This window comes from Lolium perenne, chromosome 2, assembly GCF_019359855.2.
Source record: "Lolium perenne isolate Kyuss_39 chromosome 2, Kyuss_2.0, whole genome shotgun sequence".
NCBI lineage: Eukaryota > Viridiplantae > Streptophyta > Magnoliopsida > Poales > Poaceae > Lolium > Lolium perenne.
The window spans coordinates 233,197,817-233,269,905 of record NC_067245.2 but is presented as its reverse complement, the minus strand read 5'-3'; the positions used below and the strand labels follow the sequence as shown (position 1 = coordinate 233,269,905).

The following is a 72,089-nucleotide window of genomic DNA, read 5'->3' as shown; positions in this document are numbered from 1 at the left end:
ACTTAAAAAGATGGACATGGATAGAATAAGGTACACTAGTAATATTAATGATGGTAAGGAGATTAAAGTATCGATACCTAGTAAGCTCTTAGGAATGCATGAAGCTCTAGAAAATAACTATGCTTGGCTTGTTCCTGAAAATTTGTTGATGAGAATAGTAAGCCTAAAAGCGTACAAAGAGGAGTTACTTATATAGACCAGATACAATGCATTGTTGAGGAAACTTCCAACTCCCCTGGTAATAATGTTAATGCTTCATCTCTTGATGTTACTTGATTCAAACTTTCTGCGCCTAGCTGAAAGGCGTTAAAGAAAAGCGCTTATGGGAGACAACCCATTATTTTACTTCTGCACTTTTGTTTTATATTTGAGTCTTGGAAGTTGTTACTACTGTAGCAACCTCTCCTTATCTTTATTTTATTGCATTGTTGTGCCAATTAAAGTCTTTGATAGTAATGTTGATACTAGATTTGGATTACTGTGCAGAAACAGATTTCTTACTGTCACGAATTTGAATAGAATTCTCTGTAGGTATCTCAGAAAAATCTTCCAATTTACATGCGTGATCCTCAGATATGTACGCAACTTTCATTCAATTTGAGCATTTTCATCTGAGCAAGGTAAGTGCCCCAGAAAAAATCGTCTTTACGGACTGTTCTGTTTTGACAGATTCTGCCTTTTATTTCGCATTGCCTGTTTTGCTATGCTTGATGGATTTCTTTGTTCCATTAACTTTCAGTAGCTTTGTGCAATGTCCAGAAGTGTTAAGAATGATTATGTCACCTCTGAATATATGAATTTTCAATTATGCACTAACCCTCTAATGAGTTTGTTTCGAGTTTGGTATGGAGGAAGTTTTCAAGGATCAAGAGAGGAGGATGATACAATATGATCAAGAAGAGTGAAAAGTCTAAGCTTGGGGATGCCCCCGTGGTTCATCCCTGCATATTTCAAGAAGACTCAAGCATCTAAGCTTGGGGATGCCCAAGGCATCCCCTTCTTCATCGACAACTTATCAGGTCACCTCTAGTGAAACTATATTTTTATTCAGTCACATCTTATGTGCTTTGCTTGGAGCGTCTGTTTGCTTTTATTTTTGTTTTGTTTGAATAAAATCGGATCCTAGCATTTTTAGTTTGGGAGAGAGACACGCTCCGCTGTTGCATATGAACACATGTGTTCTTAGCTTTATTCTTAATGTTCATTGCGAAGGTTGAACTACTTCGTTCATTGATATATGGTTGGAAACGGAAAATGCTTCATGTGGAAATTGGTATAATGTCTTGAATAATTTGATACTTGGCAATTGTTGTGCTCATATAGATCATGTTTAAGCTCTTGCATCATGTACTTTGCACCTATTAATGAAGAACTACATAGAGCTTGTTAAAATTTGGTTTGCATGATTGGTCTCTAGAGTCTAGATATTTTCTGGTTAAGGTGTTTGAACAACAAGGAGACGATGTAAAGTCTTATAATGCTTACAATATGTTCATATGTGAGTCTTGCTGCACCGTTTTATACTTGAGTTTGCTTCAAATAACCTTGCTAGCCTAAGCCTTGTATTGAGAGGGATTACTTCTCGTGCATCCAAATCCTTGAGCCAAAAACTATGCCATTTGTGTCCACCATACCTACCTACTACATGGTATTTCTCTGCCATTCCAAAGTACATTACTTGAGTGCTACCTTTAAAATTCTACCCTTTGTCTTTGCAATATATAGCTCATGGGAAAATAGCCTTAAAAACTATTGTGGTATTGGATATGTACTTATGTATCTTATTTCTTAATAAGTTGCTTGTTGAGCGGTAGCCATGTTTCTGGGGACGCCATCAACTTTTACCTTTGTTGAATATCATGTGAGTTGCTATGCATGTTCGTCTTGTCTGAAGTAAGGGCGATTTTCATGATCAAATGGTTTGAGTATGCATATTGTTAGAGAAGAACATTGGGCCGCTTACTAAAGCCATGATCCATGGTGGAAGTTTCAGTTTGGACAATCAATCCTCAATCTCTTATGAGAATATTATCTGTTGTTAAATTTTTATGCATTAAAGAGGAGTCCATTATCTGTTGTCTATGTTGTCCCGGTATGGATGTCTAAGTTGAGAATAATCAAAAGCGAGAAATCCAATGCGAGCTTTCTCCTTAGACCTTTGTACAGGCGGCATAGAGGTACCCCTTTGTGGCACTTGGTTGAAACATATGTTATGCAATGATAATCCGTGTTAATCCAAGCTAATTAGGTCAAGGTGCGAGCACTATTGGTATACTATGCATGAGGCTTGCAACTTATAAGATGTCTTATACATAACACATATGATTTATTACTACCGTTGACAAAATTGTTTCTATGTTTTCAAAATGAAAAGCTCTAGCACAAAAATAGTAATCCATGCTTCCCTCTGCGAAGGGCCATTCTTCTACTTTATTGTTGAGTCAGTTTACCTACTTCTTTCTATCTCAGAAGCAAATACTTGTGTAAACTGTGTGCATTGATTCTTACATGTTTACCTATTGCACTTGTTATATTACTTTGTGTTGACAATTATCCATGAGATAAATATGTTGAAGTTGAAAGCAACCGCTGAAACTTATATCTTCCTTTGTGTTGTTTCAAAGCTTTCTACTATGAATTTATTGCTTTATGAGTAACTCTTATGCAAGTCTTATTGATGCTTGTCTTGAAAGTATTATTCATGAAAAGTCTTTGCTATATGATTCAGTTGTTTACTCATTGTCTTCATCATTGCTTCGAATCGCTGCATTCATCTCATGTGCTTTACAATAGTATTGATCAAGATTATGATAGCATGTCACTTCAGAAATTATCCTTGTTATCGTTTACCTACTCGAGGGCGAGTAGGAACTAAGCTTGGGGATGCTTGATACGTCTCAAACGTATCTATAATTTCTTATGTTCCATGCTACTTTTATGATGATACTCACATGTTTTATACACATTATATGTCATTATTATGCATTTTCTGGCACTAACCTATTGACAAGATGCCGAAGACCCAGTTGTTGGTTTCTGCTGTTTTTGGTTTCAGAAATCCTACAAAGGAAATATTCTCGGAATTGGACGAAATCAACGCCCAGGGTCTTATTTTTCCACGAAGCTTCCAGAAGATCGAAAGGATCACGAAGTGGGGTGACGAGGCGCCGCCACACTAGGGGGCGCGGCCAAGGCTGGGCCCGCGCCGCCCTAGCGTGTGGGGCCCCTTTTAGCCCTCCGACTCCGCCCTTTCGCCTACTTAAAGCCTTCGTCGCGAAACCCCCAGTACCAAGAGCCACGATACGGAAAACCTTCCAGAGACGCCGCCACCGCCAATCCCATCTCGGGGGATTCAGGAGATCGCCTCCGGCACCCTGCCGGAGAGGGGAATCATCTCCCGGAGGGCTCTTCATTGCCATGATCCCCTCCGGATCGATGTGTGAATAGTTCACCCATGGACTATGGGTCCATAGCAGTAGCTAGATGGTTGTCTTCTCCTCATTGTGCTATCATGTTAGATCTTGTGAGCTGCCTATCATGATCAAGATCATCTATTTGTAATGCTACATGTTGTGTTTGTTGGGATCCGATGAATATTGAATACTATGTCAAGTTGATTATCAATCTATCATATATGTTGTTTATGTTCTTGCATGCTCTCCGTTGCTAGTAGAGGCTCTGGCCAAGTTGATACTTGTAACTCCAAGAGGGAGTATTTATGCTCGATAGTGGGTTCATGCCTCCATTGAATCTGGGACAGTGAGAGAAAGTTCTAAGGTTGTGGATGTGCTGTTGCCACTAGGGATAAAACATCAATGCTTTGTCTAAGGATATTTGTGTTGATTACATTACACACCATACTTAATGCAATTGCCTGTTGTTTGCAACTTAATACCGGAAGGGGTTCGGATGATAACCTGAAAGTGGACTTTTTAGGCATAGATGCATGCTGGATAGCGGTCTATGTACTTTGTCGTAATGCCCTGATTAAATCTCATAGTACTCATCATGATATATGTATGTGCATTGTTATGCCTTCTTTATTTGTCAATTGCCCAACTGTAATTCGTTCACCCAACATGCTATTTATCTTATGGGAGAGACACCAATAGTGAACTATGGACCCCGGTCCATTCTTTACATCTGAAATACAATCTACTGCAATTGTTCTTTACTGTTCTTCGCAAACAAACATCATCTTCCACACTATACAATTAATCCTTTGTTTACAGCAAGCCGGTGAGATTGACAACCTCACTGTTACGTTGGGGCAAAGTACTTCGATTGTGTTGTGCAGGTTCCACGTTGGCGCCGGAATCCCTGGAGTTGCGCCGCACTACACTTCGTCACCAACAACCTTCACGTGTTCCTTGACTCCTACTGGTTCGATAAACCTTGGTTTCTTACTGAGGGAAAACTTGCTACTGTACGCATCACACCTTCCTCTTGGGGTTCCCAACGTACGTGTGTTAACTGCACGCATCAGACCTCCGCGCCGATCCGGCGTACGCCATCGACAGCGACGACTACGTTGCGGCTGATACGTCTCCGACGTATCGATAATTTCTTATGTTCCATGCCACATTATTGATGATATCTACATGTTTTATGCATACTTTATGTCATATTTATGCATTTTCCGGCACTAACCTATTAACGAGATGCCGAAGAGCCAGTTGCTGTTTTCTGCTGTTTTTGGTTTCAGAAATCCTAGTAAGGAAATATTCTCGGAATTGGACGAAATCAACGCCCAGGGGCCTATTTTTCCACGAAGCTTCCAGAAGACCGGAGTACTTACAAAGTGGGGCCACGAGGTGGCGCCACACTAGGGCGGCGCGGCCCAAGCCTTGGCCGCGCCGGCCTAGTGTGTGGGGCCCTCGTGTGGCCCCCTGACCTGCCCTTCCGCCTACATATAGTCTTCGTCACGAAACCCCCAGTACCGAGAGCCACGATACGGAAAACCTTACTGAGACGCCGCCGCCGCCAATCCCATCTCGGGGGATTCAGGAGATCGCCTCCGGCACCCTGCCGGAGAGGGGAATCATCTCCCGGAGGACTCTTCACCGCCATGATCGCCTCCGGAGTGATGAGTGAGTAGTTCACCCCTGGACTATGGGTCCATAGCAGTAGCTAGATGGTCGTCTTCTCCTTATGTGCTTCATTGTCGGATCTTGTGAGCTGCCTAACATGATCAAGATCATCTATCTGTAATGCTATATGTTGTGTTTGTCGGGATCCGATGGATAGAGAATACTATGTTATGTTGATTATCAATCTATTACCTATGTATTGTTTATGATCTTGCATGCTCTCCGTTATTAGTAGAGGCTCTGGCCAAGTTTTTACTCTTAACTCCAAGAGGGAGTATTTATGCTCGATAGTGGGTTCATGCCTCCATTAAATCTGGGACAGTGACAGAAAGTTCTAAGGTTGTGGATGTGCTATTGCCACTAGGGATAAAACATTGATGCTATGTCCGAGGATGTAGTTATTGATTACATTACGCACCATACTTAATGCAATTGTCTGTTGTTTGCAACTTAATACTGGAAGGGGTTCGGATAATAACCTGAAGGTGGACTTTTTAGGCATAGATGCATGCTGGATAGCGGTCTATGTACTTTGTCGTAATGCCCAATTAAATCTCACTATACTCATCATATCATGTATGTGCATGGTCATGCCCTCTCTATTTGTCAATTGCCCGACTGTAATTTGTTCACCCAACATGCTATTTATCTTATGGGAGAGACACCTCTAGTGAACTGTGGACCCCGGTCCTATTCTTTTACATTGAATACAATCTGCTGCAATACTTGTTCTTTACTGTTCTTCGCAAAAAATCATCATCCACACTATACATCTAATCCTTTGTTACAGCAAGCCGGTGAGATTGACAACCTCACTGTTTCGTTGGGGCAAAGTACTTTGGTTGTGTTGTCCAGGTTCCACGTTGGCGCCGGAGTCCCTGGTGTTGCGCCGCACTACATCCCGCCGCCATCAACCTTCGACGTGCTTCTTGACTCCTACTGGTTCGATTAAACCTTGGTTTCTTACTGAGGGAAACTTGCTACCGTGTGCATCACACCTTCCTCTTGGGGTTCCCAACGGACGTGTCAACTACACGCATCAAGCAAATTTCTGGCGCCGTTGCCGGGGAGATCAAGACACGCTGCAAGGGGAGTCTCCACAATCCAATCTCTTTACTTTGTTTTTGTCTTGCTTTATTTTATTTACTTTCTTGTTTGCTGCACTAAAACAAAACACAAAAAAATTAGTTGCTAGTTTTACTTTATTTACTATCTTGTTTGCGTTCTCTATATCAAAAACACAAAAAAATTAGTTACTTACATTTACTTTATTTACCTCTTGTTTATTTCATCATGTTTCCTCCTAAGTACACTCTAAAAGACATACCGGTAGGCCGAGGGTCTATAATTGGAAGAGATAATATAGAAGATTTTTTCACTCATGTTAGTACCGCTGAAGATTTTGAAGATAGACACTTGGTAGAACTTGCTCCTACTTATGAAATTGCTGCTGCTTCTTTAGTTTGCATGTTGGAAACTAAATTTGTTAATCTCAATCCTGTAATCCAACACATGTTTCTCACACTCGGTGATATGGAGGAAGGGGAAAAGAAAGATTTTGTCTTAGAAACCCTTCTTAAAGAATTTGGTGGTGTAGCAAGAGAGGCTAGAAAGGTATTTATTAAATACAATATGCTTGGCTCTTATACCAATTTTGTTAGTATCCTTGAAAAGATGGACATGGAGAGAGTAAGGTACACTAATGATATTAATGATGGTCGGGAGATTAAGACAACAATACCTTGTAAGCTCCTAGGAATGAGCGATGCTTTAGAAACTAATTATGGTTGGCTTGTCCCTGAAAATTTGTTTGACGAGGATAGCAAACCTAAGAATAATGAAAAGGGAGCCTCTGAAACTCACATAGATAAGATAAAATGCATAGTTGAGAAAACTCCCAACACCTATGTTAATGCTTCATCTCTTGATAACACTTGATTCACACTTTCTGCGCCTAGCTGAAAGGCGTTAAAGAAAAGCGCTTATGGGAGACAACCCATGTTTTTACTACAGTACTTTGTTTTATATTTGAGTCTTGGAAGTTGTTTACTACTGTAGGAACCTCTCCTTATCTTTATTTTATTTCATTGTTGTGCCAAGTAAAGTCTTTGATAGTAAAGTCAATACTAGATTTGGATTACTACGCAGAAACAGATTTCTTGCTGTCACGAATCTGGGCAGAATTCTCTGTAGGTAACTCAGAAAAATCTGCCAATTTACGTGCGTGATCCTCAGATATGTACGCAACTTTCATTCAATTTGGGCATTTTCATTTGAGCAAGTCTGGTGCCACTTTAAAATTCGTATTTACGAACTGTTCTGTTTTGACAGATTCTGCCTTTTATTTCGCATTGCCTCTTTTGCTATGTTGGATGAATTTCTTTGTTCCATTAATGTCCAGTAGCTTTGTGCAATGTCCAGAAGTGTTAAGAATGATTATGTCACCTCTGAACATGTAAATTTTTATTGTGCACTAACCCTCTAATGAGTTGTTTCGAGTTTGGTGTGGAGGAAGTTTTCAAGGATCAAGAGAGGGAGATGATACAATATGATCAAGGAGAGTGAAAGCTCTAAGCTTGGGGATGCCCCGGTGGTTCACCCCTGCATATTTTAAGAAGACTCAAGCGTCTGAGCTTGGGGATGCCCAAGGCATCCCCTTCTTCATCGACAACATTATCAGGTTCCTCCCCTGAAACTATATTTTTATTCCATCACATCTTATGTGCTTTGCTTGGAGCGTCGGTTTGTTTTTTGTTTTTGTTTTGTTTGAATAAAATGGATCCTAGCATTCATTGTGTGGGAGAGAGACACGCTCCGCTGTTGCATATGGACAAATATGTCCTTAGGCTTTACTCATAGTATTCATGGCGAAGGTTGAATCTTCTTCGTTAAATTGTTATATGGTTGGAATTGGGAAATGCTACATGTAGTAATTCTAAAATGTCTTGAATAATTTGATACTTGGCAATTGTTGTGCTCATGTTTAAGCTCTTGCATCATATAATTTGCACCTATTAATGAAGAAATACATAGAGCTTGCTAAAATTTGGTTTGCATAATTGGTCTCTCTAAAGTCTAGATAATTTCTAGTATTGAGTTTTGAACAACAAGGAAGACGGTGTAGAGTCTTATAATGTTTACAATATGTCTTTTATGTAAGTTTTGCTGCACCGGTTCATCCTTGTGTTTGTTTCAAATAACTTTGCTAGCCTAAACCTTGTATCGAGAGGGAATACTTCTCATGCATCCAAAATCCTTGAGCCAACCACTATGACATTTGTGTCCACCATACCTACCTACTACATGGTATTTCTCCGCCATTCCAAAGTAAATTGCTTGAGTGCTACCTTTAAAATTTCCATTCTTTACCTTTGCAATATATAGCTCATGGGACAAATAGCTTAAAAACTATTGTGGTATTGAATATGTACTTATGCACTTTATCTCTTATTAAGTTGTTTGTTGTGCGATAACCATGTTCCTGGGGACGCCATCAACTACTCTTTGTTGAATATCATGTGAGTTGCTATGCATGTCCGTCTTGTCTGAAGTAAGGGAGATTTACCACTCATTTAATGGTTAGAGCATGCATACTGTTAGAGAAGAACATTGGGCCGCTAACTAAAGCCATGAATCATGGTGGAAGTTTCAGTTTTGGCAATACATCCTCAATCTCATATGAGAACATTAATTGTTGCTACATGCTTATGCATTAAAGAGGAGTCCATTATCTGTTGTCTATGTTGTCCCGGTATGGATGTCTAAGTTGAGAATAATCAAAAGCGAGAAATCCAAATGCGAGTTTTCTCGTTAGACCTTTGTACAGGCGGCATAGAGGTACCCCTTTGTGACACTTGGTTAAAACATGTGTATTGCGATGATAATCCCGGTAATCCAAGCTAATTAGGACAAGGTGCGGGCACTATTAGTACACTATGCATGAGGCTTGCAACTTGTAAGATATAATTTACATAACATGCTTTATTACTACCGTTGACAAAATTGTTTCTTGTTTTCAAAACCAAAGCTCTAGCACAAATATAGCAATCAATGCTTCCCTCTGCGAATGGCCTTTCTTTTACTTTTATGTTGAGTAAGTTCACCTATCTCTTTCCACCTCAAGAAGCAAACACTTGTGTGAACAGTGCATTGATTCCTACATACTTGCATATTGCACTTGTTATATTACTTTACATTGACAATATCCATGAGATATACATGTTATAAGTTGAAAGCAACCGCTGAAACTCAATCTTCCTTTGTGTTGCTTCAATACCTTTACTTTGATTTATTGCTTTATGAGTTAACTCTTATGCAAGACTTATTGATGCTTGTCTTGAAAGTACTATTCATGAAAAGTCTTTGCTTTGTGATTCATTTGTTTACTCATGTCATTACCATTGTTTTGATCGCTGCATTCATTACATATGCTTACAATAGTATGATCAAGGTTATGACGGCATGTCACTCCAGAAATTATCTTTGTTATCATTTACCTGCTCGGGACGAGCAGGAACTAAGCTTGGGGATGCTGATACGTCTCCGACGTATCGATAATTTCTTATGTTCCATGCCACATTATTGATGATATCTACATGTTTTATGCATACTTTATGTCATATTTATGCATTTTCCGGCACTAACCTATTAACGAGATGCCGAAGAGCCAGTTGCTGTTTTCTGCTGTTTTTGGTTTCAGAAATCCTAGTAAGGAAATATTCTCGGAATTGGACGAAATCAATGCCCAGGGGCCTATTTTTCCACGAAGCTTCCAGAAGACCGGAGGACTTACGAAGTGGGGCCACGAGGTGGCGCCACACTAGGGCGGCGTGGCCCATGCCTTGGCCGCGTCGGCCTGGTGTGTGGGGCCCTCGTGTGGCCCCCTGACCTGCCCTTCCGCCTACATATAGTCTTCGTCGCGAAACCCCCAGTACTGAGAGCCACGATACGGAAAACCTTACTGAGATGCCGCCGCCGCCAATCCCATCTCGGGGGATTCAGGAGATCGCCTCCGGCACCCTGCCGGAGAGGGGAATCATCTCCCGGAGGACTCTTCACCGCCATGATCGCCTCCGGAGTGATGAGTGAGTAGTTCACCCCTGGACTATGGGTCCATAGCAGTAGCTAGATGGTCGTCTTCTCCTTATGTGCTTCATTGTCGGATCTTGTGAGCTGCCTAACATGATCAAGATCATCTATCTGTAATGCTATATGTTGTGTTTGTCGGGATCCGATGGATAGAGAATACTATGTTATGTTGATTATCAATCTATTACCTATGTGTTGTTTATGATCTTGCATGCTCTCCGTTATTAGTAGAGGCTCTGGCCAAGTTTTTACTCTTAACTCCAAGAGGGAGTATTTATGCTCGATAGTGGGTTCATGCCTCCATTAAATCTGGGACAAGGACAGTAAAAGTTCTAAGGTTGTGGATGTGCTGTTGCCACTAGGGATAAAACATTGATGCTATGTCCGAGGATGTAGTTATTGATTACATTACGCACCATACTTAATGCAATTGTCTGTTGTTTGCAACTTAATACTGGAAGGGGTTCGGATGATAACCTGAAGGTGGACTTTTTAGGCATAGATGCATGCTGGATAGCGGTCTATGTACTTTGTCGTAATGCCCAATTAAATCTCACTATACTCATCATATCATGTATGTGCATGGTCATGCCCTCTCTATTTGTCAATTGCCTGACTGTAATTTGTTCACCCAACATGCTATTTATCTTATGGGAGAGACACCTCTAGTGAACTGCGGACCCCGGTCCTATTCTTTTACATTGAATACAATCTGCTGCAATACTTGTTCTTTACTGTTCTTCGCAAACAATCATCATCCACACTATACATCTAATCCTTTGTTACAGCAAGCCGGTGAGATTGACAACCTCACTGTTTCGTTGGGGCAAAGTACTTTGGTTGTGTTGTGCAGGTTCCACGTTGGCGCCGGAATCCCTGGTGTTGCGCCGCACTACATCCCGCCGCCATCAACCTTCGACGTGCTTCTTGACTCCTACTGGTTCGATTAAACCTTGGTTTCTTACTGAGGGAAACTTGCTACTGTGCGCATCACACCTTCCTCTTGGGGTTCCCAACGGACGTGTCAACTACACGCATCAGCGGCCGTCTTCCACGAATAGCAGCAGGCCATGGCGGAGGGCCGCAATTTCGAGTTCCCGGAGAACATGACGGACGACGAGCTGGCGAATCTCGGCGTCCTCGTCTCCGAGAACGACGCGCCTGTGCAGCCGCCGCTGCCCCGCTACGCCACCGGCGTCATGCCGCCGGGCCTGTCAGAGGATGAAGCCCTTCGACAGGCGCTACAGGACTCGGCGACGCCACAACCGCCGCCGTACAACCCCTGGGCTCCTCCTCCACAACCGCAGCCCTAGGCGCCTCCTCCACCGCCGCCACAGCCGTATCCCTGGGCGCCTCCACCGCCGCCACAGCCGCAGCCCTGGGCGCCTCTGCCTCCACCTCCACCTCCAGCACCGCCGGTGCGCCTGGCGTACGCTCCCCCGGATGGCAACTGGCCGTGGGTGATACCGGAGCTCATCGTGCTCGACAGCGGCGAGGAGCAGCAGTAGGCGTTAGGGTTTTTTTCATGTTTTATAACTATGTAAATTATGTTTCATGTTTTAAAAAAATGATTCGGCCAAAAAATGCGTCGTGTCGCTGGAGCCACCCCCGACGCAAATGGTGCACGATCGATTTCGACCATTTCAGCCGACGCAAACGGACGTGCGCGGACGCTAATGCGTCGCACCGCTGAAGATGCCCTATCCCCAGCAGGTGCTACGCACAGTGGCTCCAATGGAAGCGATAAGTTATCCCTTTTGATGCTGGATTGAATGTGTTCTGTCAGTGACGGCAGACGAGGCGATCTGGGACATCTTCGTCTGCTGGTATCTCCTCCAGAGTATCCAACTTTCTAGATGTCGGTAGCCGGGCCTGAGATGATGGTACATGCGGGTTCAATGACGAGTATGCACTCCGGTGCAAACACAAGATAATGGATCAGGCTATGTCAACGTCCGCATGCGTCATTCCCTTGCTGAAGGTGGTGGATGGAAGCTTGCTTGGGGATGAAAATCCTGAGATCAACCTAAGGTCGGACTTGTCATCATCGCCACACGATCGGCGTTTCCTTCTTGAAGGCTTAGTCTAGGCTCCAGAGCTGCATATTTTTCATTTTGTTTCTATCTTGTATATAGGGCTAGTGGTTGTCTGGTGGAGTTACTTCGGGCCTCAGGGTTTTTTTCCCGGTTGAATTTGTTTGATTGCTGGATTCTGCACTATAAATAAAAGTTCTGCGTGCATCGCTCGGCTCGATGAAGCAGAGGCTGGGCTCCATTCTCTATTTCGAAAAAGAAAAGAAAAGCTGGTAGATCCTCCATCACCGCAACACGGGTAGAGCATGATCAGAGCGGCGGTGATGCTATGTTGCCACTGTATAACCTCGATATACCCATGCATCAAAATCGTAGTTTTTGACATTTCACAACAAATGCAACAATCCACAGCCGATCCTGGGGACCCTCAGCGGGTTCCACAGTCGATCCGGGGGGGCCCTGGTTCCCCGGATGTCGACAACTTCTATCCGAGTTAAGGATGTTCAATATATATATTTGTCTTGACCAATGTTGGGAACAATTTATGTTTGCATGGACATTGCTTATGTTTCACCTATGAAAATATTTCACCTCCATGAGTTCTTGGCATTATTTATAGGGATTTCTATTTTCCTGCCCCTGGCTCCTTAGTTGTGCTCAGTTTTCCCCAGCCCCTTAGTTTTTCCTCCGTTTTCCCCAAGACCTTGTCTGAAACCCGCAGAAGGAGCTCGGACGGAGGATTCCCGTTTAGTTGACGTTGGTTGGTGCTGACAAGTGGGGCCGCTGTTGGTGCCCCGCAGTGGACACGTCTTCACTTATCCAGATCATCGTGGGACCCACAACCTGTCCTCGTTAGTGCGCCGGACCCACAGCTTACCCAGGTGACCGTTGCAAAATGGGAGCCCGAGCCAGCCCCGCGCCCGTGCCCGTGACATTGCTTCCCCTTTCTTTCCCCGCGCCCCATTGTTCTTCTTCTCCGCCAGCGGCAGCCCTTCTCCGGCAGGTGGGTGATGTCTAGTTTCTCTTCGACCTCCCGTTCTTCATGGCCGCAGTATGGACCCGTGCCTTTGACAAGATGCCCTGACTGCCCACGCCAGGAGCCTCTGAAGCGGTCAATCTGTAAGACGGACGAGAACGGCAACCGTGGACATGAGTTCCTTGCATGCGAGAGCTTGCCATATAGAGAGGGGGATAAGGTTAGATCTCGCTCCAATTTCTCTGTTTTCTCTCGATTTTCTTGTTATTCCCTCGAATTTGGGATTTAGGGTTCACGTTGTTGTTTTCAGATCCTGAAGAAATGCAGGCATTTCGAGTGGATAGATGTGTACGTTCAGAGGCTTCAATTGCAGGAATCAATTGGCGCTATTGGGGAGCACAATTTTGGAGGGGGGGCTTGTTGTAGAGAATGCGGCGGAGAGAGGAGCCGTTCTGATTATGCCTAATGCTCCCAATGCAGGACTGGTGAAAGTGAAGGGAGAACTGAAGAAAATGAACAAGCAGTTAAGGCAGCTGATCGAGATGAAGAAGCAAGATAATCTGATGGCTGGTTGTTTTTTCTGTTGTATAATTGCGATCGGATTCTTATCATTGCTCACCAGGCGCTAGAAGTTGTTACAAGGGATACCTTGTTACAAATCCATTATCCAGTTACATGTATTTGTAGTTGTTTTCATAGTTAGTGTGTGCATTCACCGAAATTACCAACTATATTGGAATGCTAAAGAAAGTTGATAATTGTTAGAGGGGTGACAAATAATCCCAATAATTTATTCACTGAAATCCCCCAAATATGCCAAAACTATATCCCCTAAAAGAAAAGGAAAGCGAAAGATAGTTGATAATTGTTAGAGGGGTGACAATAATGCATTCACCGAAATCCGCAAATATGTATGCCTCATGTTTATACCAAAATTATACCACTTTTGGGCCGTTTCAAATTACCAAAACTATATGCCAAAACTATATCCCCTAAAAGAAAAGGAAAGCGAAAGATAGTTGATAATTGTTAGAGGGGTGACAATAATGCATTCATCGAAATCCGCAAATATGTATGCCTCATGTTTATACCAAAATTATACCACTTTTGGGCCGTTTCAAATTACCAAAACTATATGCCAAAACTATATCCCCTAAAAGAAAAGGAAAGCGAAAGATAGTTGATAATTGTTAGAGGGGTGATACGTCCAAAACATATCTACTTTCCCGAACACTTTTGCTATTGTTTTGCCTCTAATTTGTGTATTTTGGATACAACTAACACGGACTAACGCTGTTTTCAGCAGAATTGCTCTGGTGTCTCGTTTTTGTGCAGAAACTCAACTTTCAGGAAAATCCCCGGGATTAATTCCAATGGGCCTATTTTCACAGAAGAATAACGGAGCTAGAAGACCAGAAGGAGGGGGCCACGAGGCAGCCACCCCACCAGGCGGCGCGGCAGGCCCCTGGGCCGCGCCGGCCTATGGTGGCGGCGCCTCGGGCAGCCCCAGGTGCCCCCCTCTGGACTACTTAAGGGTTTCGACCTAAAAACGCACGGGGGTTAGACGAAATCGCCAGAAGACATCCAGAACACCGCCACCATCGCGAAACTCCGTCTCGGGACCAGAAACTCCATTCTGGCACTCCGCCGGGACGGGGAATTGGAGGAGATCATCGCCGTCATCACCACCGAGGCCTCTCCATCAACCAGCCATGCTTCCCCCATCCATGTGTGAGTAATTCCCCCGCTGTAGGCAGAAGGGGATGGTAGGGATTGGATGAGATTGATCATGTAATAGTCATAAGTTTGTTAGGGCATAGTGTCTAGTATCAGTTGTTGGTACTTTTATGATATTGTTGCAACTTGTTATGCTTGATGCTTGTCACTAGGGCCCGAGTGCCATGATCTCAGATCTGAACATGTTATTGTTTCATGATGATATTCATTGTTTTATGATCATACCTGCAAGTTGTATACATATATTGCTGTTCGGAACCCGAGGCCCCAAAGTGACAGAAATTGGGACAACCGGAGGGGAAGGCGGTGATATGAGGATCACATGTGTTCACGGAGTGTTAATGCTTTGCTCCGGTGCTCTATTAAAACGAGTACCTGATGACCCACAAGTATAGGGGATCACAAGAGTCTTCGCGGGAAGTAAAACCCAATTTATTGATTCGACACAAGGGGAGATAAAGAATACTTGAAAGCCTTAACAGCGGAGTTGTCAATTCAGCTGCACCTGGAAACAGACTTGCTCGCAAGAGTTTATCAGTAGCAACAGTTTTATAGCAGCAGCAGTAGTGAAATAACAGCAGCAGAGTAACAAAGACAGCAGTAGTGATTTTAGTAAACAGCAGGATTAAAATACTGTAGGCACAGGGATGGATGAATGGGCGTTGCATGGATGAGAGAAACTCATGTAACAATCAAGGCAGGGCATTTGCAGATAATAATAAAACGGTATCCAAGTACTAATCAATCAATAGGCATGTGTTCCATATATAGTCGTACGTGCTCGCAATGAGAAACTTGCACAACATCTTTTGTCCTACCAGCCGGTGGCAGCCGGGCCTCTAGGGAATCTACTGGAAATTAAGGTACTCCTTTTAATAGAGCACCGGAGCAAAGCATTAACACTCCGTGAACACATGTGATCCTCATATCACCGCCTTCCCCTTCGGTTGTCCCAATTTCTGTCACTTTGGGGCCTCGGGTTCCGGACAACAATACGTGTATACAACTTGCAGGTAAGATCATAAAGCAATGAATATCATCATGAATTGATAACATGTTCAGATCTGAGATCATGGCACTCGGGCCCTAGTGACAAGCATTAAGCACAACAAGTTGCAACAATATCATAAAAGTACCAACTACGGACACTAGGCACTATGCCCTAACAATCTTATGCTATTACATGACCAATCTCATCCAATCCCTACCATCCCCTTCAGCCTACAGCGGGGGAATTACTCACACATGGATGGGGGAAACATGGTTGGTCGATGGAGAGGCGTCGGTGGTGATGATGGTGATGATCTCCTCCAATTCCCCGTCCCGGCGAGGTGCCAGAACGGAGTTTCTGGTCCCGAGATGGAGTTTCGCGATGGTGGCGGCGTCCCTGGAGTCTTTTTGGAGTTAATCGGTATCGATGTTTTAGGTCACCAGGGCTTAAATAGGCGAAGAGTCGGAGTCGGAGGGGCCACGGGGCCTCCTCACACTAGGGTGGCGCGCCCCCCTCCTGGGCCGCCGCGCCAACACGTGTGGGGCCCCCAGGGCACCCCTCTGGTCCCCCTCTGACTTTCTGGAAGGTTCCGGGAAAAATAAGGTTCTGGGCGTTGATTTCGTCGAATTCCGAGAATATTGCCCGAACAGCCTTTCTGGAACCAAAAACAACAGAAAACAGCAACTGGCCCTTCGGCATCTCGTTAATAGGTTAGTTCCATAAAATGCATAAAAATATTATAAAGTGCAAGCAAAACATATAAGTATTGTCATAAAACAAGCATGGAACATCATAAATTATAGGTACGTTGGAGACGTATCAGTACCTTAATTTCCAGTAGATTCCCTAGAGGCCCGGCTGCCACCGGCTGGTAGGACAAAAGATGTTGTGCAAGTTTCTCATTGCGAGCACATACGACTATATACGGAACACATGCCTATAATTGTTTAGTACTTGGATACTATTTTATTATTATCTGCAAATGCCCTACCTTGATTGTTACATGAGTTCTCTTATCCATGCAACGCCCGTTCATCCATCCCTGTGCCTATAGTATTTTAATCCTGTTGTTTACTATAATCACTACGGATGTCTTTATTACTCTACTGCTTATATTTCACTACTGCTACTGCTATAAAACTGTTGCTACTGATAAACTATTGCGAGCATGTCTGTTTCCAGGTGCAGCTGAATTGACAACTCTGCTGTTAAGGCTTACAAATATTCTTTGGCTCCCCTTGTGTCGAATCAATAAATTAGGTTTTACTTCCCTGGAAGACTGTTGCGATCCCCTATACTTGTGGGTCATCAAGACTATTTTCTGGTGCCGTTGCCGGGGAGCATAGCTTTATTTGCAAGTTCACCTGGATTGATATTGTTCGCTGCAAATTCTCCATCATGGGTAAACCTCGCGATACTAAAGTCGCCATATTACCATCCACTACAAGAAAAGGTACAACTCTGTGTACCTCTGCTGCTCTTGATTCACCATCTGTGATAAGTCAACTTGTTTCACCACCACAAGCTTCACATGCTGGTACTTCTGTTGAATCTGAAAACTCTTATAATTTTGATGATGCTTCTGCTGTGCTTGATGATAGTGGTTCGTTAGGATCTTTTCTAGATGCTACAATTGCTAGGTCTAGACAAATTGAAAATACTGAAACTCCTAATGAAAATATTGTTACACCTGTTAATTCACCTGAGTCTGTTGAATACTCTAGTGATGATCTTGATGAAGATTATGTGGAACTTGATGATGATTTTATTGATAAATGCAATGCTACTACTGATGCAAGTAAAATTAAAAAGCTTCTTGCACAACATACTGTTAGACATAAGCTGTCTCCTGATCCTAAATTTGCCACATCTCCTATAAACATTAAGGATAAGGATTATGATTTTTCTCTTGATTTATCTCATATATCTATTGTTGAGAAAACACCTTTTTGTGGTACTGAAAAAGAAAGTGTTGTAGAACACATGATTGAGCTGTCTACTCTGAGTAGCTTGTTTTCTGATGATACCAAGAAGCGTACTTATTTTGTTGCTAAAAATTTTCCTTTCTCATTAAAGGATGATGCTAAAACTTGGTATAATAGTTTACCTCCTGATTCTATTAATAGTCCAAGTGGTTTGCTTGATGTTTTCTTTCGAAAATACTTTCCTGCTAGTGCTCAACATATTGCTTTGTAGAAAATTTATAGTTTTGACCAGGAAGATGGAGAGAAATTGCCTGAAGCTTGGGCAAGATTTTGCTCTCTTATCAGAGCTCGGCCTGGACATGATTTGGAAAAGCATGATTTACTTGATATATTCTATAGTGGACTAACCATTGAGTCTAGGGCATACCTGGATAGTTGTGCTGGTTGTGTTTTCAGGAAAAGAACTCCAGACGAAGCGGAAGAATTATTGGCTAAAATAGGCCGGAATCATGATGATTGGACTACACCTGAACCTACTCCAGCGCCAATATTGAAGAAGAGGGGTATGATTAAATTAAATGATGAAGATATGAGGGAAGCCAAGAAATCTCTTAAGGAGAAAGGTATTAAATCTGAAGATGTGAAGAATTTACCTCCCATAGAAGATTTATGTAAGATAACTCCCCCTTCATCCATGATTGAGGTACATTCTCTTCAACGCTTTAGTAGGGAAGATATTCCGTACTCAAAACCTCCTGATCAATGTTTAGATGAGTTTGATAATTATATTGTTAAGCAAGATAACTTTAATATGAGAGTAGAGAATAATTTAATGAGAAATTCTCAAGCTATTAGTGAATTGCATGATATTGTGGAGAGAACCTCCAATGATGTTAAGATGCTTGTTAAACATTTTCATATGGTTCAAACTCAAATTGATCAACTCACTAAAGTGCAAAATGACTTGTTGAAAAATAGTTCTAAAGAAAAACATGCTTATGAAGTAACAACTAGAGGTGGTGTTTCTACTCAGGATCCTCTATATCCTGAGGGGCATCCCAAAAGAGTTGAACAAGATTCTCAACGAACTGAAATTAGTGCTCCTTCTAAGAAAAAGAAGAAGAAACATAAAACTGTTGTAGAATCCTCTGACCCTGATAATGATCCTAATAGTATTTCTATTTCTGATGCTGAAACTGAAAGTGGTAATGAACATGATAAAGATAATGATAAGAATGATGCTTCTGATAAAGAAGAAGTTAAAGATGAACCTGACAAGCATGCTAAAAATAAAAAGTACACTAAAGAAGATTTTATTGCTACGAAACATGGTAATGAAAGAGAACCTTGGGTTCAAAAGCAAATGCCTTTTCCTGCTAAGAAACTAAAATCAAAGGAAGAAGAACACTATAATAAATTTTGTGATTGGATGAAACCTTTGTTCTTGCAAATCCCTTTGACTGTTGCTATTAAATTGCCTCCTTATTCAAAGTATATGAAAGATATTCTCTCTAATAAAAGGAAAATTCCTAATGAGGAGATTTCCACTATGCTTGCTAATTACTCTTTCAATGGCAAGGTTCCAAAGAAGCTGGGCGACCCAGGTATACCCACTATTCCTTGTTCCATCAAGAATAATTATGTTAGAACTGCTCTATGTGATTTGGGAGCAGGAGTTAGTGTTATGCCTTTTTCTCTTTACAAGAGACTTGATTTAGATAAGTTGATACCAACCGATATATCTTTGCAAATGGCTGATAAATCTACTGCTGTTCCTGTTGGTGTATGTGAGGATGTTCCTGTTCAAGTTACTCAAAATTGCTTAATATTAACTAATTTTGTTGTGTTGGAAATGCCTGAAGATGATAATATGTCCATTATTCTTGGAAGACCTTTTCTTAATACTGCAGGGGCTGTTATTGATTGCAATAAAGGAAAGGTTACTTTCAATGTTGATGACAAGGAACATACTGTTTATTTTCCCAAGAGGATTGATAAAGTATATGGAGTTAATACAATTTCTAATTTGAGATCTATCAAAGTGGGAGATATTGATTGTCCAATATATGAGCCTAAAGAAGAATATCAAACTCTTGTGATTGGATCCATATCAATACAATATAAGGTAACATGATTGATTTGAGGTTTATTTCTTCTTATGACATGTAAAAATTATTTGGTGGCAAGACTTGATCAACCTTGTTAACAAGTATATTTTATATGCATAGAAGAGCTAAACAACATTTCTTTCTTTCTCCACTTGTTTCACTTGTTGTAGCATTACTTGTTTTGCAAGATGCTTTGATTGTTTAGAGGTTTGAAAAATCTTTTTCTGCCCTGTAATAATAATTTTAACACCCAAAAATGTGCATTTTTCAAAGTTTTAAAAAATTTAAAAAAATTATATTGTTGGTCTTATTTTTTGAAGAGCAACCTGGGAGTGCCTGGGGCTGACCAGTGGGGCACCCCAGGGCTGCCCCCCATGAGCCGACGCGGCCAAGGAGGGGGGCGCACCACCCTGTGGTGTGGGCCCCTCCTTGCCCCACTAAGTCATCTCTTCCTCCCATTCTACTCTCTCTCCCGAAAAAACTCGTACCAACTTTCTCTCACTCGCGTTTTTGCTCAAGAGCTTAGGATTCTTCGATCTCTTTGCTCAGCCCAGATTTCTGTCTGAAATTCGGCACATTTGCTCTCCGGTATGTGACTCCTCCGATTATCCAAATAGAATTTTGTTTGGTTGAGTATATCTTGAATATTTTGCTGCTGTAGGTAACATGTTAAGTGAGCTTGCATGCTTGTTCTAAGTTGTAAAAATTAGTTTTGATGCATGTTTAGTACTCTATCAAGTTCCTATAGTAGTTTCCCTCATTTATATGTCTCTAAATCAACTTTTATAACGTTTGTTGAAAAATTTCAGAAAATGGAGTGGAATAGGCACCAACTGAACCAACAAGAATTGGAGGTGCAAAGAGTTATGAGAGTTCACCGCGAAGAGGGAGTATACCCCTCTTACTACCCATGCGTTGATTTTATGAGGAGTGCAGGAATCTTGCGAGATGTTCAAAATCTGATTTCCAATGCAGGTTTGGAAGGTTTTGTTGTGGGAGAACCTTACCAATATGCAAAACTAACCATGTCAGTGGTGCAGGATTTTGAATTCAATTGGTCCCAAACTAACCCCATGGTTCGATACAAAATTTATAATAAAACTGTCAACTTGCCCTTTGATGATTTTTGTGCAGCAATTAGAGTGCCACAATGGGGATCATGCGAGAAGGTTAGGGGACTGCCGCAGGAGCTCTTGAGTCTATACAAGATGATTTGTCAAGGGAGAAGCTTCTCTGATGATAGTGGTAAGATCAGTAGTATTCAACTCCCAGCTATTCGCTACTTTGCTTATTTCATCACCAAGTGCGTTCTCGCTAGAAAGAATGCAAATAAGTTATCTATCCAGGATTTGGCTTTCCTAGCTGCTGCATTGCAATGTGATAGGACTTATAATTTGGGTGCTTTGATAGCCTATAGAATTGCCACTAACCGTGAGAAGGGAGGAATTTGTGGAGGTCTCATCGCCTCTCGTTTATTAGCTATGCATGGTGTAGAACCTCACCATCTTGATATTCAGCTCTCCATGGAGAAACTTGACATTGTTTCCATGATTAAACATGACTTTGTTTCTAATTTGTCTAATTTGAGTAACCTGTCTTACAAGATAACATTTTACAAGAAAAATTGGAGAACAACTAAGAAAACTGAAAGGCTAGTAGGATTGCTTGCACCTGTTTTGTTTAACCTTGATTCCAGGAAAAATTGGTCAGTCACGGAAGATGAACTGAATGCATACATAGAGGGGGATGGCCATCATGTAGGGGACGGCACGGAGGAGGCCGAGGAACACCTCGACTTGTCATCCGATGCAGCGAGCTCTTCGCATCAAAATTTTGGGCATGTGTAGCCTTCACCCTTTTCTTCTGCACAGGGACCTTATTATGACCACACCATGTATGATCCACCGGCGTGGAACCCTGACCCTCGCTGGGGTTGATCTCCACTTAGGCCAAAAGCCTAAGCTTGGGGGGAGGTATACCGGCATCACTCATTCATTGCATATTACAATTGCTGGATACTTGTATATGTTTGTTTAACTTCTTAAGGTGGTTTCTAATAAGAGGGAGATGATATTTGGGGAAGTGCTGTTTGAAAACAGATTCTGGACTGATACCAAAAAAAATCCCAAAAACAGCCAGAACGTTATTTTGCAAAGCAAATTTTTGTGCATGTTCCCCATGTTATTATCTAACTTTCATTAGTTGATCACTTTTCTAGTTGAGCAGCGGAAGATTTTCGTAAAAATAGATTACTGTACTGCTGTCAAGTTTTGGCAGATTTCTGCCACTTTGCTTTTCTGTGATTCTTCTAGTTTTCATTCTCTTGTTTTTGCTTTGTTTCTTTCCTAAAACACAAAAAGACCAAAAATATTTCTGTTGTTTCTCTTTACCGTTTGTTTATTTTGGTTTCTTGTTCTTATTTTGCTTTATTTGCTATCGTTGGTTTGCTATGAGAAAATCCAAAAAGATTTTGCTTTGTTTGCCTGTTTCCTTTTGTTCTTGTTTCCAATTCGAAAACACCAAAAATATTTGTTGTTCTTCTCTGGTTTTGTAAAGTTCACTGTAGAGTTCAGCGGTCTTCGGTGGTTGGAGCTTGGTTTTCATTTCATATTATTCAAGCTACACAAGTGAAAGGCAATAATGACGATCTACGACAATTCGGCTGTGGTGAGAGGCTGGTATGAACTCTATTTGTTTTCATTTTTGTACATATACTCATCCATGTGAGCATGCTTAGTTGGTTCATGTGAGGTATATGTCATTTAATGAAGTCTAGTAGTTCATGATCTCTCATGTTTAGCTCCAATTTATTAATATGAGTAGCATGTCATAAATATTTGCTTCCATTGTTTTATTCATAGATAGGTATGATATTGTGGTATCCTCCTCTGAATAATTCACTTAAATCGACTTGGCACATGCTGACGCATGCATATGACTGAACAAAAGTCAATTAAGCCTCGATGATTTACTTTGCCTCAGAGTTCTTGTATCACTTTTATGCCTCTATTAATTTATTTTGTCGCAAGCATGATTATGACAGTTATTGCTCTCTTGATTGTCGCTTCCCAGTCTATTGCTAGCCTTCACTTGTACTGAGCGGGAACGCTGCTCGTGCTTCCAAACCCCTGAAAACCAAGTTATTCCAAAGTGTCCACCATAAATACCTATGCATGGCATTTCAAACCATTCCAAGTAAATTCTCATGTGCTACCTTTAAACCTTCAAAGTACTTCTCAATTTGTGTTAATGTTTTATAGCTCATGAGGAAGTATGTGGTGTTTTATCTTTCAACCTTGTCATTTACTCCTGACAGATTTTCACCAATGGACTAGTGGCACATCCGCTTATCCAATAATTTTGCAAAAAGAGCTGGCAACGGGGTTCCCAGCCCCAATTAATTAACTTTCATCAATAATTCTCTTCACATGCTTTGCCCTGATTTATCAGTAAGCAACTTAATTTGCAAATAGACACTCCTCCATGGTATGAGAATGTTGGAAGGCACCCGAGGATTCGGTTAGCCATGGCTTGTGTAAGCAAAGGTTGGGGGGAGTGTCATCCATAATGAAACTAAAATACATGTGTAAACAAAAGAGAAGAGGGATGATCTACCTTGCTGATAGAGATAACGTCCTTCATGGGAGCCGCTCTTGGAAGTCTGGTTGACGAGGTAGTTAGAGTGCCCACTATCATTCGTTGACAACAACAAACACCTCTCAAAACAATTTTACTTCTGTCTTTAGAAAAATGAAAAGCTCTAGCACATGTTAATCCCTGCTTCCCTCTGTGAAGGGCCAATCTTTTACTTTTATGTTAAGTCACCATCTTTTCTTTGAGCACTTTCTTGAGAGCACAACTGTCATTCTTAGTATAATATGCTTGTCCCAAAATGTGATTAATTGTGGTATAACTTTGATGCTTTTATCTTTGATAATCTCTACTTCCAATCTTTCCATGAACTTCAAAGGTGCCCGGGCATTTATGTTTTGCTGTACAAATACGGGCAAGCGAGATACCACTTTATCATATCCTTTTATGAACATTGCAATCCTGCTGATAGACATGATTCATGATACTTATTATTAATTTGTTGGTACCTTTTCCATGATTGACATAGCTATTAGATGACTTTATTTGCATGTGTCTTATTATGAATTGCCTAAGTACTTGTCCATATCATGAGAATATTTACATCATATGAACAAATGTGTTCGTGAAAGTTCTTTTATCGCACTCAGTTGTTAACTGAATTGCTTGAGGACAAGCAATAAGCTAAGCTTGGGGGGAGTTGATACGTCCAAAACGTATCTACTTTCCCGAACACTTTTGCTATTGTTTTGCCTCTAATTTGTGTATTTTGGATACAACTAACACGGACTAACGCTGTTTTCAACAGAATTGCTCTAGTGTCTCATTTTTGTGCAGAAACTCAACTTTCAGGAAAATCCCCGGGATTAATTCCAATGGGCCTATTTTCACAGAAGAATAACGGAGCCAGAAGACCAGAAGGAGGGGCGCCACGAGGCAGCCACCCCACCAGGCGGCGCGGCAGGCCCCTGGGCCGCGCCGGCATATGGTGGCGGCGCCTCGGGCAGCCCCAGGTGCCCCCCTCTGGACTACTTAAGGGTTTCGACCTAAAAACGCACGGGGGTTAGACGAAATCGCCAGAAGACATCCAGAACACCGCCGCCATCGCGAAACTCCGTCTTGGGACCAGAAACTCCGTTCTGGCACTCCGCCGGGACGGGGAATTGGAGGAGATCATCGCCATCATCACCACCGACGCCTCTCCATCAACCAGCCATGCTTCCCCCATCCATGTGTGAGTAATTCCCCCGCTGTAGGCTGAAGGGGATGGTAGGGATTGGATGAGATTGATCATGTAATAGTCATAAGATTGTTAGGGCATAGTGTCTAGTATCCGTTGTTGGTACTTTTATGATATTGTTGCAACTTGTTATGCTTAATGCTTGTCACTAGGGCCCGAGTGCCATGATCTCAGATCTGAACATGTTATTGTTTCATGATGATATTCATTGTTTTATGATCATACCTGCAAGTTGTATACACATATTGCTGTCCGGAACCCGAGGCCCCAAAGTGACAGAAATTGGGACAACCGGAGGGGAAGGCGGTGATATGAGGATCACATGTGTTCACGGACTGTTAGTGCTTTGCTCCGGTGCTCTGTTAAAAGGAGTACCTTAATTTCCAGTAGATTCCCTAGAGGCCCGGCTGCCACCGGCTGGTAGGACAAAAGATGTTGTGCAAGTTTCTCATTGCGAGCACGTACGACTATATACGGAACACATGCCTATAATTGTTTAGTACTTGGATAATGTTTTATTATTATCTGCAAATGCCCTACCTTGATTGTTACATGAGTTCTCTTATCCATGCAACGCCCGTTCATCCATCCCTGTGCCTACAGTATTTTAATCCTGCTGTTTACTATAATCACTACTACTGTCTTTATTACTCTACTGCTTATATTTCACTACTGCTACTGCTATAAAACTGTTGCTACTGATAAACTCTTGCGAGCAAGTCTGTTTCCAGGTGCAGCTGAATTGACAACTCCGCTGTTAAGGCTTACAAATATTCTTTGGCTCCCCTGTGTCGAATTAATAAATTGGGTTTTACTTCCCTCGAAGACTGTTGCGATCCCCTATACTCGTGGGTCATCAAGGGGTGACAATAATGCATTCACCGAAATCCGCAAATATGTATGCCTCATGTTTATACCAAAATTATACCACTTTTGGGCCATTTGAAATTACCAAAACTATATGCCAAAACTATATCCCCTAAAAGAAAAGGAAAGTGAAAGATAGTTGATAATTGTTAGAGGGGTGACAACAATGCATTCACCGAAATCCGCAAATATGTATGCCTCATGTTCGTACCAAAATTATACCACTTTTGGGCCGTTTCAAATTACCGAAACTATATCCCCTAAAAGAAAAGGAAAGCGAAAGATAGTTGATAATTGTTAGAGGGGTGACAATAATGCATCCACCGACAGAGAGAGAGAGGGGTGGCCACGAAGAGAGAGAGAGGTGTGGCCACGAAGAGACGGGGAGGGGTATACTACCCGTTAGATCAGTTGATCAACAGTTCGTGGAGTCGATCCGTGTGACAACGGCTCAACCAATCAGGATAAGTTTGGGCTTCTGAGAGAATTTGTGACAGAACTTGAGGGCAAAACTGAGTAGTACTAACAATCCAATGGCACATAAATAGTAAATAGACTAAGGGATTCAAACAAAAAGAATTACAAAATGAAAAATGCGTGTTTTGTACAATATAATTCATATTGGGATACATCAAATTATTTGCAATTCAAATATACATGAGTGTGACAATTATGGTATCATTTAAACAAACTACGTTTTTGGGGAAGATGTTTTGGAAAGGGGTTTGAGTGGAAAACCATGCATTTTCATATCTACACTAGTGATTCTGAGAAGTGGCAATTTGGGGTAAAACTTGATTTATATATGTTTGTTAAGGTTTTCTAGGTGGCAGTTTGCGTAGGAAGACTCCATGAGTAGGTGCCACTATGTTTTTATTTTTTTGGATTTTTTGCGCATGAAATGACTCAATTAGATATGTTAATCTCATTTGTTGACTCTCTGTTGACCAGCTACTTGAGGGTAAAACTGAGTATATTGCACTTGCCAGTCTAAGTACTCGAGGGGAAAACTGAGTATAGATAAAATTTCTGTATAAGACCCGAGGTTATAACTGAGTACACCAAACGTCCCAGGGTTAGACTCGTGTCGCGGTGCACGCTGCAGCCGTGCATAGCGGACGCGTGTTGCGGTACACGCCACCTTCGTCTTTATAGAGCCCCTCTTTCTCTCCCTCGACGCACGTTCTCACTGCAACCGCCTCTCCTGTCCCATCATCTTCTCCACAACCGAAGAAAAAACCTCGAAGAAAATCGCCGGCGATGGACAAGAATGAGATGCCCATTGCCGGCGCATCGGCCGCCGGCGCATCGGCCGCTGCCCCCGTCCAGGCCCCTGTCGCTGCTTCCAACGTAGCAGCCGGCGCATCAGCCGCCGGCGCATCGGCCGATGCCCCCGTCCAGGCCCCTTTCGCTGCTTCCAACGTAGCAGCCAGCGGATCAGCCGCCGGCGCATCGGCCACCGCCATCGTCCAGGCCCCCGTCGCTTGGGACCCGTACGAACCAGTGTCGTACGTCGCGCCGGAGAACCCCTACGACACCAGCATCGTCGACGATGAGCCGGAGGTAACCCTTTGCTCCCTTGTTCTTATTCCATTTCAATCCTTTTGTGTTAGATCTAGCGTTATTAGGGTTCGTCTGTTCCTAGTTCAATCCATTTGTGTTAGATCTTGCGTTATTAGGGTACGTGTGTTCCTAGTTCAATCCTTTTGTGTTAGATCTTGCGTTATTAGTGCTTGTGATTTGCTTTTGTTTAAGATTTGTGCCAATGATGATGAATATTTGGGCACAAATTGATTCAGGGTTTGGTCAGTAAACAATTGGTGTGTACAAATTTGTTGTGCATGATCTTTGGTTTACTGACTCAAATCCTGGATATAAGTGTGTCCAATGTAACTGAAGCTACCTCTTTTTTTCGAGCCCATATTATCATGCATGATCTTTGTTCACTCTCTGTTCCATCATCGTTGCAATTGACTCCGTGTTTTTTGCACGATCTTTGGTGCTACGTGACATGTTGATAGCAGCGACGTCGACAGCGACGACGAGTCCTTCCACACCAAGACTCGTCACGTCCTCAGGAGGCTGCAGTCCGGCCATTACGATGGCCCCTTTGCTCGAGGCATTTACAAGTGCCCCTTCTGCAACAGGAAGCTCTGCGCCACCGACTTCAACTGTCTGGTGAACCATGCTGAATCCATTGGCAGATGCGGCGCTAGAGTTGGAACGACGGTGAACGTGCATGCGTTCATGGCCAAACAAGCACTTGGGATTCACCTGCGCAACCTCCAGGCGAGTCACAGGCGCAACCTGGAGGCGTTGAACACGCCTACTGCACTCTCTGTATGTGACTGCTCTATCTGTAGAGCAGCTTAAATTCATGTAAAATGGAGCTTATGTTGTAGGGTTCTATCGGTACTACTGTTAGATCTATCGTGAATATATCTATGCTATGTTGGCTGCTGTATGCAGCTTATCCTATATTTTTTCTGGATTTGTGCCCTAGATTTCCTACCTGATTGGGTAAAAACGAAGGCATAAAGAAATGAATGGCGTTAAAAAACAGAAGGAGAAGCTGCTCTAGATTTGCTACCAATTTGGGCTATCAAATATGAATGAGATCGAGCGAGAGAGAGGAAAAAGGTACATTGAAAACTGCTAATCTGGGCGAAAGAGACAGAAACCACTCGTGCCCACGTCCCGGACCCACACGGCTCCACGCGCTACGGCTCCACACGCTACGGCCACACAAACATGGTCTCGTCCTGTCCCACGCGGTTCCTTCCTACCAGCCCCACACGACGCGGCCCCACAAACGACACGACCCCACTCGTCAGCACGAAACGGCCAACTTAACGGATTCCTTCCGTCCGAGCTCCTTCTGCGGGTTTTAGACAAGGTCTTGGGGAAAACTGAGGAAAAACTAAGGGGCTGGGGAAAACTGAGCACAACTAAGGACCCGAGGGTACGAAAATAGAAAGCCCTTATTTATATTACTCTGAAAGAGTAGTATAGTGCAAGATTTCTTATTATCTTACGCTTAAGAAAGTGACCATGGAACCAAGGAGTGGCCAAGAGCCCAAGAGACCTTCCGGGGGATAAAAAGTTAAACACCCCCTCCATGGTGCATCCATAGGGCCCGGACGCGCCAGGGTGTGGTTCTGGTTCCTCCATTGTCTCGATCCTTTTGCACACAAATCCGTATTGACCTAAAACCATCATTACATATCATGAAATACATGATTTCTAGAAAAGAGTTGCCACCACACACAAAAACACCAAAAATAGAGATAGAAACTCCGTCACCATCAAAGATTGGAGGGTGAATGATGACGGAATCAACCTCACTTGCTTCTTCGGCCTCTCCAACGTCTTCGCCAACGCTACCGCAATGAGAAATGAGTAGTCCACTTTTGTACTACGAGTTTTTGACAGTAGATTTAGGTAGGACGCGGCGTTTCTGCACATGAGCTCATCTACTCATGCTCGGTGATTGGGCGTCAGGGGTGTTGGGAGCTGTGCATATGTATTTTCCTTGGCGTTCGTAAATGTTGAATACTATCAGTGTACTGTATATTTTTCCGTGGTCCAGTGACACGTTGATGGCTTGCTGCAGTGCCTATCTTCCTTCATTTACTCCACCGCCCTCTCTCTCTCTTCTTTGTTTCTCTCCAAAACGACGTGCCCACTCGAACTGCTGAGTCTTTAATCTTTTCACTGATCCTGACCTTTTCTCTCTTCTCTATTTCTCTGGCCGGCGAAGTGAGAGACTCTAGTTGAGCTCCAGTGAGCACGTTCTTTATTCTTAAGCTCTCGTTAAGCTCTAATCCCACCATTGAAGTCGAAGCATTCTTCATGTCAATCTGTGGTTCTAGATTCTTAAATCTTGAGTTAAATATCGGGGTAAAAAATTAATTTAGAGTCAGAAACCGAATGATGAAACAAGGGACAAACACAGTGGCACAATTGCAAGCATGCCCGTAAGACATGCCAATGTCAGTAGGGTCTACCTGCGACAGTGTGTCTACCCGGTCAGTGCATTCACTGTGACCTTTCCCCACTAAAAAAGGATACGCACCAGATACATACACAAATACAACGTTCAGCACACATCTTCATGGTGTTGTTCGGCTGTGATATAGGGAGCATTTGTGCTCGGGATCAATGTTGCATTTCCGCTTAGCTATCTCTTTTTATGTACTATCACACAATAGAGGAACTACACATGGGCAAAACTAGGCCACGACCCGTCCAAGATTTTGCAAAAGTGCCAATAAATTGATAACCTAGTCCACTACTTTTGGCAGAACTGTATCACTTCGTTTTGGCCGTCCATCTCTTGACCACTTCGTTTTCAGTACGATAGCTGGCAGACCCTACACGGCTACACCACCGGGCGCAGCACCGGAAGGGTACGGTCAGAGTAGCGGAGAGGCTATGCTCTGTACAACTTTGCTATAATCGTGTGTAAAAAATATACGGGTTTTCGACTTTTCATCAGAAATGCAGCAATCCACACATTTGTGTACTGTTATTACAGGCAGGCTAGCGCTCTTACCACAAGATTACTATCAACTGAGTACACCCATCTCGAGTACTCCTAAGTCCTAACCGCTGACGCCGGCATGTACTTAGCCTCCTAATCTAGTAACAACTCAAGGCACAAGGTAAGGTGGTGATTAATTAGTCTGTGCCGCTAGCTGCAGGTGGACGGCCTTGATTTGAGCCTGAAGGGCTGCAATCTCCTCCTCTAGGGCTTGTAGAGCTGGTTTCATTTTGTTTGCTCTTGTAATGAGCACCAAAACCGCAAGCACGGCTGCCAGGTAGAAGGTCGCGACGAAGCACACGACCACGAACACTGGATTATCCTTCATTGCCAGCCCTACAGCATGCATGCAGAGCTTCAGATAATTAGAGCAGTAGAACAAAAAAAAAAACTTTTTGCGAGCTTCAGAGTAACTAACTGCAGAGATGGGTTTCAGGCAGCTCAGTTCGATGACGATCGAACACTACTCACAGATCAACTCTGGCAGCGCCACCTTTGCAGTGGCGACCTCGAAGCGGAGGTAGCAGTCGAAGCCGACCACGGCCGCCGCCACGCCCCCGCGCCACGGGTCGAGGCCCCAGCAGCACCTGCCCACCTCGCGCGCCGAGCCCTGGAGGCACCGGAGGCACTCCGCGGGCGCGCGGTCCCTCGCGCACTGCGCCAGCACGCGCACCGTGCTCCTCCACGCGTAGTTGTTCGACACGGCCGTCGCGTCCGCCGTGGCCAGCATCCGCGGCCCGTTCGCGGCGGCGCGCGGCGCCAGGGACAGCGCGACGTCGGCGAGCCTCCGGAGGTCGGGCTCCGAGGCGTTGGTCACCCGCGTGACGTCGGACCCGAGGGAGATGATGGCACGCGAGCGGAAGGCGTCGGCGCTGGTGTCGGCGGTGCCGTAGGCTACGAAGCAGCCGTCGGTCCAGATGCCCGCGAGCCGGCTGGTGCCGCAGCCGGCGGTGACGTTCCTTGCGGCGTCGGAGAGGCACCGTAGGCAGTCGGCCGGGGGAGTGGAGTCGCCGAAGCAGAGGGCCCGAGCGAACGCGCGGTCGCGGCTGGTGCCGCCGGATCGGAGGGAGGCGAACCCCGTCGGCGCGGCGACGGAGGGGAGCGCGCCGAGGAGCGGGAGCAGCGCCTCTGCGAAAAGCGCGGTGTTGTTGGTGCCCGGAGGCGCCTGGTAGCACTTGAGCAAGCTGCCGGACAACTCCGAGGTGGCAGAAGAAGCGGTGACGAGAACCAGAAAGTTAATTCCTTGCACCAGATCGGAACGTTGCGTGTTCGCTACGAGCTTTCTTCTACCCCGTTAGTTCTAACTAGGGAGCTGGAAACAGTGGAGGTGGGCCTATGTACACTTTGTTTTTTACAAATCGAACACTTTGGTTCCTAGGATCACAATCATCTTTTTTTCAGTTGCGCGGTCGTCAATTTGATATGGAGCAAAACCCTGTTATGGGCTGGTCTCCCACTGGTTATCCCAAGTATGAATCAAGATCTGAGAAGTTGGTGGAGGGACTCAAGGGAAAGGGTGCACGGATCTGAGCTTAAACGTTTAAACACCATTGTCATACTGACAATCTGGACCATTTAGAAAGAAAGAAACATAAGTGTTTTTTAGAACAAAATCAAGACAATGGAGCAATTCTTAGAGCATCTCTAGTCGCGTCCCCAAAGCGTCCCCCAAACCGATTTGGGGCGCTCCGGACAAAAAAACGGTTCCAGCCGCGTCCCCCAAAGCCGATTTTTGTCCGGCACGGCCGATACGGTGTCCGGAGCCCCAAGCCCGTCCCCGTCCCACAGGGGACGCACCGGGGACGCCGGACACAACGAAAAGCGAGGCGCCTGGTAGCACTTGAGCAAGCTTCCGGACAACTCCGAGGTGGCAGAAGAAGCGGTGACGAGAACCAGGAGGAGGAAGCAGGGAAGTAGCTTCGGGAGAGCCATTGCCGCGCGCTTGCTGCCACGCTTGGGACGATGGTAGTGCTAGACTGCTAGCGACAGCCTAGAGGGGTGGTGGCTGGGTGGTGAAGGAGAGGAGGCACTGGAACTGGAACATACTACCTCCGTTTTAAGAAAAACTAGATTTAGATGTGCGCCTTGGCGCACGACCCCGTAGATCTCGTGTGAAAATTTAAAATCGTCAATTTAACGAATATAATAAATTATATCATTAGAAAACATAGCATACTCTCCTCAAATGTACTTTAGTTCTGTTCTCCCCGTAGAATATGCTGTACAACTAAAAAGACAAAACAGAAGACCAAATACACAGAGATCATGACTGTGTACTAAATGGACTGATTATAAAGATCAAATGCGATACGAAAATAGATGAAATAGACGTGTAAGTGTGATGAAAAAAGCTGCCAATATGATAATCCATTTCAGTACAAAGTCTTTCCTCCAAACCAAGTATGGCAGCTAGTTTAACATTGGATAGTAGATTGAAGGACTATTGCCCATGATCAGATATGGGAATCAATATTCCTAATCTGGATAAGAACGATTACACGGAATAGTCTGTAGGACGTCCATCAGAGTCATACTCAGGAGGGGCAAATCTCGTTGACGAAAAATCTGAGTTACCGGATGAAGAGAGCCGGTCATTATGAAAAGTGTCCTCACCAAATGGAGATGGTCCTGCAGCTCTGACCATGGCAATTGTCTTAGCTGTATGTTGACTAAGACTAATAGCGATATTCTGGATTTCAAGGAGGCTACTCTGACATTGGTGAGGTGGAGTGGTACAACCTAGAGTCAACGTCTTCAGGATAATATCCTTGATACGACGGTTTGATTCAGTTACAGTGTCAACGTACTCATCACATGCTGCCGCGGTTTGTATCAGCTGGTTGGACTTTCGGATCAACTTTTCTTTATTCTTCTCCAATTCATGACGGAGAAACTCCGCTCTTTTCTTCTCTTCCTTGAAAGCAGCATCTGCGAAACCCGAAGGCACTTTCTTCTCAGATTGCTCCATATACGCGATAGCCTATCGAGCAGCATCACGTTTTGCAGCTTCCAGAGTCATTGCTGGGTAACCGTACAGTGAGTAAGGTTCCTCCGAAGCGCTCATAAACTGGATGGATGGGAAGAACACCACTTTAGTCGTGAAGCTGTCCCATGCGGCACGTCATGGATGTACTCAGGGCCTGGAAGTCGCAGCTCCTTCATCATAGCTTCCAGAACAGCAACAGGCGATATCTCAACACGTTCCATAAAGCTGCTGGCACCAAATACACTAAATATAAGATGAATTGAATAACCCGACAATAGGTTAGGAAATCAAGGTAAATTAAGAATTGTTGGCCATAACAAATTATATAACAATCTATCCCTCTGTTTCTCAAATAATTGGAAGATGTGAAGACTGAACTTCTGCCAGTACCAACAAAAGAGGCAGAAGAGGCTACAAAAAACTTACAAACTAACTAACGCAAGAACAATCGATACATGGTATTTTTTTTGCTACCCTTGTCATAATTGAACACACGATATACAGGATGCACGTAACCTGATTCAAACAAAGGCAGCTTTAACTCATATGACAGGATATGCCTTTACTCTTCTTAGTTAAGGCCTGTTGTTTCTAACATAGGAGGTAAGTAACAAAACCAAACTGAAAACCTCTGCTGAACTTGATGTCTGAATACGATGCACAAGAAAAGCAAAGTGAAAGTACTAACGATATCAGGTGTTGTCAGCCAGAGAAACTAAAACATATTTCTTCAGTTTACATCAAATGCATGGATTTAATTATAAGCTTCTAAATGATCTGCTTCATAAGGGCTCGTGGCTGAGATGGTAATTTTCTGATGTTGTTTCAAGTCAGAATGTTGCTATTGAGATGGCATAGGTTTGCCTAATTGCCATTTCATTAATATAAAAATGCTGCTATTAAGGTTTGTAATGTCTGCAACTTTGATTTAACTAATCTTTAGAAAATGTTAGCATGTCCAATTGACATAGTAAGGTCATAGTTTAAGGCTTGATAAGTGCAGTACGACTTGAGAACTATTTACTAAACTACGGTAGCACTTTTGTCTCCAAGAGGCTCAGCTGTGGTGAAAAGATGCCATTATATGGCACTTGGGTGTTGATATCTCTCCCTGAAGTGACAAAGGACAAAGTGAGTCATATTCCAATTTGGGGTTATTGTCACAGTACCTAAGGTGGATTCTTATGCTCTACAGCTGTAAGCGTTTGGATCCCTGATCAATCATATTCTTGTCCTGATGCAATGGTAATTGCTGTGGTGATATTTAGTGTAATAAGGTATCAAAAATAATATTTCAGCTTGACCAAAGATATTTATGAGGAGATCAATATATCTGGTTGTTTCTTCTCAGCTGCAGCCTACTATATTTTATATTCATTTGCACTGGTACTTATGTGTCTCCTTTCAAATATTTTGCAAGTTGGACAGCTACAATTTTGTATTGAGTAATTCGCTATACAGAGCTAAATGCAATTCACACCTTTACTATGATACCAGTCGCAGCTTTTATGTAATATTTGTACTCAAATGAATCCACTAACATTAGGATGGCCAAAACCTGGATTGGATCATGGCTGATTAAATCCAAAATTCAGGAATCAAAAAATCTCCCCAAAATGTAGTCTTCTAGTTCCCAACAAAAGCGTGGGTGCCTAAAATAAAATAAATCTGCTCTAATCGTTGAAAATTCTAAAATGGCACAATACCACCATCTTCAATACGAATGCAAGGTTGAAAAGTACAGAGCTCACCGAGATTCAGCGGTCAAGTTGCTGTTGGACGAGAGGCTAAGACAGAGGCCTGTGGTCGGTCGAGGTGGGAACAGAAGGCGGCAAGATGATCAGGCGCAGGCGTCCAGGGATCTCTCAGGTCCAGGCCGATTCCTCGAACGGAGACTGCGAACCAGACAACACGGACGACCAGAAAAAAAACGGGTGGGCGCGGGCCCCTCTTGGACAACAGCGATCTCAAGCTCCACGCCTCCAAGGACGGAACCATCACCGCCCGCCTCACGCAGGTAGCCATGGTACGACAACCGACAGTGAGAAGCGACCAGGTCCAACAAATGCAGAGGAGAATAGGAGACGACGAACATCCTGTGACACAAACTAAATGAATGCAAGGATAAGACACACGCCGAAACAGTGAAAAACCCAGAAGGCACGCTTTTATCAATAACATAGCAACATCATCTGGTAACAGTTAATTTTAGGGTTTTGGCGTGGTGCTGCCACGCCTCAGGATCTTCTATTTATATGCACATACAGGTTACAAGAAGGGAGTCCGGCTGTTACACAAAACCGTACAGCTCAAGGACTCAATACATGTTAACACACCCCCTCAATCTAAACTATTGGATACAAGATTTAGATTGGTGCTAAAACGATGTAACATCTGTTGAGTGGCTGGTTTAGTAAACACATCAGCCACTTGATCTCCTGAGGATATAAACCTTATCTGTAAAGCACCATCAGCGACCCGCTCTCGCACAAAATGGAAATCAATCTCAATGTGCTTGGTTCTAGCATGGAACACCGGATTTGCTGTAAGATAAGTAGCCCCTAAATTATCACACCATAGAATGGGAAAACGCTGCTGAGATACTCCAAGTTCCTTGAGTAGTGACTCCACCCACATTGCTTCAGCAGCTCCATTAGCCAAGGCCTTATATTCTGCCTCCGTACTAGACCGCGAGACAGTAGGCTGTTTCTTCGCACTCCAAGACACAAGATTTGGTCCAACAAAAACTGCAAATCCTCCTGTAGAGCGACGGTCATCAACGTCACCTGCCCAATCAGCGTCAGTAAAGATGCTAATGCCCATGGACGAGGATTTACGAAATTTCAGCCCGGTATTCAGAGTTCCTTTAACATATCTCAGAATACGCTTCACAGCTTCCCAATGAACTTCTGTAGGCTGAGATAGAAACTGACACACTTTGTTGACAGCAAACAAAATGTCTGGACGAGTGAGAGTCAAATACTGAAGTCCACCAACAATGCTACGGTACCGGAAAGAATCGTCAGGACCGAGAGATGCTCCAGTATCACGAGAAAGACGCTCAGTCGGCGCCAATGGTGTAGAAGTAGACTTGCAATTCTCCATACCAACTCTGTGTAAGAGATCAAGCGCATACTTGCGCTGCGTCAGTGTCATGCCCCCAGAATTGCGAGACGCTTCAAGACCAAGGAAGTACTCAAGAACGCCAAGGTCTTTGATAGGGAACGTGTCAGAAAGGGCCTGGACCAGTTTGTCAACAGCTGCAGAGCTAGAGCTTGCAATAATGATATCGTCAACATAAACAAGCATAAAAATATAAACACCGCCCTGAGAGAAAATAAACAGAGAAGTGTCGGCCTTGGAGGACTTTGAAACCCAGCTGATGCAAACGAGAACTCAAACGGGCATACCAGGCTTGAGGGGACTGTTTCAGACCATACAAAGCCCACTGTAGCTTGCAAACATGAGAGGGATACTGAAAGGACACTGATGTCACCTAGAGGGCGGGGGGTGAATAGGCGATTTAAAACTTTTACGAGATGGGCTTAACAAATGCGGAATAAAACTAGCGTTTACTTTGTCAAGCCCAAAGCCTATATACTATTGTTCACCTATGTGCACCAACAACTTATTCTAAGCAATGGTTCACCTATGTGCACCAACAACTTATGCTAAGCAATACAAGCAAGTATGTGATAGCAAGATATATATAACTTCAAGCACGATGGCTATCACAAGGTAAAGTGCATAAGTAAAGAGCTCGGGTATAGAGATAACCGAGGCACGCGGGAGACGATGATTTATCCCGGAGTTCACACTCTTGCGAGTGCTAATCTCCGGTGGAGAGGTGCGGTTGCTTAGTGCTCCCGAACGCCACAAGAGGCTCACCTTGAGGTGTGGTTGCTCGATGCACACCAACGCCACAAAGGCCTCACCCCAAGATGCGGTACTCACACCACACACCGAACGCCACGAAGGCGCCTCACCTAAATCTCCGGTGACCCTCGCCACAAAGGCCTAGGTCACGGTTCCACTAAGGGATTTCCTTCGAGGCGGAAACCGGGCCTTACACAAAGGTTGGGGCACACATCCACAACTTAATCGGAGGCTCCCAACAAATCACCACAAAGGTCTAGAATCCGTCTAGGGTTCCAAGAACCCAAGAGTAACAACCTTCTTGCTTTCACCACCACGAATCACCGTGGAGAACTCAAACCGATGCACCAAATGCAATGGCAAGAACACCACAAAGATGCTCAAGTCCTTCTCTCTCAAATTCCAACAAAGCTACAAAAGCTATTGGGGGAATAAGAGAGGAAGAACAAAGAGGAGAACACAAAATTCTCCAAGATCTAGATCCCAAAGATTCACTCACAAAGAGATGATTTGGTTTGGTCAAAGTGTGGATCTAGATCCCCTCAATTTTTCTCTCAAATAGATGCAAGAATCATGGCAAGGGGAGAGAGATCTCAAGCTTCAAAATGTCAACAACAATGGAGGAGAGAGGCTTGAGAGAGAGGAGGAAGAAGCAGTAGCAAGGTGAGAGAGAAGGGGGGATTAAAAGGAGACCCCAAAAATCTGCCCGTTAGAGGCTGCTGCGCGCGCGAGAGAAGGGACCGGTAGTACCGGCCCTTGGTGGCCGGTACTACTGGCCAGAGATGGCAGGAGGTGGCGGAGGGTGTGCTGCGGGCTGGGAGGGGGAGGCTGGAGCCTCCGGCCATGGTACCGGCCGGGGTACCACCGAACCTCCCCATAGCCCTGGAACATGTCTGCGAGGCTTGGCGATTATCCGGTACCACGGGCGGTACCTCACCTGGAGGCTCCAGCCGTGGGCTAGGTACCGCGAGCGGTACCTTGCCTGGAGGCTCCAGCCGTGGGCTGGGTGGAGGCTCCGGCCAGGGCAGGGTGGAGGCTCCGGCCAGGGCCCTCCTCACCAAACGTTTTTGCTTAAACACCCATACGAAAACCTTAAGAACTTTTGCATCCGGACTCCGATTTCGATGATCTTGGGCTCGTTGAAATCACAACAACGAGCTCTACAACAATATGCATAGAAACATCATAGTCCAGCAAAGTAGTATAGAAACAAATGATGAAAGGTTTGACCTATCTAAGAAAGACATACCGGTAAAACCTCCAACCTCGAAAATGCAACAAGTTGCCCAAGCAAAAACCATTCTTGATGAACTAGAGCTTGTCATGAGAATACGCACAAGCTCTAAAACATCACATGGATAAGATCCAAATAACAACCAAGAAAGGTGATGCAAGGATGCAAAGGTTTGAGCTCTCTCCGAACGATACGATCGAGTTACTCACTCGAGAGCCCTCTTGATAGTACGGCAACTAAACTATAAACCGGTCTCCAACTACACTATGAGACCGGTGAGAAAGAAACCCTATCAAGAGCAAACCTTATACTTGCGCATTCCACTTGAGCTCGATGATGACGATCTTGACCTCAACAAGATGGAACGCCTTTCTTGATTGTGCTTGCTTGATGAAGTCTTGTGGATTGCTCCCCCATAATCCACCATGGGAGAGCTTCTTCTTCGGCACATCTTCACAAATCCATGAAAACCATATGGATGGCAAGCTTCAAGCATATGATCTCTTTGGGTTGGCTCATCTTGAACTTGCACTTCATTTCTTCATTCTTCATCATGTTGATGTCTTGAGATAACTTGAGGGCTCACTTCATCTTCATCTTCAAGACATACTTGACACTTGATATCCTTCATCAATTTCTTCTTATTGCAACCTTGAAGCCAACATATGGTTCAAGCATTGCCTATGGACAACTCCTACAAATATAACTCAATGCAAACATTAGTCCATAGGGATTGTCATTAATTACCAAAACCACACATGGGGGCTCCATGCACTTTCAATCTCCCCCATTTTGGTAATTGATGACAATCTCTTTGAGAGGGTTTATATAAGGAATTTAAGTAACAAACAAGTTGAATATATAGAGCAAACTCCCCCATAATATATGCATGTGTGAATGATCTTGACTTTCATTGCATATATTGGCATTCAAAGCCTAGTGGAGTTTCCTCTAAATATTCAACTGTGCAAAGCAACAAGATGCAATGCAATAAAGGCACATGCTTAAGCACAAAGCAAAGACATAACCAAATTCCCTTAAACCCTCCAAACTTCTCCCCCATTGGCACCAATTGCCGAAATGGGTGAAAAATTTAGAAGGCCAATATAGTGAGAGTTCCTCCATAGCGTGTGCATTTCTCATAATTTGAGTGGACTCAAATGCACGTATCCAATAATGAATATTCGGAAGGAATCGCACCATAGATAGGATCAAAGATTGCAAAAAGATAACAAGGTTAAGAAGCTTCAACAAATGAAGCAAGCAACCAAATGAACCACAAAGAGGATACCAAAAGAAAGATAGATATTATGATACGATCAAGAAGATTGCTCTAAGTAATATGAGGAAGCTCCCCAAGGTTTGTGCACAAAACTAGACAATTTGCATTGGAGTATAAAGTGCACAAACATGGAATCATCACTCCCATAATATCATTCAAAACAAAAGATACCAAGTGAATCAAACTCTAATGATCACCACAAAATAGTGCCTTAAATAGAATGAGGAAGCTCCCCAAGGTACATGCATAAATTAAAATGTTGCATTTGAATACAATATGCATAACATGGAATCCTTACTCCCTCATTACCATTTAAAATACAAACATTTTCCATAGATCATAGATAGAAAATTAATCTTAACACTTGCAACAAATAAATGGTTGAGCAACAAGTAGGAGGCACGATAATAAAAGGCTCAACCAAGAGGATATGTGAAAGGCATGATAAAGCATATTATAAGACTATTACAAGGATGAGCAAAAAGCATCATCATAGTCTTCAATGAATTATATTGCTTAGCATGACCAATCAACATGCAACAAATAAATAAGATATCAAATGGAGATGTATCATCTCTTATGTGTATAAGTTTCTCTAAGTGAGCAATATAACAAAGATATTTATCCACAAAGAAACATGCACACACAAAATGGATACTCAAGAAATATAGTATGATATCCCAAAATAAAGTCATGCAATATACCAATAAGAATTTTTGCTTAATAGCATGGCCAAAGGCTCAATTTTGTCTTATTGTACATTCATGAACTTCAACCACAAACATCTAAAATACATCACAAATATCAACAAGGGATAGAAGTTAGTTGAGATGCATTTAGAAAGGCAACAAGTATCACAAACGAGGATACCAAAAGAAATAACTAAATTTGCACTTTCATCTATATTACACACGTGAGAGCCTTGAGGAATTGATATGCAATAAAATTGCTAGATGGACATAGATGGGATGGGTGAATCATGAGCATGATTTTATATACTTCCCAACTTATGTACTCATCTCAAATTACTCACATTCGCAATAAAGAGGTTTCGTTAAGACTTTAGCAAGAAGCACAATATTTGCAAATCAAGAGATTCATGCCAAGATGCAACCACATGGTTGGATGCTAGAAAAATATGCATGAGAAGATACTTGTTACCGAGATAGCATTGGTGTGGATGTAGTAGATATGTGTTCATTGACCATCCTAGCTTGCCTCAAGTTACCATTGAGTCACCACTTCTTTCCAAGAGTGAGACAAGCATCCAATGCATATTCATTGTACCTAACACAAAGGTAAGTACAAAATGGTCCCCAAACTAATTGGGTCCGAAGTAGTTAGACACACTACAACATATAGGACAAACTCCACAATTCTATGTGCATATAGATATGAAATTGAATTTCATGCACATCTTAGCCAAATTAGGATTTGATGGAGTTTACCCTATATATTGGATCAACGAAAGTGACACATGCCATAAGATATACATATATTAAATATGCATGCACACTACTTTCAAGAACCAAAGGAAGATACAATTTGGACAAAACACCAAATAAACCAAGAGACAATGGTTGTCCAAATTATATCAAAGAATCAAATCAACACAAGATTGACTTCAAAGACTTATCTCATTATAAGAAGCTAATTAAACATAAACACAAAGGAATGAGATAACCAACTCCCAAGAGAGCAAGGTTCCAACAAATAAACCAAACCCTCGAAACTTTTTATGATGGCACAAAGTACCAAAAAGAAAATTTTATGTCTCCCAAAACCAAATTTTTGATTAAGATCAAGAGATGTTAAGCATTCTAATAATATAGAAGAGCTCCCCCAAGTTTGGTGCATTATCTAGGATTTTTTATATGAATACAAAATGCACAAAACTAGGATCACCACGCTACCTATATCTTCTAACAATGCTAAGAAAGTTTGAATAGACAACTTAGATCCATAAGATGCAAGGAAGACACATGGGAGTCAAAGCACAACAAATTCATGGCAATAAATAAGGCAATATAAATACAAGAGCCAATGTAGATATGATCAATAAATATCTACCTCATAATTGATTACCAATTGTCCTAGGACAAGAGGTATTAGGGAATATTTCCCGGTGGTAGTTTGTAAGTATACATAAGATCATATTTACAACGAACAAAGCATATGGTAAAAGATAAGAGTTAACCATCATGCAAAGATAGTTTCTTGATAGCTTCATTTAGTCATACCAACATGCAAAGCAATTAATAGTATTCATACCAACATGCAAAGCAATTAATAGTATTCATACCAACATGCAAAGCAATTAATAGTATGACTTGAAGCATATGGTTTTCCAAAAATGTATTGAGGGACACATTGTGAAAAACCATGCCAAGAAAAACTTTCACAAATAAGATCCACTAAGATATTAGCAATGAAGCCATTTAAGCAAATTGGAACTTGTTTGAGAAAACATGTCACATATGGTAGATAATCTACAATATCAATTCTATGTGACACAACCTCAAATGTTCACATTTCCTAGGCTTGTAATATGCACAAAGCTTATTACTCCCCCATAATGTGATAAGGAATTTATTTTCACAAGAGGCAAATAAGATCCAACTAGAGATATTAATGAACATTAGAATTTGAATTTCTCATGAAGATGACATACCACATAGAGACTAGATAATCTTGCAATATCAATTCTAAGTGATATTCCTCATGTACACACATTGTTAGGATTGTGAAATTCCTAAAGGCATATCACTCCCCCAAAATGTTATAGTCCATTAATCTCTCATAAGAGCCATATAAGATACAACAAGATGCAAAGAGGCTCCAACACAAGCACAAATACATGGTGTGCAACCTAACATACATAGCCTTGATTTCTCAAGAAAAACAAGTAGGATGCACAACATATACAAACACATGTTAGGAACAAAACTAACACATGCAAAGGGGCGAGTAACTTTCAATATAAATGAGTTGAGCACATGTTACCGCAAGGAGGAACATTGGGTGTATGATAGAAGTAAGATAACCAAAAGACTTGGCTTGAGATAATATAAATGATGAAGATCCCTTAATTCTTCATGATGTAGCCAAGTCTCCAATGCCCTCCAACAAGCACCTATTGATCAAGTTTTGGATTGTTGGTCCCCAACTAAGTTGGGTCCTAAGAGGTTAGTCACAATAGGCTTGGCAACCCAAATGGTTCTTTTCTTGACACCACTTTGAGCACCAACAAATTTGGCAAACACATTGCCACCCTCATCCTTACGAAGAGAATAAACATCATCAACGGTGATAGAGTTGGATGAGGTACCAATAGTGCAAAAGGAGGAGATGTGGCCCTTCTCGCGGCATATGTAGCAAGTTCTTTTCTTCTCCTTCTTCTCACTAGATTTCTCCACAATGGGAGCATTGGCTTGATGCTTCTTGGGAAGTGACATTTCTTCAACTTGAGGTTGAATATGAGTTTGAGCTTGAGGCCGCTTCCATTTTTGCTTCTTCTTCAAAGGGCAAGATCTAACATGATGCCCTTCAATTTTGCACTTGAAGCAAACAATCTTGGCCGGGTCTTTGACTTGTACTTGGCCCTTCTTGTTGTTGTTGTTGTTGTTGGACTTGTTGTTGTTGTTGGATTTGAATCCAAGTCCACTCTTATCATTGGGGAATTGTTACACACTTAACATCGTGTCAAGTTTACATTTCCCTTCATGACTCTTTACCAAGTCATTCTTCAAAGAAGTGACTTGAGCCTTGAGCTCTTTGATTTCCTCTACATGGTTAGTAACAACACAAGTACTAGAGGAAGTAGAATCTTCATTGTTAGAGCAAGAAGGCAAGGAAGATAATTCATCACAAGATTTAGCAATATTATGAGTGGATGAATTACTAGGACTAGCACATGGCAATATAACATTTTGAGTAGTAGTGCTAGTACCCACATGAGGCTCACAAGGTGTTGCCTTAGATATGATAGCCTCATGAGCTAACTTTAGCCTATCATGAGAGGCTAGAAGATCCTCATGGGAGCTAGCAAGCTTTCCATGATTTTCTTCCAATTTCCCATAATTGCTAGTTAGCAAATCAAGTTGAGCCCTTAGCTCAACATTCTCCTTCAAGATAGATGCTTCACAAGAAGTAGAGTTAGTAGCACAAGCATCATCACAAGACATATCAAGAAGAGAGGGTAACATAGCATGCTCTTTTAAATATGAAGCTTGTAGTTGCTCATATGACTTGGTGAGGATAGAGTGTTCGCTCTCCAAGGCCTTGTGGGCCTTGTCTAGATCATCTAGATCCTTAACAAGTTTATCATGACCAACACCAACTTTGGACTTTTCATTTTTAAGCAATTTTAATTTAGCTTTAGCATGGTCTCTTTCTTTAGTGAGTTTAGCAAATATTTCATTTTGAGACACCTCAAGGGTTTCAAGTTGCTCCTCTAGAGAGGCTACGGTATCTTGTTCTTCTTCAAGATCATTCTTTAAGGATGCTACATCATTGGCATACTCTCGTTCAAGAGCACCCTTTTTATCAATGGTGTTCTCATGCATCCAAATAAGTTTTTGGCTCTCAATAGCGGTAGTCAAGATTTCAAAGAAGTGAGTGCTAGCAATTTTATCTTTGCAAATAACCTTGAATACGCTCTCACCCTTATCGCGTAGAGAGACAACCCAATCCTCTTCTTCATATTCATCCTCATCCTTATCACCACGAGACATATTAGGTTCCATGGTAGGAGGTACCGTGGAACCCTTGGCCATAAGGCATATATGAGGACCGTGAGATAAAGATGAGGAGTTACTTGAGGCTCCTTTCAAGATCTTGTCTTGACCAATAGAATCTTTGGTTTCCTCTACAATGTTAGTCACACAACAACTAGAGGAAATAGAAGCATTTTTATCATGGCCACAAGACAAAGCAAGCATATCATCATTAGATTTATTCAAGCAACTTACACATGATATGCAAGGACTATCAACACAAGCATGTAAATCATTTCTAGTGCTAGATGTGTTTAAGTCCAAAGATGAAGCATTGCAATGAGATAGAGATGAAGAATCATCAATAGTACGCTCAATATCAACATTGCAATTTTCATCACCACTCACCATATCATTACCTTGTGTCTTACCACACTTTGGTGAAGTGGATGAAGATGGGAACTCGTCACGGCCGGAAGTGGAAGCAATACAATCATCCTCAATAATATTGGACACATCATATTTGTCTTTAAGCTTTGTCCATAATTCATGAGCGCTCCCAAAAGGCATGATTGAAGAAGTAACTACATTGCTCACAACAATGGAAAACACATGAGAAGCAAGAGCATCGAGGCAAGAGTTTTTCTCCTCCTCAAGAGATAAATTTTGAGGATCCTTAGGAGAAGAAAAACCCATGCCAAGAAATCGCTCCATGTCCGGGGACATACCCCGTAAGATTTTAAGCACATAAATTTTCCATAGATCATAATTTGTGCCATCAAATATAAACAAGTTATTGTGCGCTAATCCCCTAACCGACATCTTTACTCTCAAGGCGGTGAAGCCTAAGAATGAGAGACCTTGCTCTGATACCAATTGAAAGGACACTGATGTCGCCTAGAGGGGGGGGGGTGAATAGGCGATTTAAAACTTTTACGAGATGGGCTTAACAAATGCGGAATAAAACTAGCGTTTACTTTGTCAAGCCCAAAGCCTATATACTATTGTTCACCTATGTGCACCAACAACTTATTCTAAGCAATGGTTCACCTATGTGCACCAACAACTTATGCTAAGCAATACAAGCAAGTATGTGATAGCAAGATATATATAACTTCAAGCACGATGGCTATCACAAGGTAAAGTGCATAAGTAAAGAGCTCGGGTATAGAGATAACCGAGGCACGCGGGAGACGATGATTTATCCCGGAGTTCACACTCTTGCGAGTGCTAATCTCCGGTGGAGAGGTGCGGTTGCTTAGTGCTCCCGAACGCCACAAGAGGCTCACCTTGAGGTGTGGTTGCTCGATGCACACCAACGCCACAAAGGCCTCACCCCAAGATGCGGTACTCACACCACACACCGAATGCCACGAAGGCGCCTCACCTAAATCTCCGGTGACCCTCGCCACAAAGGCCTAGGTCACGGTTCCACTAAGGGATTTCCTTCGAGGCGGAAACCGGGCCTTACACAAAGGTTGGGGAACACATCCACAACTTAATCGGAGGCTCCCAACAAATCACCACAAAGGTCTAGAATCCGTCTAGGGTTCCAAGAACCCAAGAGTAACAACCTTCTTGCTTTCACCACCACGAATCACCGTGGAGAACTCAAACCGATGCACCAAATGCAATGGCAAGAACACCACAAAGATGCTCAAGTCCTTCTCTCTCAAATTCCAACAAAGCTACAAAAGCTATTGGGGGAATAAGAGAGGAAGAACAAAGAGGAGAACACAAAATTCTCCAAGATCTAGATCCCAAAGATTCACTCACAAAGAGATGATTTGGTTTGGTCAAAGTGTGGATCTAGATCCCCTCAATTTTTCTCTCAAATAGATGCAAGAATCATGGCAAGGGGAGAGAGATCTCAAGCTTCAAAATGTCAACAACAATGGAGGAGAGAGGCTTGAGAGAGAGGAGGAAGAAGCAGTAGCAAGGTGAGAGAGAAGGGGGGATTAAAAGGAGACCCCAAAAATCTGCCCGTTAGAGGCTGCTGCGCGCGCGAGAGAAGGGACCGGTAGTACCGGCCCTTGGTGGCCGGTACTACCGGCCAGAGATGGCAGGAGGTGGCGGAGGGTGTGCTGTGGGCTGGGAGGGGGAGGCCGGAGCCTCCGGCCATGGTACCGGCCGGGGTACCACCGAACCTCCCCATAGCCCTGGAACATGTCTGCGAGGCTTGGCGATTATCCGGTACCACGGGCGGTACCTCACCTGGAGGCTCCAGCCGTGGGCTGGGTACCGCGAACGGTACCTTGCCTGGAGGCTCCAGCCGTGGGCTGGGTGGAGGCTCCGGCCAGGGCAGGGTGGAGGCTCCGGCCAGGGCCCTCCTCACCAAACGTTTTTGCTTAAACACCCATACGAAAACCTTAAGAACTTTTGCATCCGGACTCCGATTTCGATGATCTTGGGCTCGTTGAAATCACAACAACGAGCTCTACAACAATATGCATAGAAACATCATAGTCCAGCAAAGTAGTATAGAAACAAATGATGAAAGGTTTGACCTATCTAAGAAAGACATACCGGTAAAACCTCCAACCTCGAAAATGCAACAAGTTGCCCAAGCAAAAACCATTCTTGATGAACTAGAGCTTGTCATGAGAATACGCACAAGCTCTAAAACATCACAAATAACAACCAAGAAAGGTGATGCAAGGATGCAAAGGTTTGAGCTCTCTCCGAACGATACGATCGAGTTACTCACTCGAGAGCCCTCTTGATAGTACGGCAACTAAACTATAAACCGGTCTCCAACTACACTATGAGACCGGTGAGAAAGAAACCCTATCAAGAGCAAACCTTATACTTGCGCATTCCACTTGAGCTTGATGATGACGATCTTGACCTCAACAAGATGGAACGCCTTTCTTGATTGTGCTTGCTTGATGAAGTCTTGTGGATTGCTCCCCCATAATCCACCATGGGAGAGCTTCTTCTTCGGCACATCTTCACAAATCCATGAACACCATATGGATGGCAAGCTTCAAGCATATGATCTCTTTGGGTTGGCTCATCTTGAACTTGCACTTCATTTCTTCATTCTTCATCATGTTGATGTCTTGAGATAACTTGAGGGCTCACTTCATCTTCATCTTCAAGACATACTTGACACTTGATATCCTTCATCAATTTCTTCTTATTGCAACCTTGAAGCCAACATATGGTTCAAGCACTGCCTATGGACAACTCCTACAAATATAACTCAATGCAAACATTAGTCCATAGGGATTGTCATTAATTACCAAAACCACACATGGGGGCTCCATGCACTTTCAGATACCGAGCATCTTCAAACCCGGGTGGTTGTTGCATATACACATCTTCAGAGAGGAAACCATGAAGAAAGGCATTGCTAACATCAACCTGACGGAGAGCCCAACCTCGAGACACTGCAAGTGAAATAACCAGACGAACTGTGGCAGGCTTGACAACAGGGCTGAAAGTCTCACCATAATCAATACCATGTTGCTGAGTAAAACCACGAGCCACCAAACGAGCTTTGTGCTTATCAATGGAACCATCAGGCTTGTGCTTTGTTTTGAACACCCACTTGCTGCCAATAATATTGACCCCGGAAGGACGAGGAACAAGAACCCAAGTGCGATTCTGACAAAGGGCCGAGAACTCATCGGCCATAGCGGCACGCCAGGCAGGTTCAGAAAGAGCATCACGGTGGGACGTGGGAGCAGCAAAAAGAGCACGACGGCGTGGATCATAGCGCACAGTGCCATCGGTGTAGACTTTGTCACGGCGAGTATTATCACGATGACGCGTGACCATACCATGACTGGAGGCATCAGCCGTAGGCGTCACGGCTGGAGAGGGACCAGCAGAAGGTGACGCGGACTGATGAGGGGCAGCAGACGACCCGGCAGAAGCACCGGCGGAGGAGGCCGTGGTGGACGTGGATGAAGGGACGTCGGGCACATTGGACGACGTGTCCATGCCATGCACGACAGAGACGTCGGGCGTGCAAGGGGACGCAGCAGCGCCGGGCACGTCGGGCGCAGCCGCGGCTTGGACATCATCCGCGCGCTCGGGCGCATCGGACGCCGCGCCCGTGCCATGCACAGCATGCATGTCGATCGCGGGCGTGGCCTGGACGTCGATCGCGGGCGCAACAACCTGCACAGGAACAACATCAGCTGTACCAGGAATATTAGTAGCAAGGTAAGATAAGTCGTATTTGCGCATATGTTCACTCGTAGCCGGTTCAGATGAAGGAAAAGTGATAGCCTCACGAAGTGTGGGAATGTCTATCCTAACACCGGGAGTAGCATAGGGAAAAACCGACTCATCAAAGACAACATCGCGGGAGATGTAGATACGACAAGTAGATCGATCCAAGCATTTGTACCCCTTATGCATAGCACTATAGCCTAGGAACACACATAATTTGGAACGAAACTCAAGCTTATGTGAATTGTATTTGCGGAGGCTAGGCCAGCAAGCACAGCCAAAGATGCGAAGGAAATCATAATTGGGCTGGATGCGAAGAAGACGAAAAAGAGGCGTCTCTTTGTTGAGGACTGGGGTAGGCATGCGATTAATGAGGTAGCAAGCAGTCAAGAACGCTTCATCCCAAAAACGCAAAGGTAATGAGGATTGAGCAAGGAGAGCTAGGCCCGTTTCAACGATATGGCGGTGCTTACGCTCAGCAACACCGTTTTGCTGCGAGGTATGGGGACAGGATACTCGATGGGAGATACCCGTGCGCTGAAAATAGCGATGAAGACGATGATACTCGCCACCCCAATCGGACTGGACAGCTTTAATCTTGCCATCTAGGAGGCGTTCGACATGAGCCTGGAAAGCATAGAACACTTGCTCGACATCAGACTTATGTTTAAGAAGATATATCCAGCAGAAACGAGAATAGTCATCGATGAAACTAACATAGTACTTATAACCACCAGAAGAAGCAATGGCAGGTCCCCACACATCAGAATGAATCAACTCAAGTGGCATAGTAGAAATACGCTCAGAGGCAGTATATGATAGTTGGTGGCTTTTGCCACGCTGACACGCATCACAAATAGAAACAGATATGTCTGAAGGTAAACAAGGCAAACTATGGTGCTTAACAAGTTTTTGCACTACATTATTTGAAGGATGACCAAAACGCTGATGCCACTGAGACGCAGAGACCTTGACACTGGAGCTAGCACGATGGGATGGCGATGATGCTCGACCGATGGGAATTGGGTAGAGACCATTCTGACTCCTACCGTGAAGAAGGATTCTCCTCGTTGCTTTGTCCTTAACACAGAAAAAGTCACGGTGAAATTCGACAAACACATAATTGTCACAAATGAGACGATAGACAGAAAGGAGATGCTCTCTAATGTCAGGAACATGGAGAATATTTTTCAAGTGGAGATTTGAACCGGCTAAAGTAGAATAACCAATATGCGAAATAGACAAACCTTTACCATTAGCCACTTGAACATTGTCCTTGCCAGCGTAGCGCTCATGCATGTGAAGACGCCCGAGATCGTTGGTGATGTGGTCAGTAGCTCCAGAATCCATTAGCCACGGAGGGAGGTTGTTGCTGGAGGTCATGGACGCGGCGTTGCCTGAACGCCGATTGTTTTTGTTGTTGCGTGTGAAGTCCTGGTTGAAGCGATTTCTGCAGTCAAAAGCGTCGTGCCCCCAGTAGTTGCACAATTGGCATTGGGGGTGCTGCTTCTTGCCACCGCGGCCACCGGAGTTCTGGCCGTTAGACTGGTGACCCCCACTGTTGCCATAGCCACCAGATTGCTGGTGATCAGATCGCCCTGAACCCTGCTAGTAGGAGTTCCCAGCGGGACGCCCTCCGCCATATGGCACAGGGGCGAAGTCAGGGGCACGCGGTCGGCTATTGTTGGAGTAGGAGCCAGACCGGGATGCGGCGTTAGCCTGAGATGTCCACTCTTCGTCCTGAGTTTGCTGAGCTTGCATGGACTCGAACGAGAGGATGCCGGAGTAGAACTCGGAGTAGGGCACCGAGCGATTTCCCATAGTGAGGTTGCCAGCGATTGCGTTGAAGGACTTGCCAAGGCCGGTGATGATGTAGTCGACCAGCTCATCATTGGAGACAGGAGCACCGGCGGTTGCCATCATATCAGCGATGGCCTTCATCTTGTGCATGTACTGGCCGGCGGTGAGCTCCTCCTTGCGCATCGTCTGGAGCTGACGGCGCAGGTGCCGAATGTTGGCGCGGCTCTGCGCTCCGTACATGGTGTGGACGGCGGTCCACACGGCGGCAGCAGTCGTGCAACTAATGAGCTGACACGCGATATCGGGCTCCATGGAGCCGAGGAGGAGTCCCAGAACCCTCTGATCTACCGTCCACCATTGGTGGTACGCAGGGTTGGGAACGTCGACGGCGGCATCACCGGCGCCTTGCTTGAGTGTCTTGGCAGGGGCCGCGTTTGTGCCGTCGAGGTGGCCATGAAGGCCTGCACCGGAGAGGTTGGGGAGCGTGAGCCCCTTCCACAAGGTGAAGTTCGTCGCATCCAGACATACAGCCGGCGCGGTGAGAGACGCGGGCGGAGCGACGGGTACAGCGCCGACGGACGTCGACAGCTGAAGGGCGCCGGAGGAACCCATGGCGACGCGGAGAGACTCGCGTCGAGGAACAGCGGAAAGCGATCGCCCAGAGGGAGATCGGGAGAGCGGCGGCGGCGGGAGGTGAGTCTCGCGCGGCTCTGATACCAAGTTAATTTTAGAGTTTTGGCGTGGTGCTGCCACGCCTCAGGATCTTCTATTTATATGCACATACAGGTTACAAGAAGGGAGTCCGGCTGTTACACAAAACCGTAGAGCTCAAGGACTCAATACATGTTAACAGTAACAAAAGTTAAATACACATAAACATAGTACATGAACAGAGGGCCATAGCAAATGGACAGAGATAAGTACCTGAGAAAGAAGAAATCCTAGGAAGACAACACGGGCAAGTCCAGCAGCAGGTCACATTAGCAAGTAACCTGGAGCACACAACAACGACAAGCAAAATATGACAGCTGAGATACACATGGACAGTAGATGACTCTAACAGTGAAAATGCAGAAGGTAAACTGACCAAAACCAAGAGTAGGTTCAAATCCAAGACCCCAAAAAATATTGGTTGGATGGAGCGTTTGGAGACTATATTTAGTACATGACTATGAGGCAGAAACAAACCATCATCAATCATCAACCAAGTGGTATTGTCTGTACCGTAATGACATAACAAAACTAACAACAAATCACCTCTAGACAGCCTGCATTGGTATCCCTCTCCTTCCACAAGTGTCTCATTGGCAAATATATATTTGGTCGCCAGATTAATTAGGTGCAATTCTTTAATCTGTTAATCTATTCAGAGTTCAAATAGAGCTAGCCATGATAAGCTAGGATAATCTGCAACAATAAAAAATACAACCGCTGGTGATCCCTCTCCTTCTACAGGTGCCTCATTGACAAATATATATTTGGTCAATGGATTAATTAGGTGTGATTCTCTAATCTTAAGGCAGGTTCAAACATAGGTGTGATTCTTTAATGTGACCTGTATAACTGAAGAAGAAAACCTCCTGTGCACTTTCCTGATGTACCTATAAGCTAATCCCATTTTGAGTTATCACCTATAACATAACCTAAACTAAAGAGCCAACAAACCAGAATGCAAATAAACATCAGAGATGTTGGGGAACCATGGTAGTTAGATTAGAACACACTAATCCAGAAGACGGACAATACCAATGGAAGAACAATGAAAGCAGAGAAAACACATGAAGTAAATCATTATTTTGCATTTTGATTCAGTGTAAAGTCAGCTGTAGCTAAATCAGTCAGATCTTATTTTTAGCTCAATAACAATACCGAGAGATCCTGAACAATTATGTTCCTTCCCCTGCTATTTAGACCATAGCACTCTGCAGGTATTCTGTTTCTGAGATTTTTTTTAATCTTTGGCAGGAAATGGAGCCTGACCTATGTCACTGACGTGTCTATAGGCTAAGCCCAGTTTGAGCCATCATCTACGACATAACCTAAACCAAGTAGCCAAGAACCCAGGCTGCAAGATTGGAAGGAAGAGCAAGACAAGTCACGCTTACCACAGCAGCAACCGAAGAGCATTCGAACCGAAGCAGCCGCGGCAACCAAGCGCGGCAATCCCAGCGAACGGACGACCTGAGAAGACAGGAAAGACAGGATAGTAAGACATTAGTTTGCATTTTGATTTAGTTTCAAGTCAGCTGTAGCTATATCACTCAGATCTAATTTTAGCTCAATAATTTTTTTTAATTCACAGGGTTTACCAGGCTATTTTGGTTAACTTGGGTTTCAGGTTTTACATTAGCTTTAAAAAGAAAACAAATTGGAAAACAAAACCCAAATTAATCTATTCAGAGTTTAAACAGAGGTAGGCATGATAAGCTAGGATAATCTGTAACAATAAAAAGTTCACAGGGTTAAATGAGCAATCACCAATGAAAGAACAATGAAAGCAGAGAAAACACATGAAGTAAATCATTATTTTGCATTTTGATTCAGTGTAAAGTCAGCTGTAGCTAAATCAGTCGGAGCTTATTTTAGCTCAATAACAAATGCAGTCTCCATTCTTTTAACTTAGGTTTTGTTAACATTATAAAGAAAACATATATGATAGTTTGCCCACCATGATATAGAGTAAATAAAAAAAGCTTTGATTTCCAAAATCAAGTGCTACATCGTAGGAGAACTAAAAGATATAACGCTAGAGTGTAGAGGTCACAACCCCAGATCTATCAATAACAAGCAGATGCATCCATCAGTTTGCCAGAACAGGTTTTATACACTGAAGCTACTTCGAATAATTGGTTGTATACTTCCTTATAAATGTTTTATAGAATTTGCTAACGAAAGAAAGAAATCACCGTGAATGGAGACATCATCATCCGGGTGCCATCCAGAAACTGACGTTCTATTTTGGAAATTAAATTAATGGAGACATACTTCAAGATAGATGCACCTGTACCCAGCAAATAGCCTGGTCTAGTACAAACCCCTATGAAAACAACAGCAAACGGAAACTTGTGGGCAGAGAGTGAGAAGCCTGGGAGGTGGACACATGAACACTGACATATATATGGGATAAAATGGCAAAGGGTATCTCTTGAGGTGCATGATGAGCCCTGTGAATACATACTTAGGTGAAAAAGGTAGAGTAAGAAAATATCGAACATTTACTTGTGTTTGCCTGCAGTGGAGGAAGCATTGGCATGAACCCTTGGGCTAGAAACAGATAGTTGATTATGCATCACATCATGTATGTGCACTGCACGTATGAAATGTGGTGATTGATGTAAAAAAATGCTTAGCAGCTAAGTGACAAAAATATATAGTAAGGAAACAATATGAATTGACTAACATTTTTTCTGCGGTGGAAACAACTTGCAGCTATACTATTATGGAACAATACAAATATAAATAAACACCCGCCATATGTTTTATTCTCGAATAATATAAATTGCCTTCATGCTTTTTTATCTTCGTATGCCCTGGAGGGGATGTAAGCAACCCAATGATCATCAAAGATATAAATATTATACAATGAGCAATCAAAAAATCAATAACCACTTATACATACAAAAAAAACATAACAGATAAAGCACACATGCATTTTTTGCATCGTCTTTCTTTATATAGCAGACAAAGTAACCAATCCCCATGTATTTTGGTGAGATGCAGCCTCATATGCTGAAAAGAGAATGTATACTAATGCGAGAGAATAAATAAAGAGATCCCCATGTCTCGCATAAAGTAGGTGAAACAAAGGGGAAAAGATAATGAAGAACAAAACTCACTTGCCACCTAGATGCAGGCACATATGCTGAAAATTTTCATTCCTGATTGGAGGCCATCTGTTAGGAGCACGGAACAAAAAGAAGACAATGAAAGTTTACTAAAATTGCCTTGTAGTGAACTGATTACTGAGAAAATTGACAACGAAAATGAAATAAAACCTATATGACAATGCCTCTGAACCATACTGATTACTAAAAAAATTGCACAAGCTTACAAAATTTATCCGCGACTCTTAACATATTATAACAACACATGGTTGCAGCTTGAAACAAATCACTTTAGAGCTGTGGCATGAAAACTAAGCTACGTAAATGGACGGGCGTATATTTTTCTTATGATTTTATTTACCTAAGTCAGAATAAAACATGTAGAGAAGTTGATCCTGTTTTCTTTACCTTCTTTTCACCTCTTTGGCACTTCAAACGTGAGCTATCGAGAAAAGCCATCAGCTAAGCTCCATCCATGGAGTTCAGGAAAGCAACCAGGAAATCTAGATCCATGAAGGCACATTACGCAAGTCCATCAGATAAGATGTAAACTGAAAGTGCACAAGTCAGAGGGAAAGGTTGAGACTAAAATAAAATTGCCAGTACCAACACGGTAGTTCCATCTCAGCTATTATTTTCAAGCTGAATGTTTGAATCAAATATAACATAAACCAACATCTGTAATCTACCATAGCACAAACTAACACATGTAAAAGACAAAAGACAAAAAACAAACACCAGAAACAAGCCCAGCCATGAGAGCATGCAGATCCAACAATCTAATTACATTCAAGAACCCCATAAATCTGTAGAATAGAGTGACAATGATAATGATATGTTGCCCAAAGTTACAGATCTGAATCACCTAAATGACATAGCCAAAAAGAACAGACATATGTAGGAATCTAACATGAGTAAAACCTTAAATATGAACATCAATATTTACTTCTAACTCTAGCATCCAAATATCTATGCTTCCATTCAGCAATAAGGAAATCCTTTCGTTTCCCATCTAAGAACTCACACATGGTACGAGTAGAAAAGGTCCTTGGTTTGGGGAACAAATAACCATGTCAACCAAATTGGAATGGATTGGGTGGGGAATCATGAGAAGGTGGACCTCGGGCCTCCCGTGATCCTCCCCACGGGCCGACCACAGAGGGGAGGTGGACCTCGGGGCGCCCGGTTGGCCGTCTGCCGTCCCCGCTGCAGCTGCCCGTCCAACGCAACCGCGCTGCGCCGCAGCGCATCCTCGTCGGCGGCGCGGCGCACGGCGAGGGCCGCCGCCTCCCGCAGCTCCCCCGCCGCCTCGGCCGTGGCCGCCGTCTGCTCCTCCAGGCCACGCGCGTGCGCCGCAGCGCGTCCTCGTCGGCGGCGCGGCGCACGGCGAGGGCCGCCGCCGCCTCGGCCGTGGCCGCCGTCGCTCCTCCAGCCGCGCGTGCGCCGCAGCGCGTCCTCGTCGGCGGCGCGGCGCATGGCGAGGGCCGCCGCCGCCTCCCGTAGCTCCCGTGCCACCTCGGCCGCTGCCGCCGCCTGCTCCTCCAGGACACGCGCGTCGCCTTCCTGGCCTGGCCGGGGGAGATGGCGGTGGTGGGACCGGCGGCGGCCTGAGCAGGAGAGAGCGATGGGATTGGGGGAGGAGGAGGAGGAGAGCGACGGGATTGGAGGAGAAACGGGTGGCGGCTAGGGTTTTTTCGCCCTGGGGCTCGCTTTTATACGAGGCCGCGGTGGAATACCGAAAATACCCTGCGGGTTGAGATCCACGCCAATGCATACCGACGGAGATCCACCTTCGGGACCCGCATGTAGTGAGCTATGGAGGAGTGGTTACTGGCGGGGGGCCGGGTGGAGACACCGGAAAGTTTAATTCCTTGCACCAGATCGGAACGTTGCGTGCTCGCTACGAGCTACCCCGTTCGTTCTAGCTAGGGAGCTGAAAAAAGTGGAGGTGGGCCTATGTACACTTTTTTTTTTACACATCAAACACTTTGGGAAAACTCATGCATTCTTTGACCTCTTAGCCAAACTATCTCGAAATTTGATCCCTAGGTTCAGCATCAACTAGGGTGAAGTTTAAATAGTGCATGCCGGCACCAAGCTAGCTACCGGCAAAGGTAGGTCAGCGGCAATGAGCATGATGTCGAACCACTAGAAAAAATCCATGTCAAATTCCTTTAGCGCTGAGTCAAGTTTCTTTGGCGCCAACCTGCACAACTTTAACTTTATTCTCGTTGGCACCGAACTCAGGGATCATATTTCAAAATAGCTTTTCTCGAACAGCCAGACGAGGAATTAATTTTTGTAAAAGATCAGATTTGTCAAAAGAAAAAAATACACCGCCGCTCAGGACTTTGACATGCATGCGACATATGCGTCCACTCATTCACCCCACCGGCAACAACAAAAAATGCCCCATATAGGTGGAGCTGTAAATGAACATGAGATTGAAAAAACCGTGTCCATGGAAATTAATGGAATTGCCCCCCTAAATATCTTCTTTCCTTTTACCACTATATATATAGCGCATTTGTATCCTGAAAGGATTTCATTCATTGATTTCTCAAAGTTTCACGTGCTGGGATTTCATTCTTTTTTCTTTTACTTCTTTGTCCTTTGGTTTTCACCAATCTGTAAATGTTTGTCCAATGTAAACAAGAACAGTCATAAACCATACAATGCAAATTGCAAATGAGGTCTACAGACTGGTGAGGGACAACAGGAGGCACTGAAAATTAGCTTGTAGCTTCCTCAAGCTCCCGCTTTGTTTGTTGTATACTTTTGCGAGATTTGAATTCATAGCAGACGATCGGAGGGTTGCGTGGTTGGCTAAGAGTTTCCTTTCCCGTGAAACCCTGTGCGGCCGCTGGCCCGCGGGCTGCGTGATCACACTACGAGTTTCCTCTATTTGGGTAGCTACTAGCTAGACTGTACGTGGCACGGTCGGGGACTAATTTGATTAGCTTTTCACCTCCATGAATTCTTGCCAGCTACCGGCCGGAACCGGAGCCGGAGCCGGAGCCTTCCGCGCAACACTCCTGCGCGGGTGATAGGCCTGCCACATTTTCGAGAATTTCCTTTTCATTTTCTCTTCTCTTTCTTTTTTTCTTTTGTTTTTCCTATTTTTCTGTTTTTTTTTTATTTTTTAGATTCAAAAATTATTAAGATTCATTAAAATGTTTAAATTTGAAAAATGCATAAATTTAGATTTTTTTTGAAACTTCTTAGATTATAAAAATAATAAATATTCAAGTTAAAAATGTTTAAATTTTAAAAATTCAAATTTTGAAAAATCAACTTATGTAAAATGTTATGTTTCTAAAATAAATTATATTTACAAAAAAACTCACTTTTGAAATAAAAAAATATATAAAAAACAACAGAAAAAGAGAAAGAAACGAAAACGGAAAAATAAAGAATGGCTACCTTGTCTTGTTGGGCCGCGACCCAACTGAGTGACCCGGGTGCGCACGGGGATAGGACACGCTCCATCTGCCGACTAGGTCGGCATAAAGGAACCCCTGCGTAGAGACTAGTTGTTGTTGCCTATTGTGCTTTCCGAGTCAGATAGCATGTTCGAAATGGGGCTATGGAGTTGATCCCTATCTAAGAAAATATCACTTTGATGGCCCAATAGGAAGTGGAATTGGTCGTTGATGTTATATTCATATGTCTCTAATGGTTTTGTCATAGTCGTTTATGTTGTATACTCTACATGTTGATGATTTTGTTCTTGTTATTTTACATTAACTTAATAAATATGGATGCGTGTATCAATTTCTTGTGGAAGCCAGGATTTGATCCTCCACCTAAGAAAATAAATTTTTGACTAAGGTTATTTTGTCTAATTATAAGCAGTACTAACCCGTTGAAATCACAAGAAAAAGGTAGGCCTTATCGAATGAGTAAACATTTTTTTATGGATTGAAACATAAAATGATGTTTAATCACAAACCACTTACCAAAATGGATTGAACCTTTCTTAGAATATACAACAAAACATTCACAATTTACTGATTTTAATAAAAATCTGAACACTTTGAAATTTTAGTTCAAAACTAGGTCAATCTAGCATGTTGGATCACAAATGAAGGGTCGACAGTCCTGGCTTTTGGAAGCTGAATACCTTTTCCCTAGGATATCTACCTGTTTGTTTCCGTCTAACCAATAGTCCAACACTTACCAGAAGGTTCTCACGGAGTTTGGTAGCGGATAGACGTGGTGGTCACGCAGCTGTCGTGAGATTATTTCCCCGCCCAACTGTTGTGTTCCCTCCATCCACGTAAACCCACGATGGGTTTGTAACAAAACTCCGTAAAATAATGTCCGTAAATGTATCATTCTAGGTGTCTACATTCACATAAACCCACTTTTTTTTTTGACGTGGAACATACTTATTACATTACCTAACTGGAGTAGCAAAATTGCTGTCCACAAATACTCTTAACACAGTTCGGTACATTTTCTAGCCAAAATCGGCTAGAATAATTACCACTAGAACCTATCGCCGCAAGGGCATGAACAACCTTATTACAATCTTGAGGCCTAAACGCAGGGATGGAGCTAATGGGCGGCTAGCAAGGGCCATGGCTCCCCTTTGTTGGATTTTTTTGTGATAAAATCTCTCTAAACTATGTGTTTTAGCCTCCAGATTTGCTAGGAATATATTGGCTCTGTGGCCCCCTACATATAATTGCATGCTTATTTGGCCCCTTTCAAGTACTAATCCTGGCTCCGTAGCTGCCTAAACGAAAAAAAAAACTCTAGAAAACCCACGATTCTTAGAGGTGCAGCATAGCACTCGGACTTTGACATGCATGAGACAGATGCCTCCACGAATTGACTCCACTCGGCAACAAAAAATGACTCCATATATGGAGTTATACATGAACATGAGATTGTAAAAACCGTGTCCATCAAGATCAATGCAATTGCCCCCAAATTATTTTCTTTCCCTTTACAACTATATAGCACATTTGGGACTAAAACTGATTCTATATTATTGATTTCTCAAAGTTTCATGTGCTGGGTATTTCGGATTTTCATTTTTTTCTTCTTATACTTATTTGTCCATTGGTTTCCACAGATTTTTAAGTGTTTGTCCAACCTAAAAACATTCATCGAATATACTACCTCCGTTCTCTAAAATAAGACCTATGTTTTTTAAATATAAATATTTGCATTACTGAACAGTTACACTAAAGTGTTCTATAGTGGATCTAGTGTTATTGATTTTTTATTGTAAATGTTTATATTTTTTATAAGTTTAATCAAACTTATTTTGACCAAGAATATACCGTGCCACATTTTTTGTGTGGAACGGATCGATTAAATTAGCTGTTCCTTATGGGTGGGCCGAAAACATTGGGCTCCTCGGGCTTCTTTCAGCCAGCAGCAGAATTGGGCTGAAGAACAACGAAACGTTGTAATTTTGGAGCTGGTCCAACGTGCGAATAAAAAAGGAAGAAGCAAAGCAGCGTTGATGAATTGTCCATTGCTGATGAGTTGAGGTAACTTCCCGAACATCCCTTTGCTTTACCCCCGTTTCGTGCTTTCCTCTCTTCCCTCCGGCGCGCGCAAGCACTTTGTCCACTACTTCACGGAAATTCCCCACGACTTCTATACCTACACGGCGCGGCGCTCGCCCTCCGGTGCAATCTTCCTAGCAATTCCCATTCCTCCGCCTCCCAGCGCCCCCGCGAAGCTTCGTCTCGCAAGGTACGCAATTCCCCTCCCGCTTCCTCCAATTCCGTGAAAATTCCATGGAAAATCCGCATAGTTTGCGCATTCTTGGTGGTCATGGCAGCCTCTAGGGTAGTTTCTGGGATTTGGGCGGCCCGATTGGAAATGTTCCCCGGGGCTGAAATGGTCGCGACTGCCACCAGGCGTATAAATTTGGAAAGTGTTTGTGTTAGCAGAATCATCATTACCACAAACCATAGAAATCTTATCGCCTGCGGCCGAATTCTTGTTTCTTGTTTCCCTCTCTCTTGGTTTTGATTTCTGAAATTAGGATGTCTCAATTGGATTTTACAACCCGGGGCAGGGATTTAGTCCAACGACCTGCAAGGTGGTTTCTTGATTATCCTCTCATTGGGATTAGTGGGGAGAATTTAACCCAATTGCAGCTGAGGGAGACTAAAATTGCTTGCTTGGATCGTGCTGCTGGGAAGGAGAATCTGATTGGATTTCTCCCCAAGTTGCCTTTCGATGGAGAGGCTGCTGCCCGGAAGCTATATGTACCAAGCTTAGCAACCCAACAAAAGTATCTTGTTCAGAGGAAAGCATACCCATTCAAGAGATGGAGAAGAGTAGGGAGGGGATTACGAGACAACCCATTAGATCTGGATGTCAATTTTTTGGTGCTAGCCACCGGCTACTCATTAGGAATAGTACCCAATACTACACACCAAAGGCCGTTACGGCCCAGCTTTATTGCAAGAATATGTCGAACGGGGTCAGAGATATCTGGACAATGGAACGGGAAAAGGTTTAGGGTGAAGGATTTTGGTTTGGGCGGCGTAGGGCGCAAGAAACACCGCAACAAGGGAGAGGCTTTCTTTTGTGAATCTTACCCAGTAACATCTAATGCAGGTGAAGCTTTTAGCAACAGCAGGCTTGAGATAATGTCGATGGTTTACGATGGGTATCAAAGTGACGATCGGCAAAGTGAGGAGGTTCAATCAGCGTACAAAAAGGTCAGTGGCGGTGATGGGGAGATAAGAGGCTTTTTCAATCTGGATGAAGCTGAAGAGCATAGTGAAGAAAATGAGTGGAGTTGGGTACCCCAAGAGAACGATTCTCTTGCTGAATCGATTTCTTCGCTTGACAAAACACAAGAAGTTCTTGAAAGATTCTTCAAGAAAAATGAAGCTTTTGAAATGGGTAAGTTATTTTCTTCTTCAACAATATCATGCACTCTCTTTTTAGTTTTAATTTGGGCTATTGGTAGTAATCGATAGTTCCCTTTACCCCCTTTGTGCTCGTGAACCAAAATAGACAATCTACGATAGCTTGAATTGAAGGGTCTAGTGCTTTGGTGGATGCTTGCAACCTTCACTGTCTGCTGGAACTTGAGCTTTGCCAAGCAGCACCATTTGGCCCCTGAAAACATGACTTTACAAAATTTCAGATTCCATAACATATCTGCTCATATTTAGTGGTCAGATGACTACTGCTAATTTAACCATAGAAGAAGATACTCATGTTCTGATAAATCACTTAACTTCACTCCTGGTACTTTTATTTTCAATCACCGACGATGAAGGTTCCTGTCCGTATTAAGAATCCTTGCATATCAGTCATGGGGTTTTCTATATAGTATTTTTTTTCTAAGAGCTTTCCATATCTTTTCGCGAAAACGCAAAAGGTTTGCGTTTCGATTCATTGATAGAAAGGAAGTTTACATTACAAGCCCAAGAAAAGGCCGAACACCCACAGTACACACCCGACACTCAAACTAGACTACGACAAAAAGGCCGAAATCCGTCGAGTGCTCCTCCGGGACACTACAGAGTGAGCTCCTCCGCAAGACAGAACCCTTGCCGATGAAAGTCGCAGTGCTCGCGCATCGTCGAAATTACCAAGAACCTGCCAGCTGCAGCCAAGACGCGTACCACCTGAATCCCGCGAGCCCACCACGGCTCAGCTGGGAGCAATTGCTGCTCCGGCCTCGACCCAAATCCGAGGAACGCCGTCGGTGCAGCGGCTAGCTCCCGGCAACCTTGATAGACGTGCAAGCGTGTAGTCTTCAGCAGCCCGCCAACAAACACAGAGGCCAGCCCACCACTGCTCATCCAGAGGCATGCTCGCGCTGATCGAGGAAGATCCTCATCGCGCAAGCCACCGCGATACTACTCGAGAGGCTAGCGCGCTACCTGCATCGCAAGACACCTCCCATGTGGTCAGCGCTAAGATCCACGAGGAAGACGTACGGCCCGAACTCAAGTTCCCAAGACGACGCCTCCAAGGAGGGTACGACGTCCAAGACGCCGTCGTCGCCCGATTTGGCTAGCCAAATCTGAGGTTTTCACCCGAAACATGAGACCCTAGGCAAGGGAGGTGCCGAAACTCCTCGGTGACGCCACAAGAGGAAAACGGCGCCCTCAGGCGTCGCCGTCACTGGCCCCGAAAGGCAGAGCTTTCGCCCAGAGCATGGTTCCTCACCACTGCAGGCACTATCATCCTTCGCCAAGACCTCCTGTGCTGACCCTTTTCTCTCAAAGCGCTAGCTTTGGCAGCGCAACCCACCGGCAGCACGTCCAGCGCGCCAGGTCGGGGGCAGCCATGCCCACAAAGGGACAGGCTGCCTAAGAGGGGCACTACTGAGCCGCAAGCGGCGCAGGTGCCACCATGGGGTGGGTCGCTGCGGGACTGCGGGACTGCACACATCCACCTCAGAGAGCATCGCCGGCCACCCAGCATCGTCCACCTTATCACCAGCGCCGCGCGGACGCCGCGAGCCGCCACGCCAAGATGGCGTAGGGTTCCGCCCAACCCGGCCAGAGCAGCAGCACATGCGCTCGGAGCCGAGAAGGACGGACAAGGAGGAGGTGCCTGGCCGCACCCAGGCGCTGGAGGGCAGGACGGCCGGGGCCCGCCAAACCCAGATCGGGCCCAAAGGGCCCAGATCCGAGCCAGCAAGCCCGCGCCGCCATGATGCCAACTCCGGCCGCCCAGCACAACCTGCCGCCAGCGCCGTCGCCGTTTCCCCAGCGCCGTCGCTGCCATCCCCAGCGCCGTCGCCGTCGCTGGCCACCCCTACAGCGCCGCCCGCCGCCGGACTTGGTGGCCGCCCGAGGGCAGCCGCCGCCTCCAAGACGGGGTCGCCGCCACGCCACGAAGCTTCCACGCCGCTGCTGAGGCAGCCGCGCCGCCGCGCCCCTCGTCGAGCTCGCCGCCCTCACCGTCCGAGTCGGCCCGCGCCCAGGCTTCCGCGCGAGGGGGAGAGGAATCCCCGCCGCCGCCAGCGCCCGGGCTTTGCCCAGCGACGCCCTCCGGCGGCGGCGAGGGGAGGGAGGAGCAGGGGGAGGGGCCTGGGCCGGTGGCGGCTAGGGTTCCCTCCCGTCGCCCACGGGAGCGACGAGGGGGAACGAGATCGGTGGAAAATATTCCTTTCAAGAGCTTTCCATATCATAGTTAAGTTTATGAGTTACACAAATTGTAATGCACGCACTTCCTAAAGTTTTCTAGCTCTTGTTCTGATGAATCACTTACCTCCAATTGTTCTGCCTGTTTATAGTGGACTGTTCATGGGATCCCATGATTGCTACAATGTTCTCTTTAGCGTTTCATTCTTCTATTTATTGTGTATGCTTGGGTTGAACTGGCTGTAACAAGTGGTTTTTTCTGCCTGTGTTGTTCAGAGACGCAGAGACTGTCAGAACTTGGCTTGGAATTTGTGGCTGATGACAAGAGAGATGTAGATGCTGTTGATGTATTAGGAATGGATCAAAAGATGAAACATCTTGAGCAGAAACTGAAAGAAGCGTCAGATACTATCACAGAGAAGGATTCAAGACTGTCTGAGCTTCAATTACTTATTGATGATGCACTTGCACCGGAGCCGCAAACATCGCCCGTCAACATTGATCAGTTGGAGACGGAGCTTGAGGGCCACCTTCAGGGGAAAATAGAAGCTGAGATCCAGTGTCTGGTCATGATGAAAGCGAGGCAAAGCTGGCAAGTCCGGGCGGAGGACCAGGTTGCTTTGTGTGAGCACAAGCTCTCTGCCGCGGAAGACACAAAAATGCTGCTCAAGCTACAAGACACCGAGAAGAAGATCCTGATGCTGAAGGAGCAGGTGGACAGACTAGAGGCACACGAGAAGGAGCTCTCCGTGACGACGGAGGTGCTGAGGATGCAGAGCAAGACCTTCAAAATCGGCCTCTTTGGCCTCCTTCAGCTGATAATGCTGTGCGTCTCCTTGAAGATGTTCTTCGCGCAGGACTCGGCCCGCTTTGGTGATGTCGTACCAACATGATGGATGGATGATGTAGTCAGTGTCAAGCCTGTAAATTAAGGTTGATTGGTTTGTGTTGTTTTAGGTCTAATTTCTAGTTAACAGCTGATGCAGGTTTGTGATGTGTGTACGTCTGAAACTACTGTAAATTATGTATGTGCATATATATAGATTTGAGTTTGTCTGACTAAAGGTTATTCGCTGTTCGCGCCAACTGATCAGCGGCGTCACGGACAGTTTCCTTCAGTGTTCGTCGCTGGAAAAGAAAATTCTTCGTTTCTGGCAGTACGACCGGAGGCCCTGGTTTGACTTCCCTTCAAGGCTCCAGTAATGGAACTCTTGCTACGGTCCGTCATTTCTTTCAATTTAGATGTCTGATCGGCCGTTGATTGTTCACTCTAAATACTGGCAGCGAGCGCATTCTTTTCCCTGCTCCGTTGGAGGACCAAAAGAAAGAAAGAAATTATGCAGTGACTGTGAGCACCAATACCGTACTCCATCATCCAGAATAGTACTACGAAAGGGATGGACCAAGTCAGAAAACCACGAGGAACACATACCTGCTAGGAGGACTACAAATCAAAATGGCAATAACTGTCCCTAAAGTTAGTTGATTTTTAAGGTTTTAAACTAGGCCGGTGTATTCGAGTAATCTTGATCCTGCATAAGATGAAAACACACAGATTTTTTTTTTTTTTTTGGAAGGGACTGGTGAAGATAAAGGATGATCTTCTTCACCTTGGCATATTCTGTTTTTTTTTCAAAGAGGGGTTTCCTCCTCCCATTTCTATTAAGAAACCACGAGTTTCACTACAACTGAAATAAAGAAAGAGAAAAAAACAAAGTAAACAGGAAAACTAAAACAGCAATTCTTCATTTAGAGCTACCATGCGCCTGTTCGACAGGCTACCTTAACTACTTAACTACAAAGGAAGGACCAGAGAAACTGGAACGTTATTTTTAGCTATTACAGCCAGGCCAGTACATGTACATGAGATACAATATGCAGGGAAGCCCTTTATACAGAGAGAATATACAGTAAAGGGTCTATACATCACTAACACCCCCCCTCAAACTCATGGTGGATCAACAACACTGAGTTTGGAGAGAAAGAACCCATGATGTGCTCTGGTCTAGGCCTTCGTGAAGAAGTCAACAAGTTGTAGCTCGAAAGGCACATAATGACGAGTCATAACCTGCTCCTGCACAGCATGGACGCACATAGAAGGCATCAACACCTATGTGTTTGGTGAGCTCGTGCTTCAACAGATCACACGCAATGCTGATGGCACCAGTACTGTCCGATAAGAGAGGAGTCGGGGCGTCAGCAGAAACACCAAAGTCCGTAAGTAACCAGTGTAACCAAGTCACCTCAGCCGTCAAGAGAGCCATCGCTCGCAACTCAGCCTGGACACTCGAACGAGAGACTGCAACCTGCTTCTTGGTCTTCCAAGAAATGAGAGAGCCACCAAGAAAGACACAGTAGGCAGAAAGAGACTTGCGATCCTATGGATCGCTAGTCCAGGTAGCATCTGAGTAGGTCTGGAGCTGTAAGGAGTTGGAGCTAGGAAAGAAGAGACGACGGGAGATAGTGCCACGAAGATACCGGAGGACACGAAGGAGATGACTATAGTGGACACTAGTGGGAGCAGACATGAACTGATTCAGAATGTAGCCGGGTAGGAGATGTCAGGACGAGTGACAGCAAGGTAGACAAGGCTCCCAACCAGGTGACGATAGCGAGTCGGGTCCAGAAGAGGATCACCATCAGTGGCACGGAGGTGGACATTGAGCTCCATAGGAGTCTTGATAGTGCGCTCATCACCAAGAGCGGCACGAGTGAGAAGGTCCTGAATATACTTCTCCTAGGAGATATAGAAGCCATCGGAGGTAGAGGAAACCTCAAGCCCAAGAAAGTAGCGAAGATGACCAAGATCAATCATGAGAAACTGATCACGAAGACGGGCCTTGACAAAGGCAATGTACTCAGGGTCGTCACCTGTGATGATCATGTCATCGACGTAAAGAAGAAGGAGAGTCCGGCCACGAGAAGATGTGTGGACAAAGAGCGCAGGATCATGTGCGCTAGGGACAAAACCAGCAGAGGTCACCATAGAGGCGAAACGCTGAAACCAGGCGCGAGGGGCTTGCTTAAGGCCATAGAGAGAGCGCCGGAGACGACAGACCATGCCATCAGGAATAGAATAGCCAGGAGGTAGCTGCATGTATACCTCCTCACGTAACTCACCGTTCAGAAAAGCATTCTACACATCAAGCTGAGAGACAGACCAGTGACGAACAGAAGTGACGGCAAGAAGAGTCCGAACAGTGGTCATGTGAGCCATTGGAGCAAAGGTCTCATCATAGTCACGACCATGCTCCTGCTAAAAGCCGCGAGCGACAAGTCGAGCCTTGTAACGCTCAAGAGAACCATCGGAGCGAGTCTTGACCTTGTAGAACCACTTGCAGGTGATGGGACGAACAGAGGAAGGAGGAGTGACAACATCCTAGGTGCACGTACGCTCGAGAGCAGCAATCTCCTCAGCCATAGCTAGCTGCCATTCGGGATGAGCAACGGCATCCCGATAAGAGGTCGGCTCAAGGACAGCCGAGAGGCCGTAGTGAGTGGGAGAATAGCGATCAGGAGGAGGACGAGGACGAGCACGAAGATGGTGAGGCGACTCGGACGGAGAGGGCATCACACCAGAGGTGGAGGGTATATCGGGAGGAGCATCATCATCCTCACGTGGACGACGGGAATAGTGAAAAGGGTATGGAGTGACCACGGTAGGTTAGGAAGGTGTGGAGGGTGGGGAAGGTGGTGAGGAAGGGGAGGGGGTTGTGGGTGAAGGAGTAGAAGGAGTAGAAGGTGGAAAGAGAGTCGGCGGAGCAGGGACCTGAGGTACATGAGTTGGTGAGTTAGGGAACATGAGAAAAGAGATATCATCTATCGAGAAGGAAGATGAGGAGGGACGCGGGTAGAAGGGACGCGACTCATCAAAAGTGACATTTCGAGATATGCGCATCCGAAGACCAATAGGATCCCAACACTTATTTCCCTTGTGCTCGGGACTGTAGCCAAGAAAGACACACTCAACAGATTGAGCAGTCAGCTTGGTGCGTTCGCATGGAGCAAGAAGAACATAGCAAACACAGCCAAAAAGACGAAGGGTCGAATAACCAGGAGCGCGGTCAGTAAGACGCTCAAGAGGAATCCCACCTTGTGGGGCCGTGGAGGGCTGAAGGTTGATGAGATAGGTGAAAATAGACACAGCCTCAGCCCAGAAGTAAGGAGGAAGAGAGGCAGCGATCGTCATCGCACGAGCCGTCTCAAGCAGGTGGCGATGCTTGCGCTCAACCACGCCATTTTGGGCATGGGCGCCAGGGCAGGAGAACTGGGCAAGAGTGTCCTGCTCAGCAAGGAAACCACACAACAGCTGTGAGATATACTCACCAGCGGAATCAGCCCGAAAGAGACCATGGCAGCAAAACGCTTATATATCGAGAGAACCTCGCTGCGAGAAGTCATAAAATATATCCAAGTGTGGCGAGAGAAGTCATCGATAAAAATAACATAGTAGCGGTGGCCCCCTTGGAAGCAAAGGGAGCCGGACCCCATACATCAGGATGGACCAAATTAAACGAACGCTGAGATACAGACTCACTAGTAGGATAAGGTAACTGATTCTGTTTACCAAGCCTACAGCCCTGACAACCCTGAAGCGAGACATCTCCTGAGATAGACCCCAGAAGACCTCGACGAAGTAAAGACGACAAGCGAGAACTACAAAGATGACCAAGACGATGATGTCACTGCTGAAAGGAGGCGGTAGTGGAAGCAGCAAGCTCACGTGGTGCAGTCGGTGAAGTGGTAGAAGAAGGAACATGAAGCCAGTCAAGCTTCCGAAGTCCCTGGGAGTCACGTCACCGAGGGCTAGCCCCAACCAGTGCCCGAGTGTGAGTGTTCTGAACAAAATAAGAATCAACATCAAGAATGACCTGACAACTAGAATCAGCAAGTTGAGCAGCGGAAAACAAGTTCATGGTAAGACGGGGAACATGAGAAACATCAGGAACGGAAAAGGAGGGAGTAGAAAGAATGCCACGACCAGCAACAGGAAGAGAAGTACCATCGGCAGTGAGAACACGGATGGGAAGAGGAAGAGGGCGAAGAGAAGAAAGAGAGGAAGAATCAGGAGACATGTGAAAAGAAACTCCAGAACCCAGAACTCACGAAGATGTACCTGACTGTGTAGAGGAACCAGCCGCGGAGGTAGTAGTACCCGTCGAAGAAGAGCCATAGGAGGCAAGGAGACGCCGAAGCCTCGCGATATCCTGCTCAGTGAAACCGGTGGTGACAGGCGCTGAAGGTGGAGTACGAGGAGGCACACCTCGCTGCTTCTGATAGCAGTCAGACTCAAGATGACCATGCCTCCGACAGTGAGTGCATAACCGAGGAGGACGAGGGCGACCCCCACCGCGAAAAGGGCGGGCTCCTCCAGAAGTAGCAGGCGGTGGTGTGTGTAGAAGCGGCGGTGCAGGTGCAGTGGGAACTCGAGCAGCAAGAACAGAATGTGTCCCAAGCAGTCCAGCATCACGCAGACGAGTCTCCTCAGCACGAAGCTCAGTCAACTCCTCTGAGATAGGAACACGGCCACGAGCAAACAACTGAGCACGACGGAGCTCAAACTCTGGACGAAGTCTAGACAGGAACTCATGGATCCTCTGAAAGTCACTACAAGAAAAGTTCTGATAGACAACGTCTCAAAATCGTCCGCTAAGGAGTATTTTTCGTCGCCTATGGGCCTAACCCGACGATATGGGTTCTGTTGTCGAAACTGCGTCAGGCAAAGTCCTACGACGATTTTTTCGGTCCGTCGCGCTTGGGCGCCCTTCCGCCATGGAAAATCGGACCGTTGCAGAAGTGTTTCCGGGAGCCCGTTGACTGCTGACGTCATGCAACCGACAGTGACGCCGTTAATCGGCGATTAACGGCGTTAACCGCTGAAACCCCGTGGTAGATGGTAGGCCCACACGAGGCCTGCCACATCTTAAGCGGGCCGCCCATTAAGTTTGCGGGCGGGCCAGGCGACTTAGTTTGACCGGTCAACTATATAGCTGGGCTGGTCCATTAGTTACGTGGGCCGGGCCTAACCTCTAAGGTTGACTGGTCAAAACATTAATGGGCCGGCCCACTAAGCATGTGGGCCGGGCCGAATGCACTCGTTTGACCGGTCAACAGGCAAAAGGGCCGGCCCACAAAACATGAGGGACCCACTTTCCTGTTATCGGGCCAGCCCATTTACCAAGTGGGGTCCACCTTAAAGCAAGTGGGCCGGCCCAAGAAGTTATTGGGCCGGCCCAATTAGCCTATGGGTCCCATTTTCCTCCTATAGGGCCGGCCCATTTAGTACGTGGGGTCCACAATAGATTAAATGGGCTCGCCCAACAAGCCTGTGGGCCGGGCCAAAATCACAGGTGGGTCCCACTTTCCTGTTAAAGGGCCGGCCCATTTAGTATGTGGGGTCCAGCATATAGCAAGTGGGCCGGCCCAACAAGTTAGTGGGCCGGGCCAAAAACACAGGTGGGTCCCACTTTCCAGTTAAAGGGCCGGCCCATTTAGTATGTGGGGTCCACCATAACGTAATTGGGCTGGCCCAACAAGAAAGTGGGCCGGGCCAAAAACACAGGTGGGTCCCACATTCCTGTAAAAGGGCCGGCCCATTGAGCAAGTGGGGTCCACGATATAGCAAGTGGGCCAGCCCAATAAGATAGTGGGCCGGGCCAAGAACACTGGTGGGTCCCACATTCCTGTTTAAGGGTCGGCCCAGTTTGTAAGTGGGGTCCACCATAACGTAATTGGGCCGGCCCAACAAGATAGTGGGCCGGGCCAAAAACACAGGTGGGTCCCACTTTCATGTTAACGGGCCGGTCCAGTTTGTATGTGGGGTCCACCACAGAAGCAATTGGGCCGGCCCAACAAGATAGTGGGCCGGGCCAAGACACATGTGGGTCCCACTATCCTGTTAATGGGCCGGCCCATTTGATAGTGGGGTCCACAACAGAAGCAAGTGGGCCGGCCCAAGTAGAGTGTGGGGTCCACGATAAATCAAGTGGGCTGGCCCAATAAGTAAGTGGGCCAGCCCATTTAGTTGCTGTTTATATGCCGGCACAATAGGCGCTTTAGGATTTTGCGGGCCGGCACATATGTGATTTCGCTTAATTGGGGCGTTTAAGGGATGGGAATTTGTGATTTAGATACTGAGAATATTTACGCAAAGACATGATTTCTGTCGGATAGCCTCACTTACCACGAGCACCATAGAAAAAATGCGCGAAAGAACTATAAAAACTAATTAAATATTACATCAGCTGCAAGGCTTTGAAAAAATATTACAGAACCCAGAGAAATTGAATGGTAATTAAACCTAGCAATTCAATGAAGCCATTCGGCAATCTTTTAAGTTGTCCATGCACCACCTATATCTGAAACAAAGACATTACAAGTTAAGACAGCAACAATGAAAGGCAAAGACACTACAATATTGTTTGCCAAAGAATTTGGAACTCATTATTTCGTCGTTATAACAAGATCATTGTAATGCGCATAATAAGCAAACAAAGAGTGCATGCCGCATAGCAACAGCCAATATAACAGAGCACGTTAAAATGAAATAGCAGACTTACTACTGTCGAGTCCCATGCAAACCAACATGTTCAGGGAGTACAAAATTGGCATGAACAACATAGTAGCAGGCTATAAATTTTGTAACAACGACTGAGCAAGATGAAGTTATGATGGCTACATCTACAGAGCAGGGAATGTAAACCAAAAATAGAAGTTACGATGGCAAAAGCTAAAGAGGAGGAAATGTGACCCAACATGTGCCAAGTGCAATTACTTCAAATTGGCCGTGAACTAAATAATACTCCTGAACTTGTAGTGAAGGGGATGCAAATCAAGATGTTTCGGGATATAAACTTGTAATGAGCAACACATAGAGGATAGTTAATGCTGGAGCTTAGGATGGACCAGATACAGAATATAGTGGGATCACCTGTGAACTTGTATAAGAGGGAATGCAAACCAATATGTTCAGCATTCCATATGTGAGTGTCATGCCAAGTCAGAGAAACAAGTCAATAATGCAGCTTTTGAAGAACAAGATGGCACACAAAATTATTATCTAGTAGTATGACAAGTATATTTGTACTACAGGCTAGATAGCAGAGTGATAGCATGCCAAACTAAGTCCTTACTTTGTTAGCTTACAATGAACTAGATACAAAACAATGGCATCACCTGTAGTACAGGGAATGCAAGCCAACATGTTCATGGAGTAAAAAATTGGCGCAAACAACATAGTAGCAGGCCATAAGTTTTGTAACAACGACTGAGCAAGATAAAGTTATGATGGCTAGATCTACACAGCAGGGAATGTAAACCAAATATAGAAGTTACGATGCCAAAAGCTATAGAGCAGGGAATGCGAACCAACATGTGCAATTACTTAAAATTGGCCATGAACTAAATAATAGCAGGATGTTACTATAATAGCTAGGAATAAAACATATAGGAATTATAATGGCATCACTCATAAACTTGTAGATAAGGGAAACAAAACAATTTGTTTCGGGATATAAAGTTGTAATGAGCAACACATATAGGCAGTTACTTTGTTAGCTTACGACGAAGTAGATAGAAATAACAATGGCATCACCTGTAGTACAGGGAATACAAACCAACATGTTCAGGGAGAACAAGATTGGCATGAACAAAATAGTAGCAGCCTATAATTTTTGTAACAACGACTGAGCAAGATAGAAGTTATGATGGCTACATCTACAGAGCAGGGAATGCAAACCAAAATGTTCAATCGCTTAAAGTTAGCAATGAAGTAGAAAATAGCAAGGTATTACGGTCATAGCTAGGAATGAACTAAAAGAGCTTCAGACAAACAAGCATCTGAACCCAGAACATGGCGCTAAAACAAGGGACTTACATTAGGAGAAGCACTCTGTGGGAGTCACAGCAGATCTTCC

At 44.5% G+C, this 72,089-nt stretch overlaps 2 protein-coding genes and 1 long non-coding RNA gene across 3 annotated transcripts; 1 reads left to right on the top strand and 2 right to left on the bottom strand.

The window, feature by feature from the left end:
- Positions 1–30,109: 30,109 nt before the first annotated feature.
- LOC127335220 (antimicrobial ginkbilobin-2-like protein) lies at positions 30,110–31,764 on the bottom strand. The gene is made up of 3 exons (XM_071825619.1): positions 31,749–31,764; positions 30,661–31,431; positions 30,110–30,525 (listed from the first exon to the last, which is right to left on the bottom strand). Exons 1-3 carry the CDS (start codon positions 31,762–31,764, stop codon positions 30,323–30,325), a joined length of 990 nt encoding a protein of 329 aa, XP_071681720.1. The 3' UTR covers positions 30,110–30,322.
- An 820-nt stretch (positions 31,765–32,584) lies between these two features.
- Positions 32,585–53,353, bottom strand: LOC127335219 (uncharacterized). Its single transcript, XR_007872669.2, has 5 exons — positions 53,266–53,353; positions 52,370–52,445; positions 51,189–51,256; positions 34,927–35,271; positions 32,585–33,403 (listed from the first exon to the last, which is right to left on the bottom strand). It is a non-coding gene; the product is annotated as an uncharacterized lncRNA (long non-coding RNA).
- Positions 53,354–59,564: 6,211 nt separating this feature from the next.
- LOC127335218 (uncharacterized) lies at positions 59,565–64,238 on the top strand. The gene is made up of 3 exons (XM_051361825.1): positions 59,565–59,803; positions 60,680–60,970; positions 63,451–64,238. Exons 2-3 carry the CDS (start codon positions 60,712–60,714, stop codon positions 64,065–64,067), a joined length of 876 nt encoding a protein of 291 aa, XP_051217785.1. The 5' UTR covers positions 59,565–59,803; positions 60,680–60,711; the 3' UTR covers positions 64,068–64,238.
- The last annotated feature ends 7,851 nt before the right edge of the window (positions 64,239–72,089 follow it).

Excerpts from the sequence above, each read along its gene's own strand:
- LOC127335220 (XM_071825619.1), bottom strand. Across the intron at positions 30,526-30,660 it reads GGCGCTGCCAGAGTTGATCT|GGCTGGCAATGAAGGATAAT; the intron begins GTGAGTAGTGTT and ends TGCATGCTGTAG.
- LOC127335218 (XM_051361825.1), top strand. The coding sequence starts at position 60,712 with ATGTCGATGGTTTACGATGGGTATCAAAGTGACGATCGGCAAAGTGAG. Across the intron at positions 60,971-63,450 it reads AAATGAAGCTTTTGAAATGG|AGACGCAGAGACTGTCAGAA; the intron begins GTAAGTTATTTT and ends TGTGTTGTTCAG.